This window comes from Oncorhynchus nerka, linkage group LG3 (assembly GCF_034236695.1).
Source record: "Oncorhynchus nerka isolate Pitt River linkage group LG3, Oner_Uvic_2.0, whole genome shotgun sequence".
NCBI classification, from domain to species: domain Eukaryota; kingdom Metazoa; phylum Chordata; class Actinopteri; order Salmoniformes; family Salmonidae; genus Oncorhynchus; species Oncorhynchus nerka.
In genome coordinates, this window is record NC_088398.1 from 14,208,438 (window position 1) to 14,280,526 (window position 72,089).

A 72,089-nucleotide genomic window follows, 5' to 3' on the forward strand; every position below is an offset into this window, starting at 1 on the left:
CCACCAACCTCCTGTGATCAGTACACTTACTGTGACCATCAATGAGAACACTGCAGGCCTAAGTCTATGGTAGCGGTATGTACCACATGGCACTTAATATGTGTTATTCACTCCTCCAACCCATCACTCCATTCCATTTATGTCCTGTCAGGTTTAACCTTTCACCTCAATAAATAAAGACAAGGAAATCTGTATGCCAGCATTTACGGTAGGATTTGTTGGTGTGTAGCCCTGATATCGTCAGTAGAGGTAAAAAGTGAACTATTAGAATTGAGGAGGTTATAACCATATCCGTACATTATATTATATCCGTGACTATTCTAATCTATATCAAACACTACACATTATGAATGAACATTTCCCCCTCAGATCTAGGAGGCCCCATGCTGAGAGACATGTTAACTTTAGGAATGTCATTGCATCTTTGAACTCTGAATTACCATATAGTAACTTATATTTATAGTCAATGACAATGCCCCTTTAAAGGGGCAATCTGCAGTTGCTACATCCATTGTTGGACTTAAAAATGTACAGTATGATATGTACCCATTGATTCTTGAAGAATATAACTTATAAATGCCTCATAAGCTTTGTTCAACTGTCGTACCCCATCAGAACCCAAAATATAAGCTTATTTTATACCAATGTATGTAAACAAAATAAATGTAAACAAACACTTTATAGACATGGTTTAAACCATCATTTTGATTTCATGGATGGTCAGTCCTTGCATCCATTGTTCTGTCTATGAATTTGAGAGTGCCTCCACTTCTCCAGCCCCGTCCCTCAGCTTTTTACTGAAACAGGGGCAAGGAAAACACTTTGTTATTGTTTCAATGGTTGAATGCGCTTTAAGGGGGGAACTTGAAAATAGCATTTTTATCTAAGCCTGCTACCCAAAAGTAACAGAAGAACTTACGTAGCTTGCGTGATGACTAATCTTGACACCTGAAACCTGATGACTTGCGTTAGCTACTACAAGCTGGTTTACACAATCACGTGGCATGCAGGATACCTGGGTTTGATTTCCGGTCAGTCAAACATATATAAATGTCTAATACTCATTAATATGAACGTCCATAGTCACCGGTCAGTCATCACTGTTGTGTTGCATCCCGATCCACACTCATCGCTCATCAGAGATGTCTGAACACATCCATCCGCCAGTCAGCGAGTAGCCTTGTCCTTTGGAAGAGCTGCTATTGTTCCATCTGACAGAATACAGTTAAAGCCTCCAGCCTGGTTGAATGGAAACGGCAGCAGTGGATAGATACTGAGCCCTATGGTCTGAGGTCTGTGGTCTACAGGTATGTGGAGGTTAGCAGTGGATAGATACTGAGCCCTACGGTCTGAGGTCTGTGGTCTACAGGTATGTGGAGGTTAGCAGTGGATAGATACTGAGCCCTATGGTCTGAGGTCTGTGGTCTACAGGTATGTGGAGGTTAGCAGTGGATAGATACTGAGCCCTACGGTCTGAGGTCTGTGGTCTACAGGTATGTGGAGGTTAGCAGTGGATAGATACTGAGCCCTATGGTCTGAGGTCTGTGGTCTACAGGTATGTGGAGGTTAGCAGTGGATAGATACTGAGCCCTATGGTCTGAGGTCTGTGGTCTACAGGTATGTGGAGGTTAGCAGTGGATAGATACTGAGCCCTATGGTCTGAGGTCTGTGGTCTACAGGTATGTGGAGGTTAGCAGTGGATAGATACTGAGCCCTATGGTCTGAGGTCTGTGGTCTACAGGTATGTGGAGGTTAGCAGTGGATAGATACTGAGCCCTATGGTCTGAGGTCTGTGGTCTACAGGTATGTGGAGGTTAGCAGTGGATAGATACTGAGCCCTATGGTCTGAGGTCTGTGGTCTAAAGGTATGTGGAGGTTAGCAGTGGATAGATACTGAGCCCTATGGTCTGAGGTCTGTGGTCTACAGGTATGTGGAGGTTAGCAGTGGATAGATACTGAGCCCTACGGTCTGAGGTCTGTGGTCTACAGGTATGTGGAGGTTAGCAGTGGATAGATACTGAGCCCTATGGTCTGAGGTCTGTGGTCTACAGGTATGTGGAGGTTAGCAGTGGATAGATACTGAGCCCTACGGTCTGAGGTCTGTGGTCTACAGGTATGTGGAGGTTAGCAGTGGATAGATACTGAGCCCTATGGTCTGAGGTCTGTGGTCTACAGGTATGTGGAGGTTAGCAGTGGATAGATACTGAGCCCTATGGTCTGTGGTCTGTGGTCTACAGGTATGTGGAGGTTAGCAGTGGATAGATACTGAGCCCTACGGTCTGAGGTCTGTGGTCTACAGGTATGTGGAGGTTAGCAGTGGATAGATACTGAGCCCTACGGTCTGAGGTCTGTGGTCTACAGGTATGTGGAGGTTAGCAGTGGATAGATACTGAGCCCTACGGTCTGAGGTCTGTGGTCTACAGGTATGTGGAGGTTAGCAGTGGTAGTGACAGGCTCTATAAGCCTTCACCCTTTGATGTTCACCATCCAGCCCCCGGTGGGAGTTGAAAGGGTAACGTGAGAACCCAGAACCCACAATGCCGCTCTCACCTGGGCTCTTTGAAGATGGGACAGGGCCAAGTAGGCCCAGGACATCTTCATCATTTCAGACACACACACAAGGACAGAGCACACACACACATATCTCACTGGCTTTGTGTTGGTGAGTGTGTCGTCAAACCACTCCAGTGGTCTTTTGTTAGCGTGTGCTCCATGCTGCTCCTGTTTCACTCTGCTGTTTATCATTGGATGGATGTCATACTGTGGTCTGGTCAGTCAAGCTCTGTGTGAAGTACTACTGAACCCTACTCAATGTGGAGTAACACTGAACCCTACTCAATGTGGAGTAACACTGAACCCTACTCTATGTGGAGTAACACTGAACCCTACTCAATGTGGAGTAACACTGAACCCTACTCAATGTGGAGTAACACTGAACCCTACTCTATGTGGAGTAACACTGAACCCTACTCTATGTGGAGTAACACTGAACCCTACTCAATGTGGAGTAACACTGAACCCTACTCAATGTGGAGTAACACTGAACCCTACTCTATGTGGAGTAACACTGAACCCTACTCTATGTGGAGTAATACTGAACCCTACTCTATGTGGAGTAATACTGAACCCTGCTCTATGTGGAGTAATACTGAACCCTACTCTATGTGGAGTAATACTGAACCCTACTCAATGTGGAGAAACACTGAACCCTACTCTGTGTGGAGTAACACTGAACCCTACTCTGTGGAGTAATACTGAACCCTACTCTATGTGGAGTAATACTGAACCCTACTCTATGTGGAGTAATAATGAACCCTATTATATGTGGAGTACTACTGAACCCTAGTCTATGTGGAGTAACACTGAACCCTACTCTATGTGGAGTAATACGGAACCCTACTCTGTGTAGAGTAACATTGAACCCTACCCTGTGTGGAATAACACTGAACCCTACTCTATGTGGAGTAACACTGAACCCTACTCAATGTGGAGTAACACCGAACCCTACTCTATGTGGAGTGACATTGAACCTTACTCTATGTGGAGTAACACTGAACCCTACTCTATGTGGAGTAACACTGAACCCTACTCAATGTGAAGTAACACTGAACCCTACTCTATGTGGAGTAACACTGAACCCTACTCTATGTGGAGTAATACTGAACCCTACTCTATGTGGAGTAATACTGAACCCTACTCTATGTGGAGTAACACTGAACCCTACTCTATGTGGAGTAATACAGAACCCTACTCTGTGTGGAGTAACATTGAACCCTACCCTATGTGGAATAACACTGAACCCTACTCTATGTGGAGTGACACTGGACCCTACTCTGTGTGGAGTAACACAGAACCCTACTCTGTGGGGTGTAACACTGCACCCTACTCTGTGTGGAGTAACACTGAACCCTACTCTGTGTGGAGTCACACTGAACCCTACTCTGTGTGGAGTAACACAGAACCCTACTCTGTGTGGTGTAACACTGAACCCTACCCTCTAATGTCAGCCCTCATTGTTTTATTTTACTGTGGAGCCCCTAGTCCTGCTCAAAATGCCTCAGATAGCCCCCTTGTCCCACCACCCACACATGCGGAGACCGCACCTAGCTTAACTGGCGCCTCCAGAGATGCAACCTCTCTCATCGTCACTCAATGCCTAGGTTTACCCTCACTGTACTCACACCCTACCATACCCTTGTCTGTACACTATGCCCTGAATCTATTCTACCACGCCCAGAAATGTGCTCCTTTTATTCTCTGTTCCCAAAGCACTAGACGACCAGTTCTTATAGCTTTTAGACGTACCCTCATCCTACTCCTCCTCTGTTCCTCTGGTGATGTAGAGGTTAACCCAGGTCATGTGTCCCCCCAGGCACTCTCATTTGTTGAGTTCTGCAACCGTAAAAGCCTTGGTTTCATGCATGTTAACATCAGAAGCCTCCTCCCTAAGTTTTCTTTTTTTCACTGCTTTAGCACACTCCGCCAACCCTGATGTCCTACCCGTGTCTGAATCCTGGCTTAGGAAGGCCACCAAAAATTCAGAAATTTCCATCCCCTACTACAACATTTCCGTCAAGACAGAACTGCTAAAGGGGCAGAATTGCAATCTACTGTAGAGATAGCCTGTAGAGTTCTGTCATACTATCCAGGTCTATGCCCAAACAGTTCGAGCTTCTACTTTTAAAGATCCATCTCTCCAGAAATAAGTCCCTCACTGTTGCCGCTTGTTATAGACCCCCCTCAGCTCCCAGCTGTGCCCTGGACACCATATGTGAATTGATTACCCCCCATCTATTGTCAGAGTTCGTACTGCTAGGTGACCTAAATTGGGATATGCTTAACACCCCGGCCGTCCTACAATCTAAACTAGACGCCCTCAATCTCACACAAATTATCAAGGAACCTACCAGGTACAACCCTAAATCCGTAACCATGGGCACCCTCTTAGATATCATCCTGTTCAACTTGCCCTCTAAATACAACCAGGATCTCAGCGATCACTGCCTCTTTGCCTTCGTCCGTTATGGGTCCGCGGTCAAACGACCACCCCTCATCACTGTCAAACGCTCCTAAAACACTTCTGAGAGCAGGCCTTTTCTAATCGGCATGGCCTGGGTATCCTGGAAAGATATTGACCTCATCCCGTCAGTAGAGGATGCCTGGTTGTTCTTTAAAAGTGCTTTCCTTACCATCTTAAATAAGCATGCCCCTTTCAATTAATAAAAAACTAAGAACAGATATAGCCCTTGGTTCACTCCAGACATGACTGCCCTTGACCAGCACAAAAACATCATGTGGCATACTGCACTAGCATAGAATAGTCCCCACGATATGCAACTTTTCAGGGAAGTCAGGAACCAATACACACAGTCAGTTAGGAAGGCAGCGGCTAGCTTTTTCAAACAGAAATTTGCATCCTGCAGCACTAACTCCAAAAAGTTTTGGGACACTGTAAAGTCCATAGAGAATAAGAGCACCTCCTCCCAGCTGCCAACTGCAGTGAGACTAGGAAACACTGTCACCACCGATAAAACCAGGATAGTTGAGAATTTCAATAAGCATTCCTCTACGGCTGGCCATGCTTTCCACCTGGCTACCCCAACCCCGGCTCTGCACCCCCCCCCCGCAGCAACTAGATCCCTACAAATCAGCTGGGCTAGACAATCTGGACCCTCTTTTCCTAAAATTATCTGCAGCCATTGTTGCAACCCCTATTACTAGTCTGTTCAACCTCTCTTTCGTATCGTCTGAGATTCCTAAAGATTGGTAAGCGGCCGCGGTCATCCCCCTCTTTAAAGGGGGAGACACTCTCGACCCAAACTGTTACAGACCTATATCCATCTTCGAAAGCCAAGTGAACAAGCAGATCACCGACCATTTCGAATCCCACCGTACCTTCTCCGCAATGCAATCTGGTTTCCGAGCTGGTCACGGGTGCACCTCAGCCACGCTCAAGGTCCTAAACGTTATCATAACCACCATCGATAAAAGACATTACTGTGCAGTCGTCTTCATCGACCTGGCCAAGGCTTTCGACTCTGTCAATCACCGTATTTTTATTGGCAGACTCAATAGCCTTGGTTTCTCTAATGACTGCCTCGCCTGGTTCACTAACTACTTCTCAGATAGAGTTCAGTGTGTCAAATCGGAGGGCCTGTTGTCCGGACCTCTGGCAGTCTTTATGGGGGTGCCACAGGGTTCAATTCCCGGGCGACTCTTTTCTCTGTATATATCAACGATGTCGCTCTTGCTGCGGGTGATTCTTTGATCCACCTCTACGCAGACGACACCATTCTGAATACATCTGGCCCTTCTTTGGACACTGTATTAACTTCTTGCGTCGAGCCATCCCGGATCCGGGATCGTGAATACAGCCTCAAGCTCATTACATAACGCAACGTTAACTATTCATGAAAATCGCAAATGAAATGAAATAAATATGCTAGCTCTCAAGCTTAGCCTTTTGTTAACAACACTGTCATCTCAGATTTTCAAAAATATGCTTCTCAACCATAGCAAAACAAGCATTTGTGTAACAGCATTTAGCGTTAGCATAGCATTTAGCGTTAGCATTCAGCAGGCAACATTTTCACAAAAAACAGAAAATCATTAAAATAAAATAATTTACCTTTGAAGAACTTCTGATGTTTTTAATGAGGAGACTCTCAGTTAGATAGCAAATGTTCAGTTTTTCCTGAAAGATTATTTGTGCAGGAGAAATTGGTCCGTTTTCTGCGTCATGTTTGGCTACCAAAAAAAACGAAAATTCATTCATCCAAACGCCAAACTTTCTTCCACATTAACTCCATAATATCGACTGAAACATGGTAAACGTTGTTTAGAATCAATCCTCAAGGTGTTTTTCACATATCTCTTCATGATATATCATTCCTGGAAGTCTCCTCTCTGTCTCAATCACATGGATGAATGCGAGCAGCTTGGAGATTACGCAACAATTTCAACAAAGGACACCGGGTGGCCCCTGGTAAATGTAGTCTCTTATGGCCAATCTTCCAATGATATGCCTACAAATACATCACAATGCTGCAGACAACTTGGAGAAACGATAGAAAGGGCAGGCTAATTCGTGGCGCTTTCACAGCCATATAAGGAGACAATGAAAAACAGAGCGTCAAAAATCCTGCTCATTTCCTGTTTGAAGTTTCATCTTGGTTTCGCCTGTAGCATCAGTTCTGGGGCACTCGCAGATAATATCTTTGCAGTTTTGGAAACGTCAGAGTGTTTTCTTTCCAAAGCTGCCGATTATATGCATAGTCGAGCATCTTTTCGTGACAAAATATTGCGCTTAAAACGGGCACGTTTTTTTTATCCAATAATGACATAGCGCCCCCATAGGTTGAAGAGGTTAACAAACCTCAAAACGAGCTTCAACGCCATACAACACTCCTTCCGTGGCCTCCAACTGCTCTTAAATGCTAGTAAAACGAAATGCATGCCCTTCAACCGATCGCTGCCCGCACCTGCCCGCCCGACTAGCATCACTACTATGGGCGGTTCTGATTTAGAATATGTGGACAACTATAGATACCTAGGTGTCTGGCTAGACTGTAAACTCTCCTTCCAGACTCACATTAAGCATCTCCAATCCAAAGTTAAATCTAGAATCGGCTTCCTATTTCGCAACAAAGTCACCTTCACTCATGCTGCCAAACGTACCCTCGTAAAACTGACTATCCAACCGATCCTTGACTTCGGCGATGTCATTTACAAATTAGCCTCCAAATCCATTTTGTCACCAAAGCCCCATATACTACCCCCCATTGCGACCTGTATGCTCTCATTGGCTGGTCCTTGCCACATATTCGTCGCCAAACCCACTGGCTCCAGGTCATCTATAAGTCTTTGCTAGGTATAGCTCCGCCTTATCTCAGCTCACTGGTCGCCTTAGCAACACCCACCCGTAGCACGCGCTCCAGCAGGTATATTTCACTGGTCATCCCCAAAGCCAACACTTCCTTTGGCCGCCTTTCCTTCCAGTTCTCTGCTGCCAATGACTGGAACGAATTGCAAAAATCACTGAAGTTGGAGACTTATATCTCCCTTACTAACTTTAAGCGTCAGCTGTCAGAGCAGTTTACCGATCACTGCAGCTGTACACAGCCCATCCAACCAACTACCTACCTCATCCCCATATTTGTTTTTCTGCTCTTCTGCACACCAGTATTTCTACTTGCACATCCTCATCTGCACATATATCACTCCAGTGTAAATTGCTCAATTGTAATTACTTCGCCACTATTGGCCAATTTATTGCCTTACCTCCTTACTTCATTTGCACACACTGTATACAGATTTTTCTATTGTGTTATTGACCGTACGTTTGTTTATCCCATGTGTAACTCTGTGTTGTTGTTTTTGTCGCACTGCTTTGCTTTCTTCTTGGCCAGGTCGCAGTTGTAAATGAGAACTTGTTCTCAACTGGCCTACCTGGGTAATTTAAGGTGAAATAAAAAATAAAATAAACTGTGTGGAGTAACACTGAACCTTACTCTGCACAACTCTCTTCCACACTCTGTCTCAAGATCAAGTCACCCTCCCAAGCTCTGAAGAAATGTGGCCCTCATATCAACATTACAGACTTGTATTCTTAGTCTAACTCACTCTCAACAATCCAAGGCCAAGTGCAAGTAAACAATGTGGTTTGGTGGCCTCTTCAACATATACTATAAGCCAACTGACTTAATGGGACAATTCAGCAGTTCTGGCCAATGTGCCATTACTAGGGCAGTCATACCTGACTGATCTGTCCACATGAGGGAGTCAGAGGGTCAATAACTCCCTATATCACCATCTGCTCTGTATACGGCCAATCCTATAGTTCAGTCTTGAGTTGGAATAGAAATAGAGATGACGAGCCTGGGTTGTTGGCTCCCCACCCCTTCATCCAACCATCCCTTCTCACCATCCACCCCTCCATCCTCCTTCCCTCCTCCCCTCTGACTGTGAACAGGTGAACTAGATACAGCTAAGGGTCAGGGCAAGGTCACAGCACAGAGGAAAGAAAGATAAATGACTCTGCATGAGGTAACATCCCCCTCTCTGTCCACACACGCACACACACGCACACACACACCATTTAGGTGGACAGAAGCAGCTCATTGTCAGGTCAGCGAGGTGCTGACGAGGCCTGTCCATCCCCCAAAAGGGTTGACAATGGTTCCTGTCTGAAACAGAATAGGCCCTACCTGCACCTGGGAGAGATCCCATATTATCTGATATTAATCTCTGTTCATACTTAACCTCATGAATAATATCATATGATATCACAGGATGACTGTCATATGAGAACGGTTCATAGTTGTTCTATTTCCCTCATCAATGTCTATTCTTCTTCATCTCTGTCTGCCTTAGAGGTATGGTGAGAGTTTGTAGTCGTTTCATGTCTGGTATGTGTAGGCTACTTTAAAGCTGTTTTGGGTCAGTGCTTTATCAATCTCTATTGTATAGCGCTCTGACTTTCAACCAGAGACATACAGTGATCAGTTACGTTTCTTCAGAGAAAAGGAATACACAATCATTGATTTATCATACTGGATTACTGCATTATTGTTTTATTTAGTTTTCTATTAGGATCCCCATTAGCTCACTGTTACTGATCCATGTAGTACTGCACTGTTACTGATCCATGTAGTACTGCACTGTTACTGATCCATGTAGTACTGCACTGTAACTGATACATGTAGTACTGCACTGTTACTGATCCATGTAGTACTGCACTGTTACTGATCCATGTAGTACTGCACTGTTACTGATCCATGTAGTACTGCACTGTTACTGATCCATGTAGTACTGCACTGTTACTGATCCATGTAGTACTGCACTGTTACTGATCCATGTAGTACTGCACTGTTACTGATCCATGTAGTACTGTACTGTTACTGATCCATGTAGTACTGTACTGTTACTGATCCATGTAGTACTGCACTGTTACTGATCCATGTAGTACTGCACTGTTACTGATCCATGTAGTACTGCACTGTTACTGATCCATGTAGTACTGCACTGTTACTGATCCATGTAGTACTGTACTGTTACTGATCCATGTAGTACTGCACTGTTACTGATCCATGTAGTACTGCACTGTAACTGATCCATGTAGTACTGCACTGTTACTGATCCATGTAGTACTGCACTGTTACTGATCCATGTAGTACTGCACTGTAACTGATCCATGTAGTACTGCACTGTTACTGATCCATGTAGTACTGCACTGTTACTGATCCATGTAGTACTGTTACTGATCCATGTAGTACTGCACTGTTACTGATCCATGTAGTACTGCACTGTTACTGATCCATGTAGTACTGCACTGTTACTGATCCATGTAGTACTGTACTGTTACTGATACATGCAGTACTGCACTGTTACTGATCCATGTAGTACTGCACTGTTACTGATCCATGTAGTACTGCACTTTTACTGATCCATGTCATACTGCACTGTTACTGATCCATGTAGTACTGCACTGTTACTGATCCATGTAGTACTGCACTGTTACTGATCCATGTAGTACTGCACTGTTACTGATCCATGTAGTACTGCACTGTTACTGATCCATGTAGTACTGCACTGTTACTGATCCATGTAGTACTGCACTGTTACTGATCCATGTAGTACTGCACTGTTACTGATCCATGTAGTACTGCACTGTAACTGATCCATGTAGTACTGCACTGTTACTGATCCATGTAGTACTGCACTGTTACTGATCCATGTAGTACTGCACTGTAACTGATCCATGTAGTACTGCACTGTTACTGATCCATGTAGTACTGCACTGTTACTGATCCATGTAGTACTGCACTGTTACTGATCCATGTAGTACTGCACTGTTACTGATCCATGTAGTACTGCACTGTTACTGAGCCATGTAGTACTGCACTGTTACTGATCCATGTAGTACTGCACTATTACTGATCCATGTAGTACTGCACTGTTACTGATACATGTAGTACTGCACTGTTACTGATCCATGTAGTACTGCACTGTTACTGATCCATGTAGTACTGCACTGTTACTGATCCATGTAGTACTATACTATTACTGATCCATGTAGTACTGCACTGTTACTGATCCATGTAGTACTATACTATTACTGAGCCATGTAGTACTGTACTATTACTGAGCCATGTAGTACTATACTATTACTGAGCCATGTAGTACTGCACTGTTACTGATCCATGTAGTACTATACTATTACTGATCCATGTGGTACTATACTATTACTGATCCATGTCATACTGTACTATTACTGAGCCATGTAGTACTATACTATTACTGAGCCATGTAGTACTGCACTGTTACTGATCCATGTAGTACTATACTATTACTGAGTCATGTAGTACTGCACTGTTACTGATCCATGTAGTACTATACTATTACTGATCCATGTGGTACTATACTATTACTGATCCATGTAGTACTATACTATTACTGATCCTTGTGGTACTATACTATTACTGAGCCATGTAGTACTGTACTGTTTGCCCTCATTGTGGTTCAACACAATACATGTCTACTGACCTCTGTGACCCCTGGTAACTTGCACAAGCCACCTTTCTCTCTCTCTCTCCCTTCTCTTTCTCTCTTTCTCTTTCTCTCTTCCCCCTCTCTCTCAGCATGGTGACCCTCTTTCCCTACCATCCTACCATCCTGTCTGTCTCTATACTGGAACACTGGCAGCTCCCGACCCGGGCCGCAGCCCTCACCTCTGGGTGACTCTGAGCACTGGCACAGTGACAGCCCCAGTCTGTCTCCGTCGGGCTGGCCTAAACCAACACCACCCTAATCCCCAGGATCACCTTCCTCCGCTGGGGACATAGGCTGGGGATCAGCCCCAGGAATCTCCAGTTTTATTCTCATCACTGAACCATGTGACGCAGCGACATGCCAGCCACAGCCACGTCTGTGTAATTACAATGGCAGCATTAGCACAGCTATTTATTGACCGCTGGAGCGTAGTCTGGGGAGATGCAGGGGAACTGAAGACACGACTAGGACAGGCTGGTGTTTTGGGGGGAGAGGGGGGGGGGCGCGTGCGTGCGTGTGGGTGTGCTTTTGAGAGAGAGAGAGAGAGAGAGAGAGAGAGAGAGAGAGAGAGAAAAAAAGAAAAGCTGGCATATCTCATTAGGTGTCCGCACACACACAGAGAGAGAGAGAGAGAGAGAGAGAATGGAAGAGAGGGGGGCTGGTGAGAACATTTTAATCATAGCTGACATTCTGTCCATGACCTTTCCTTGTAGCTCCACTGCCCACTCAGTGAGCTGGTCCTGCTATCCCACCACCACATAACACAACCTCTCCATCCCTCTGCTCTCTTCATCACCAGGTTGGAGCATTCTGGAACATTCCCACCATCTAGAAAATGTTTAATCCCGGACGGTCCACCTCTCTCTGATCACAGCTTTCATAGCTGCAGCTGGGGAGGGACACACACACACACCTGATCCTAATCCCTGTCCCTCCCTGGGACACAAAGACAGGTTCTTCCCACCATCCAGATCGTGCGTGTGCATGTGTGTGCTTGTGTGTTTGTGTGCGTGCGTGTGTGGTTGTGTTTGTTTGCGTGGTTGTGTGTGTGTGTGACCCAATGTGTGCACTGTCTATAACCTCTACCACACACAGGCCATGCTGCGTTAGGTCTGCACATTGAAGCATCGCTCCCTGGCTAGTCATTGGAGAGTTCTAACAACGCAATTATACAGTAGTAACCACACCCAACAAATCAGCATAGACTGTTGAAGGATTTTACTCGATTTGAACCAGAGATCTTTAAATCAGATACGTATTCAACATGATGATCTCAGGTGTGTACCAGGAAACATGTGTAATGGCCCAGCCCATTATTTCCTGGTTAGGGTATAATGATGCTGAGTCAGTCGGCTGGCACCAGCAGCTGCCATTAATCAAGCTACTAATCAGGCAACTGTCGGAGCGGACAGGAGCCACAATGGAGGGGTCCTGAGACCTCCTGAATCTTTGGGGTTGCCTTCAGTAGCGGCATGACGATGATAAAATGTCCACATCTGCTTAGCTTCACCAGTCTGTGGTTAGGCAGTGAGGTACATAACGATAGGGAGTGTTTAGTAGTAAGTTGATTTAAACTCATGAGATGATGGTTCTGTTTTCTCCCCTCAGAGAGAGAGAGAGAGAGAGAGAGAGAGAGATAGGGGAGTATCCTAGCTAGTTCCAACTGGTGCGGAGGACTGGGCACAGGTCTGTGTCCATGGCAGGCATTGTTGTCACCTTAGCTTGCTATATAACTTCTGAGTGATAGGAAGCATGAGCACCACCACCACCAATCAATCACCCTACAATCACCTTACTGTGCATACACCCGTAGTTACTATGACAACTAGTGTAGCCATGTCAGCAAATAACTGCTGTCTGAACACACACAAATCTGATTTGGCCACCTGGAACTTGAACGGTAGTGAAAATATGGTTAGCCTTTTGTGCAAGTCATTTTCCCCCTCTGACAAATAGGTGTAATTCAGCCTCTCCCTCCTCAACCGGCTCTGTATTTACTATACAGTACCATGAGGTAAACTGTGAAGTAAGCAAACGGCATGATGTACTAATATTCCCTCTCTACTCTATACAAAAAATGACAAGATGTTCCTTCGGTAATTACAATTAGTTTCATCTTTATCATCCAGGAAATACTTTGAGATGAATAATCTTTTTTCGAGGAAGACCTGGCAGATGTTCTTTTGATGTAAAATATGTTGCAAAATCCTATTTGAAAAACTAAAAAACTCAGAGGAGGTGGTAGGAAGAGTATCTGCGGCCAGCTAGGGGTCAGTGAACCTGCAAATGGCCTATCAGAGGCCTCTGCAGTGTAGCTCCGCAAAACAGCCATGTCAGAAAACAGATAAGGGAGGTAGACCTCTACTTTGCACATGCTAAAACACATTTGTGTGGAGACAGTTTGATGCGGAAGGACTTGATGTGTGTGTGCTCTTACACAAGAACCCTGGAGCTTGGCACTGCCGACCGGCTATGTGTGTGCCATGATAACACTAATACACGGACACACACATCCCATCTTCCCCCACACACCTGTCACGGTCTGACCATCGTTCGTATGTGTTTTCCTTGTTTTAGTGTTGGTCAGGACGTGAGCTGGGTGGGCATTCTATGTTGTGTGTCTGGTTTGTCTATTTCTATGTTTGGCCTGATATGGTTCTCAATCAGAGGCAGGTGTTAGTCATTGTCTCTGATTGGGAACCATATTTAGGTAGCCTGTTTTGTGTTGGGTTTTGTGGGTGATTGTCCTTAGTGTCCTTGTTACTGTCTCTGTGTTACTTTGCACCAGTATTAGGCTGTTTCGGTTTTCGTTACGTTGATTGTTTTGTAGGTTTTGTATTTAGATTTGTGTTACGTTTGTTCATTAAACATGGATCGCAATCTACACGCTGCATTTTGGTCCGACTCTCCTTCACACCTAGAAAACCGTTACAGAATCACCCACCACAAACGGACCAAGCAGCGTGTCAACAGGCAGGAGCAGCCCAAAGAGGAGATGCGTAAGAAGGATTTCTGGACATGGGAGGAAATCCTCGACTGGAGAAGACCCTGGGCTAAACCAGGGGAGTGTAGCCGCCCAAAGGTGCAGCAGGAGAAGAGGCAACAGGAGCAGCCCAAAGAGGAGTACAGTATGGAATATACTTCTTGGGAGGAGATAGACAGGTGGGCGGTCGACCCAGGGAGAGTGCCGGAGCCCGCCTGGGATTCGATGGAGCATTGCGCGGGAGGTTACAGGAGAATGAGGTTGGCGAAGCAAGCACGGCGGCGCGGACGGAAGCCCGAGAGTCAGCCCCAAACATTTCTTGGGGGGCGGCTCACAGGGAGTAGGGCTACGCCGGGTAGGAGACCTGCGCAAACTCCCTGTGCTTACCGGGGGGCTAGAGAGACCGGGCAGGCACCGTGTTATGCAGTGGTGCGCATGGTGTCCCCAGTGCCGGTGCGGTATACTCCAGCTCCTGGTATCGGCCGGGCTAGAGTGGGCATCGAGCCAGGTAAGGTTGGGCAGGCTCGGTGCTCAAGAGCTCCAGTGCGCCTGCACGGTCCGGTCTATTCAGTACCACCTCCACACCCCAGCCCTCCGGTGGCAGCTCCCCGCACCAGGCTTCCTGTGCGTGTCCTCGGTCCAGTACCACCAGTACCAGCACCACGCATCAAGCCTACAGTGTGCCTCGCCTCTCCAGCGCTGTCGGAGCCTTTCTCCTCTCCTGCGCTGCCGGAGTCTATCAAATCAAATCAAATCAAATTTTATTTGTCACATACACATGGTTAGCAGATGTTAATGCGAGTGTAGCGAAATGCTTGTGCTTCTAGTTCCGACAATGCAGTGATAACCAACAAGTAATCTAACTAACAATTCCAAAACTACTGTCTTATACACAGTGTAAGGGGATAAGGAATATGTACATAAGGATATATGAATGAGTGATGGTACAGAGCAGCATACAGTAGATGGTATCGAGTACAGTATATACATATGAGATGAGTATGTAGACAAAGTAAACAAAGTGGCATAGTTAAAGTGGCTAGTGACATAAGAATGCAGTCGATGATCTAGAGTACAGTATATACATATGCATATGAGATGAATAATGTAGGGTAAGTAACATTATACAAGGTAGCATTGTTTAAAGTGGCTAGTGATATATTTACACCATTTCCCATCAATTCCCATTATTAAAGTGGCTGGAGTTGGGTCAGTGTCAATGACAGTGTGTTGGCAGCATCCACTCAATGTTAGTGGTGGCTGTTTAACAGTCTGATGGCCTTGAGATAGAAGCTGTTTTTCAGTCTCTCGGTCCCAGCTTTGATGCACCTGTACTGACCTCGCCTTCTGGATGATAGCGGGGTGAACAGGCAGTGGTTCGGGTGGTTGATGTCCTTGATGATCTTTATGGCCTTCCTGTAACATCGGGTGGTGTAGGTGTCCTGGAGGGCAGGTAGTTTGCCCCCGGTGATGCGTTGTGCAGACCTCACTACCCTCTGGAGAGCCTTACGGTTGAGGGCGGAGCAGTTGCCGTACCAGGCGGTGATACAGCCCGCCAGGATGCTCTCGATTGTGCATCTGTAGAAGTTTGTGAGTGCTTTTGGTGACAAGCCGAATTTCTTCAGCCTCCTGAGGTTGAAGAGGTGCTGCTGCGCCTTCTTCACGACGCTGTCAGTGTGAGTGGACCAATTCAGTTTGTCTGTGATGTGTATGCCGAGGAACTTAAAACTTGCTACCCTCTCCACTACTGATCCATCGATGTGGATAGGGGGGGTGTTCCCTCTGCTGTTTCCTGAAGTCCACAATCATCTCCTTAGTTTTGTTGACGTTGAGTGTGAGGTTATTTTCCTGACACCACACTCCGAGGGCCCTCACCTCCTCCCTGTAGGCCGTCTCGTCATTGTTGGTAATCAAGCCTACCACTGTTGTGTCGTCCGCAAACTTGATGATTGAGTTGGAGGCGTGCATGGCCACGCAGTCGTGGGTGAACAGGGAGTACAGGAGAGGGCTCAGAACGCACCCTTGTGGGGCCCCCGTGTTGAGGATCAGCGGGGAGGAGATGTTGTTGCCTACCCTCACCACCTGTGGGCGGCCCGTCAGGAAGTCCAGTACCCAGTTGCACAGGGCGGGGTCGAGACCCAGGGTCTCGAGCTTGATGACGAGCTTGGAGGGTACTATGGTATTGAATGCGGAGCTGTAGTCGATGAACAGCATTCTCACATAGGTATTCCTCTTGTCCAGGTGGGTTAGGGCAGTGTGCATTGTGGTTGAGATTGCATCGTCTGTGGACCTATTTGGGCGGTAAGCAAATTGGAGTGGGTCTAGGGTGTCAGGTAGGGTGGAGGTGATATGGTCCTTGACTAGTCTCTCAAAGCACTTCATGATGACGGAAGTGAGTGCTACGGGGCGGTAGTCGTTTAGCTCAGTTACCTTAGCTTTCTTGGGAACAGGAACAATGGTGGCCCTCTTGAAGCATGTGGGAACAGCAGACTGGTATAGGGATTGATTGAATATGTCCGTAAACACACCGGCCAGCTGGTCTGCGCATGCTCTGAGGGCGCGGCTGGGGATGCCGTCTGGGCCTGCAGCCTTGCGAGGGTTAACACGTTTAAATGTCTTACTCACCTCGGCTGCAGTGAAGGAGTGACCGCATGTTTTCGTTGCAGGCCGTGTCAGTGGCACTGTATTGTCCTCAAAGCGGGCAAACAAGTTATTTAGTCTGCCTGGGAGCAAGACATCCTGGTCCGTGACTGGGCTGGGTTTCTTCTTGTAGTCCGTGATTGACTGTAGACCCTGCCACATGCCTCTTGTGTCTGAGCCATTGAATTGAGATTCCACTTTGTCTCTGTACTGACGCTTAGCTTGTTTAATAGCCTTGCGGAGGGAATAGCTGCATTGTTTATATTCGGACATATTACCAGACACCTTGCCCTGATTAAAAGCAGTGGTTCGCGCTTTCAGTTTCACGCGAATGCTGCCATCAATCCACGGTTTCTGGTTTGGGAATGTTTTTATCGTTGCTATGGGAACGACATCTTCGACGCACGTTCTAATGAACTCGCACACCGAATCAGCGTATTCGTCAATATTTCCATCTGACGCAATACGAAACATGTCCCAGTCCACGTGATGGAAGCAGTCTTGGAGTGTGGAGTCAGCTTGGTCTGACCAGCGTTGGACAGACCTCAGCGTGGGAGCCTCTTGTTTTAGTTTCTGCCTGTAGGCAGGGATCAGCAAAATGGAGTCGTGGTCAGCTTTTCCGAAAGGGGCGGGGCAGGGCCTTATATGCGTCGCGGAAGTTAGAGTAACAATGATCCAGGTTTTACCACCCCTGGTTGCGCAATCGATATGCTGGTAAAATTTAGGGAGTCTTGTTTTCAGATTAGTTTTGTTAAAATCCCCAGCTACAATGAATGCAGCCTCCGGATAAATGGTTTCCAGTTTGCAAAGAGTTAAATAAAGTTCGTTCAGAGCCATCGATGTGTCTGCTTGGGGGATATATACGGCTGTGATTATAATCGAGGAGAATTCTCTTGGAAGATAATGCGGTCTACATTTGATTGTGAGGAATTCTAAATCAGGTGAACAGAAGGATTTGAGTTCCTGTATGTGTCCTTCATCACACCATGTCTCGTTAGTCATGAGGCATACGCCCCGCCACTCTTCTTACCAGAAAGATGTTTGTTTCTGTCGGCGCGATGCGTGGAGAAACCCGTTGGCTGCACCGCATCGGATAGCGTCTTCCCAGTAAGCCATGTTTCTGTGAAGCAGAGAACGTTGCAGTCTCTGATGTCCCTCTGGAATGCTACCCTTGCTCGGATTTCGTCAACCTTGTTGTCAAGAGACTGGACATTGGCAAGAAGAATGCTGGGGAGTGGTGCGCGATGTGCCCTTTTTCGGAGTCTGACCAGAACACCGCCTCGTTTCCCTCTTTTTCGGAGTCGTTTCCTTGGGTCGCTGCATGCGATCCATTCCGTTGTCCTGTTTGTAAGGCAGAACACCGGATCCGCGTCGCGGAAAACATATTCTTGGTCGTACTGATGGTGAGTTGGCGCTGATCTTATATTCAGTAGTTCTTCTCGACTGTATGTAATGAAACCTAAGATGACCTGGGGTACTAATGTAAGAAATAACACGTAAAAAAACAAAAAACTGCATAGTTTCCTAGGAACGCGAAGCGAGGCGGCCATCTCAGTCGGCGCCGGAAGTCTCCCGCTTGTTCAGCGCTGCTGGAGCCTTTCTCCTCTCCTGCGCTGCCGGAGTCTCCCGCCTGTTCAGCGCAGCCAGAGCCTTCCTCCTCTACAGCGCTGCTGGAGTCTCCTGCCTGTTCAGCGCAGCCTGAGCTGCCAGCCTGCATGGAGCAGCCAGAGCTGCCAGCCTACATGGAGCAGCCAGAGCTGTCAGCCTGCATGGAGCAGCCAGAGCTGTCAGTCTGCATGAAGCAGCCAGAGCTGCCAGTCTGCATGGAGCAGCCAGAGCTGTCAGCCTACATGGAGCATCCAGAGCTGTCAGCCTGCATGGAGCAGCCAGAGCTGTCAGTCTGCATGAAGCAGCCAGAGCTGCCAGTCTGCATGAAGCAGCCAGAGCTGCCAGTCTGCATGGAGCAGCCAGAGCTGTCAGTCTGCATGAAGCAGCCAGAGCTGTCAGTCTGCATGGAGCAGCCAGAGCTGTCAGTCTGCAAGGAGCTGCCAGTCTGCAAGGAGCTGCCAGTCTGCAAGGAGCTGCCAGTCTGTAAGGAGCTGCCAGTCTGCAAGGAGCTGCCCGTCTGCACGGAGCCGCCAGAGCTGCCAGTCTGTAAGAAGCCGCCAGAGCTGTCAGCCTATATGGAGCAGCCAGAGCCGCCAGTCAGTGTGGAGCAGCCAGAGCCGCCAGTCAGCATGGAGCAGCCAGATCCGTCAGTTTTCCAGGATCCGCCAGTCAGCCAGACTCTTCCAGATCTGCCAGTCAGCCAGACTCTTCCAGATCCACCAGTCAACCAGACTCTTCCAGATCTGCCAGTCAACCAGACTCTTCCAGATCCGCCAGTCAACCAGACTCTTCCAGATCTGCCAGTCAACCAGACTCTTCCAGATCAGCCAGTCAACCAGACTCTTCCAGATCTGCTAGTCAACCAGACTCTTCCAGATCTGCCAGTCAACCAGACTCTTCCAGATCCGCCAGTCAATCAGACTCTTCCAGATCCGCCAGTCAACCAGACTCTTCCAGATCCGCCAGTCAGCCGGGATCTGCCAGAACTGCCAGTCGGCCAGGATCCGCCAGTCGGCCAGGATCCGCCAGTCGGCCAGGATCCGCCAGTCGGCCAGGATCCACCAGTCAACCAGGATCTGCCAGATCCGCCAGTCAGCCAGGATCCGCCAGTCAGCCAGGATCCGCCAGTCAGCCAGGATCTGCCAGTCAGCCAGGATCTGCCGAAACCACCAGCCAGCCAGGATCTGGTAGATCCATCAACCTGCCTGAGCTTCCTCTCACTCCTGAGCTTCCTCTCACTCCTGAGCTTCCCCTCAGTCCCGAGCTACCCCTCAGTCCCGAGCTACCCCTCAGTCCTGAGCTACCTCAGTCCGGAGCTGCCCCTCAGTCCAGTGGGGCCCGTTGTTAGGTTTCCTAGGCCAAGGTTAGCGGCGAGGGTCGCCACTCAAGGGACGCTAAGGAGGTGGAGTGGGGTCCACGTCCAGCGCCAGAGCCGCCACCGCGGACAGATGCCCACCCTGATTGGGAACCATATTTAGGTAGCCTGTTTTGTGTTGGGTTTTGTGGGTGATTGTCCTTAGTGTCCTTGTTACTGTCTCTGTGTTACTTTGCACCAGTATTAGGCTGTTTCGGTTTTCGTTACGTTGATTGTTTTGTAGGTTTTGTATTTAGATTCGTGTTACGTTTGTTCATTAAACATGGATCGCAATCTACACGCTGCATTTTGGTCCGACTCTCCTTCACACCATGAAAACCGTGACAACACCTTACCTCAATTATGGAATACAAGTTCTAAAAATACACAAAGGATGGCTATGTTAATTTACAAGGACAATTTGCTCAATCCATTTTAAAAGGATAATTGTTTTGTTTTAATACAGACACAGATCAACCTGTCCACGATGAGAACAACCTGAGTATTATTACAGACACAGATCAACCTGTCCATGATGAGAACAACCTGAGTATTATAACAGACACAGATCAACCTGTCCATGATGAGAACAACCTGAGTATTATTACAGACACAGATCAACCAGTCCATGATGAGAACAACCTGAGTATTATTACAGACACAGATCACCCTGTCCATGATGAGAACAACCTGAGTATTATTACAGACACAGATCAACCTATCCATGAAGAGAACAACCTGAGTATTATTACAGACACAGATCAACCTGTCCATGGTGAGAAAACCCTGAGTATTATTACAGACACAGATAAACCTATCCATGAAGAGAACAACCTGAGTATTATTACAGACACAGATAAACCTATCCATGTAGAGAACAACCTGAGTATTATTACAGACACAGATCAACCTGTCCATGGTGAGAACAACCTGAGTATTATTACAGACACAGATAAACCTATCCACGAAGAGAACAACCTGAGTATTATTACAGACACAGATCAACCTACCCGTGAAGAGAACAACCTGAGTATTATTACAGACACAGATAAACCTATCCATGAAGAGAACAACCTGAGTATTATTACAGACACAGATCAACCTGTCCATGAAGAGAACAACCTGAGTATTATTACAGACACAGATCAACCTACCCGTGAAGAGAACAACCTCAGTATTATTACAGACACAGATCACCCTGTCCATGATGAGAACAACCTGAGTATTATTACAGACACAGATCAACCTGTCCATGATGAGAACAACCTGAGTATTATTACAGACACAGATCAACCTATCCATGAAGAGAACAACCTGAGTATTATTACAGACACAGATCAACCAGTCCACGATGAGAACAACCTGAGTATTATTACAGACACAGATCACCCTGTCCATGATGAGAACAACCTGAGTATTATTACAGAAACAGATCAACCTGTCCACGATGAGAACAACCTGAGTATTATTACAGACACAGATCACCCTGTCCATGAAGAGAACAACCTGAGTATTATTACAGACACAGATCAACCTGTCCATGGTGAGAACAACCTGAGTATTATTACAGACACAGATAAACCTATCCATGAAGAGAACAACCTGAGTATTATTACAGACACAGATAAACCTGTCCATGATGAGAACAACCTGAGTATTATTACAGACACAGATCAACCTATCCATGAAGAGAACAACCTGAGTATTATTACAATCACAGATCAACCTATCCATGAAGAGAACAACCTGAGTATTATTACAGACACAGATCAACCTGTCCATGATGAGAACAACCTGAGTATTATTACAGACACAGATCAACCTGTCCATGATGAGAACAACCTGTGTATTATTACAATCACAGATCAACCTATCCATGAAGAGAACAACCTGAGTATTATTACAGACACAGATCAACCAGTCCATGGTGAGAACAACCTGAGTATTATTACAGACACAGATCAACCAGTCCATGGTGAGAACAACCTGAGTATTATTACAGACACAGATCAACCTGTCCATGGTGAGAACAACCTGAGTATTATTACAGACACAGATCAACCTGTCCATGATTTTTTATTTTTTATTATTTTTTAACCTTTATTTAACTAGGCAAGTCAGTTAATTAAAGAACAAATTCTTATTTACAATGATGGCCTACACCGGCCAAAGACGCTGGGCCAATCGCCCTATGGGGACTCCCAATCACGGCCGGCTGTGATGCAGCCTGAATGAGAACAACCTGAGCTTCTTTTTATTGCTGATATTTCAGTCCAAAATTCCTGATGATTATCATTTTACTAGTGATCTGTTCCATCCCTTAAAAGGGAGAGAGGGGGTGAGAAAGAGAAAGATGGAGAGAAGGAGTGTTTTTGTTTGTGTATGTTTGTGTGTGTTTTACCTGGGTCGTAAATCGAGCTGGGACAGTTTTATAGAGTGCAGTGCTTCCAGTGAAGGTGCAGTAAATCTGTTTTATTTGCTGTGTCCTAGGGTCACACTTCTCCTGACCTCTGACCTAACCACTAGAGGAGTATTGTGCTGCCTGTGTGGGATTTGCTTTCGCAGCTGTGTTGTTGTTCCTGCTAGACAGACTGGTCTTTCTCCTTCTCACGGTCTCAACTGTCTGAAGATAGACTCCATACTTAGGGCTCAATTCAATCCATATTGTGGATGTTCCACTGTATAGCACAATTTCAATGTAAACTTAATGTTCCCGCATTTGCTGGGATTGCATTCACGGTACGCTCTTCATATGCCGGCTCAACCAAAATTCACCATAAAATTTAAATTGCACTATACCGCGGAACTTCCGCGATACGGATTGAATCGAGCCCTGAGGGTTCCAAAATTATAGACTCCATACTGCATCAGTGCTTGTTTTCCTTAAGCTGATTACCGGCACTAAAATATGAACCCCTGTACGGTAAAATGAAAGTTTATACCGTGTGTTCCTTTTTCATTCCACTTACAGACACAGATCACTGTATTGGTAGGCTTGCAGACAGGCACACACACACAAACATGCACACATGCTCTAATATACAAACACACCCACACAAACACACGCATGCACACTCACACACACTTTTAGGGGGATGGAAACCTCTAAATTCCCTTGCTGCTGGACTCTTAACAAAAGTGCGTGCAGCAAGATAAAGAATGTTCCTGGTAATGTAGGGAAACTCCCCCGTCCCTCTTTCCTGTCCCCATCCCTCTCTCCTCTCCCCGTCCCTCTCTCCTCTCCCCATCCCTCTCTCCTCTCCCCATCCCTCTCTCAACTCCCCATCCCTCTCTCCTCTCCCCATCCCTCTCTCCTCTCCCATCTCTCTTTCATCTCCCCATCCCTCTCTCCTCTCCCCATCCCTCTTTCCACTCCCCATCCCTCTTTCCACTCCCCATCCCTCTTTCATCTCCCCATCCCTCTCTCCTCTCCTCTCCCCATCCCTCTCTCCTCTCCCCAACCCTCTCTCCTCTCCCCATCCCTCTTTCGTCTCCCCATTCCGCTCTCCTCTCCCTTGTCCCTCTCTCCTCTTCCCCATCCCTGTCTCCATTCCCTGTCCCTCTCTCCTCTCCAGGTCCCCTCTCTCCTCTCCCCATCCCTGTCTTCTCCACCCTGTCCCTCTGTCCTCAACTCGTCCCTCTGTCCTCTCCAGTTCCCTCTGTCCTCTCCCCATCCCTCTCCCCTCTCCCCATCCCTCTTTCGTCTCCCCATCCCTCTCTCCTCTCCCATCTCTCTTTCATCTCCCCATACCTCTCTCCTCTCCCCATCCCTCTTTCCACTCCCCATCCCTCTTTCATCTCCCCATCCCTCTCTCCTCTCCTCTCCCCATCCCTCTCTCCTCTCCCCATCCCTCTTTCGTCTCCCCATTCCGCTCTCCTCTCCCTTGTCCCTCTCTCCTCTTCCCCATCCCTGTCTCCATTCCCTGTCCCTCTCTCCTCTCCAGGTCCCCTCTCTCCTCTCCCCATCCCTGTCTTCTCCACCCTGTCCCTCTGTCCTCAACTCGTCCCTCTGTCCTCTCCAGTTCCCTCTGTCCTCTCCCCATCCCTCTCCCCTCTCCCCATCCCTCTTTCGTCTCCCCATTCCTCTCTCCTCTCCCCTGTCCCTCTCTCCTCTTCCCCATCCCTGTCTCCATTCCCTGTCCCTCTCTCCTCTCCAGGTCCCCTCTCTCCTCTCCCCATCCCTCTCTCCTCTCCAAGTCCCTATGTCCTCTCCCCATCCCTCTTTCCTCTCCCTGTCTTCTCCCCCCATCCTTCTCTCCTCCCTGTTCCTCTCTCCTCTCCTCTCCAGGTCCCTCTCTCCTCTCCCCACCCTGTCTTATCCACCCTGTCCCTCTCTCCTCTCCCCGTCCCTCTCTCAGCTCCCCGTCCCTCTCTCCTCTCCCTGTCCCTCTCTCCTCTCCCCATCCCTCTCTCCTCTCCCCTGTCGGTCTCTCCTCTCCCCATCCCTCTCTCCTCTACCCATCCCTCTCTCCCTTCCCCGGTCCCTCTCTCCTCTCCTCTCTCCCTGTCCCTCTCTTCACTCCCCGTCCCTCTCTCCACTCCCCATCCCTCTCTCAGCTCCCCGTCCCTCTCTCAGCTCCCCATCCCTCTCTCCTCTCCCCATCCCTCTCTCCTCTCCCCATTCCTCTCTCCACTCCCCATCCCTCTTTCCTCTCCTCTCCCTATCCCTCTCTCCTCTCCTCTCCCCATCCCTCTCTCCTCTCCCCATCCCTCTTTCTTCTCCCCATCCCTCTTTCGTCTCCCCATTCCTCTCTCCTCTCCCTTGTCCCTCTCTCCTCTTCCCCATCCCTGTCTCCATTCCCTGTCCCTCTCTCCTCTCCAGGTCCCCTCTCTCCTGTCCCCACCCCGTCCCTCTGTCCTCACCCCGTCCCTCTGTCCTCTCCCCATCCCTCTCTCCTCTCCAGGTCCCTATGTCCTCTCCCCATTCCTCTTTCCTCTTCCTGTCTTCTCCACCCCATCCTTCTCTCCTCCCTGTCCCTCTCTCCTCTCCTCTCCAGGTCCCTCTCTCCTCTCTCCACCCCTGTCTTCTCCACCCTGTCCCTCTCTCCTCTCCCCGTCTCTCTCCCAGCTCCCCGTCCCTCTCTCCTCTCCCTGTCCCTCTCTCCTCTCCCCATCCCTCTCTACTCTCCCCATCCCTCCCGGGCCCTCTCTCCCTGTCCCTCTCTCCTCTCCCCGTCCCTCTCTCCGCTCCCCATCCGTCTCTCAACTCCCCTTCCCTCTCTCTTCTCCCCTGTCGGTCTCTCCTCTCCCCATCCCTCTCTCCTCTCCCCTTCCTCTCTCCTTTCCCCGGTCCCTCTCTCTTCTCCTCTCTCCCTGTCCCTCTCTCAGCTCCCCTTCCCTCTCTCCTCTCCCCTGTCGGTCTCTCCTCTCCCCATCCCTCTCTCCCCTCCCCATCCCTCTCTCAGCTCCCCTTCCCTCTCTCCTCTCCCCTGTCGGTCTCTCCTCTCCCCATCCCTCTCTCCTCTCCCCTCCCTCTCTCCTTTCCCGGTCCCTCTCTCTTCTCTCTCCCCGTCCCTCTCTCAGCTCCCCGTCCCTCTCTCAGCTCCCCATCCCTCTCTCCTCTCCCCATCCCTCTCTCCTCTCCCCCTTCCTCTCTCCTTTCCCCGGTCCCTCTCTCTTCTCCTCTCTCCCTGTCCCTCTCTCAGCTCCCCTTCCCTCTCTCCTCTCCCCTGTCGGTCTCTCCTCTCCCCATCCCTCTCTCCCCTCCCCATCCCTCTCTCAGCTCCCCTTCCCTCTCTCCTCTCCCCTGTCGGTCTCTCCTCTCCCCATCCCTCTCTCCTCTCCCCCTCCCTCTCTCCTTTCCCCGGTCCCTCTCTCTTCTCTCTCCCTGTCCCTCTCTCCTCTCCCCCCGTCCCTCTCTCCGCTCCCCATCCCTCTCTCAGCTCCCCTTTCCTCTCTCCTCTCCCCTGTCGGTCTCTCCTCTCCCCATCCCTCTCTCCTCTCCCCTCCCTCTCTCCTTTCCCCGGTCCCTCTCTCTTCTCCTCTCTCCCTGTCCCTCTCTCCTCTCCCCCCGTCCCTCTCTCCACTCCCCGTCCCTCTCTCAGCTCCCCGTCCCTCTCTCCTCTCCCCATTCCTCTCTCCTCTCCCAGGTCCCTCTCTCCTCTCCTCTCCTCTCTCCCTGTCCCTCTTTCCTCTCCCCCATCCCTCTCTCTGCTCCCCATCCCTCTCCCAGCTCCCCTGTCCCTCTTTCCTTACCCCCGTCCCTCTCTCCTCTCCCCTTCCCTCTCTCCTCTCCCCTCTCTCCTTTCCCCCATCCCTCTACTCTCCCCAACCCTCTCCCCATCCCTCTCTCCTTTCCCCCATCCCTCTCTACTCACCCCAACCCTCTCTCCTCCCCCATCCCTCTCTCCTCTCCACCCCGTCCCTCTCTCCTCTCCCCATCCCCTCTCCCTCTCCTCTCCTATACCCTCTCCCCATCTCTCTCTCCTCTCCTCCTCCGTCCCTCTCTCCTCTCCCCCTTCCCTCTCTCCTCTCCCCCGTTCCTCTCTCCTCTCCCCTGTCTCTCTCTCCTCTTGCCCATCCCTCTCTTCTCCCCCCATTCCTGTCTCCTCTACCCTCTCCCCATCTCTCTCTCCTCTCCCCATCCCTCTTTCCTCTCCCCTATCCCTCTCTCCTCCGCTCTGTCCCTCTCTCCTCTCGTCCGTCCTTCTCTCCTCTCCTTTCCCTCTCTGATGAAACTATACGATTTGACAAGAGCCGTAGTTTGAAACAAAAGAGAGAGAAAGAGAGATAGAGAGAGACAGGAAGAGATGACGATCCCTTTACTTACAATCTTGCTCTTGTCTTGACCCTACTCAGGTAAAAAGTGGTGTATGTTTGATCTATAGCCCAACAGTATCCCAGTAAAGGCTGCATACTACATACACTAACATGAAAGAATATTTATTCTTAAAATCCCAAGTAAAATATGTTTTCTCCCTGATACATCCTGATAAGTGGTGAATCTTTTGAAGCCCTGCTCTTGTGACCCTCTGTTGACTGCAGACATGGAGCCATGATTACTAGGACATGCTCCCTGCCTGGAGAGATGAAATCCCCACCGGACAATTTACATTGAGCCCCTGTCCCCCCCACCCCCGTTTGTACACTGCTGCTACTTGCTGTTTATTATCTATGCATAGTCACTTCACCCCCACCTACATGTAGAAATTACCTCAACTAACCTGTACCCCCGCACACTGACTCGGTACCAGTGCCCCCTGTATATAGCTTCGTTATTGTTATTCTTATTGTGTTACTTTTTGTTATAACTTTTTATTTTAGTCTACTAGTCTAAATATTTTCTTAACTCTTCTTGAACTGCACTGTTGGTTAAGGGCTTGTAAGTAAGCATTTCACGGCAAAGTCTACACTTGTTGTATTCGGCGCATGTGACAAATAAAGTTTGATTTGATTTGATACGCATTGAGAGAGGAATACCATCAACATACACTACATGACCAAAAGCATGCTTGTCGAACATCTCATTCCAAAATGATGGGTATTAATATGGAGTTGAACGCGGAACGAGGAACGAGGGAGAGCTCGGTTTGTTGTTTTGGAAATTATTTGTTTTTAAAGTTTATTGTAAAGTTTCTTATTAGCTAGATAACTTTTTAGTTTGGATCCCACAACACAGTTGGCATCGGTTGCTAGGACTTCTGCTCTCTGTCCAGTGATCCTGCCGACCAAGGCCGGGTCTGAGGAGATATTTGGCGTAGCAGATAACGTAGCTGCTAGCTAGCTGCCTATCAAGCTAGCGGGGTTTCTTGAGGGTTTGAACACAGCCCACGATGCGGTTAGCCTTTTTGGCTGGGACCGCGAATTGTCCCGGGTTTGTGGCTGTCTGGATCCCTGCTGTTTGTTGTTTTCAATCTTCCCTGTGACCTGCCCTGTCTGGAACTGGGAGGAATAACAGTGTAACCTATGTTGCTAGCTAACATGACAAAGACCAAAGCCTGCAGGAGTACTGTTGATGATGTCTGTCAAATCATAGATTCAGAGCTCTCTATCTAATAGAACTCGAAGGGTTTTCTTTCATGGAAGCTTACTCTAATTCAAACATGTAAAATGTGGTGTACTGCAGGGCAGCTCTCTAGGCCCTCTACTCTTTTCTATTTTTACCAATGACCTGCCACTGACATGAAACAAAGCACATGTGTCCATGTATGCTTATGATTCAACCATATACCCATCAGCAACCACATCTAATTAATTCACTGAAACCCTTAACAAAGAGTTGCAGTCTGTTTTGAAATGGGTGGCCAGTAATAAACTGGTCCTGAACATCTGACACACACACTTATCCCACCAGACATGCCACCAAGGGTCTTTTCACAGTCTCCCAATCCCTAAACAATTCAAGAAACCAAACCTGGTTTCAAAAAATATAATCTCACGGCACAACACCTCTCCACTATTTGACCTAGATAGCTTGTGTGTATGTATTGATATGTAGGTACGTGTGCCTTTTGTAAAAAATGTTTTTATTTATATAGTTCTGTCCTTGAGCTGTACTAGTCTATTAATGTTATGTGTTATGTAATGGTTCATGTTTTGTGTGGACCCCAGGAAGAGTAGCTTCTGCTTTTGCAACAGCTACTGGGGATCCTAATAAAATACCAAAAAGATTTGTTCCCCTTTGCTGCTAAAACAGCCTCCACACTTCTGGGAAGACTTTCCACTAGATGTTGGAACATTGCTGCTGGGACCTGTTTCCATTCAGCCTTAAGAGCATTAATGAGGCATTAGTAGGGCACTGATGCTGGGCGAATAGGCCTGGCTCGCAGTCGGCGTTCCATTTCATCCCAAAGATGTTCTATATGGTTGAGGTCAGGGCTCTGTGCAAGCCAGTCATGTTCTTCCACACCGATGTGGACTGACCATTTCTGGATGGACCTCGCTTTGTGCATGGAGGCATTGTCATGCTGAAACAGAAAAGGGCCTTCCCCAAACTGTTGCCACAAAGTTGGAAGCACAGAATCGTCTAGAATGTCATTGTATGCTGTAGAGTTAAGATTTCCCTTCGCTGGAACTAAGGGGCCTAGCCCAAACTATGAAAAACAGCCCCAGACCATTATTCCTCATCAACCAAACATAACAGTTGGCACTATGCATTTGGGCAGGTAGCGTACTCCTGGCATCCGCCAAACCCAGATTTATTCATCAGACTGCCAGATGGTGAAGCATGATTCATCACTCCAGAGAACGTGTTTCCACTGCTCCAAAGTCCAATGGCAGTAAGTTTCCACCACTCCAGCCGACACTTGGCATTGCGCACAGTGATATTAGGCTTGTGTGCGGCTGCTCGGCGAACAGTTATTGTGCTGACGTTGCTTCCACAGGCAGTTTGGAACTCGGTAGTGAGTGTTGCAACCGAGGACAGGCAAATGTTTATGTTCTACGCGTTCCAGCACTCAGTAGTCCGGTTCTGTGAGCTTGTGTGGCATACCACTTCGTGGCTGAGCTGTTGTTGCTTCTAGACATTTCCACTTCACAGTAAAAGCACTTACAGTTGACCGGGGCAGCTCTAGCAGGGCAGAAATTTGACTAACTAACTTGTTGGAATGGTGGCATCCAATGATGGTGCCATGTTGAAAGTCACTGAGCTCTTCAGTAAGGCAATTCTACTGCCAATGTTTGTCTATGGAGATTGTATGTCTGTGTGCTCTATTTTATACACCTGTCAGCAACGGGTGTGGCTGAAATAGCCGAATCCACTAAATTTAAGGGGTGTCTACATACTTTTGTATATGTAGTGTACATATAGAGTATGCATTCACTTACATTAGTGTATACCCCCACCACAGACTTCTGAGTCTGACTTGAATCACATCTTGGCATCTTCAGAGCAGCATCTTCAGAGTCCAACTAAAATGCCTCTATCACTGTTTGTGTCTAAACTAAAGGAATAACATCATATGAATACTTTAGGTTGTGTGAGAGCATATCTTGACTTAATATCCATTGTTTCTGAACACACACCCTCACACACAAGGCCAAAAGAAAGAATGTAAATTCTCACCACATCAAAAAAATTGAGGTGTGAATGATTGTACTGAAATCGCATTGAATTCTTTGCTTCTTTGCCATGTGTATGGTTCAAACAATGCCCACACCTACGCACATGTGCAGCGTCTATGGTATTATGGTATAGCCTACCGAAGTGTATTGATATTCACCAGGGACAAGAAAACCCTTGACACATTCTAGCTGTGAATCTGGTTGCCATTTCCCTTCGTTTTTTTCCTCTGTTTTAGATTTCTTATCAACGATGGGGGTCTGAAAGAGCACACACACACATACACATACAATCCAATGGTCATACCCCGTGTTGAGAGTCACAGAGATTTTGGGCACATCAGTCAGGCGGAAATTCAGGAAAATAGACCCTAGCCCTAAGAAGTTATCAACGATGGAGGTCTGAAAGAACACACACACACACACACACACACACACACACACACACACACATACACATACATTCAAAAGGTCATACCCCATGTTGAGAGTCACAGAGCTGGTGATATTCACTTCACAGAAACCTGATTGGACCAGGCACACCATTCGTCACACATTTAACCAATCACCTTGTCCAAAGGTGTTATGCGGTCTTTAGTTTGACCAGTACAGAGGCCTTCGAGGAGATTGGTGAAATGTCTCACAGGTTATCACGACCCCCATGCTTTGACAAAATCACCACTCTTTCACATGGCTTGAACACATTTAGGCCACCCCAAGCCATTCAGAAATAGGCTTGCACCTCACACCACCCTCACAGAACACCTGCAATACAGAAGAACGGAGGGTTTGCAGTTGCACCTTATCAGTTGTCTTTTTATGTGCTGCCCTCTGGCCGGCTCCAAATATCTTTGGTGTTATGAAGTATTTGTAACGTGTACGTTTTATGAAGAGTCCCTTGAAGATTAGGGAACTATTTCCGAGGACACATACACATACAAATACAATATAACATGTATATAGGCTGACCCCATATTCATCAGCATTCACTTGGACTCTGAATAAAAATGGCACAATATATCACATCTCTGCTATATACATCTAAATAACTGGACTGTCAAAAGTCTTGAAAGAATGATTTTTTTTTATTTGTATGAATCAAACAAATAATTTTTGGTTAGGGAGGGTAGGGAGTGGGTAGGTAGTGAGGAAATGGAGGGATTGTGTGCCGAGTGTGAAGATGAGGGTGGTAAAGCTTAACTGCATGCAGTGGTTGAAGCAGCACTTCCTGGTTAATGATGTATGAAAGCTCTTTGATCGCCTAGTGAGCCCAAGGCCCGGATTACTTCCCAACAGAAAGTGGAAAAATGTGTTGTGGCCTGCAAATGACTTGATAATTATCAAAATGGTTTTGTGGAACAGTTATTCAGGAAAACAGTTGACTCAGAATAATGATGTCACTTAAAATGGCTCATATGATCTTTGAGTTATACGACTTTCCAGTTTGGTGTTAGTGTTGTGATACTATGAAGTAAATGTTGCGACAGCCAGCATGAAAAGTTTATTTTCGTACAGTATGAATTACCATGTGCGTGCTATTATCAATTTACCTTTCAATCTCTGAGTTGGTGTTGGTATCAATAGCATTGCCCTTCAGCTACCGCCAACTTGCTTCCACCCGTTCAATCTGCTTCTGTTTTAGACCAAACAGAAAACTATTTTTGAATATTTCCATAACCTTGCCATTGAAATATGTGATGCCATGTGTGGTGCTTTAAATTGCCTTCATTAAAGGGCAGGTCCCCCTTCTCTGCTGGCCTATAAAATAAATCTAGCCACATGAAACGCCAATGAGAACCCCCCAAAAATGTTGCCTCACTATAAAGGCTTAGGTCCACTAATCACATATTACCCAGACTGCCCTCTGTCTGATTCATATGATCTCATCACCGTAGATATCCTATTATTTCAGTGGTTCAATATGTAAGTTTATGGTCATCACCAAACAAGTTCAATTACGTTGTTGTGAAGCGTGTAGAATTCAGGAATGTAGTGTCACCCATTAAAGGTATTTGGTTTGTATTTATATAAATGTAATCACAAGATTTTAAATGGATTAATTAGCCTCTCACTTGCCGACGCATGTCTTGTATTCAAGATCCTTAATGGCCTGGCTCCCCCTCCACTCAATATTTTTGTTAAACAGAAAACCCAGACATATGGCAGCAGATCCACAAGGTCTGCCATGAGAGGTGACTGTATAGTTCCCCTAAGGAAAAGCACCTTTAGTAAATCTGCATTCTCTGTGAGAGCTTCCCATGTCTGGAATACACTGCCATCAGACACACATAACTGCACCACATATCACACTTTCACAAAATGCTTGAAGACATGGCTAAAGGTCAATCAGATTTGTGAACATGGTCCCTAGCTGTGTGTTGCCGCTTTCCATGTTGTCTGTTGTCTGTAGCTTGTGAGGTGTGGAAACACTTTGTTGCTTTTATGAATTTTGTCTTGCTGCTTTTTGTTCTATGTTGCTCTGTCTGTATGCTACGTCTTGCTTGTCCTATGTTGCTCTGTCTGTATGCTATGTCTTGCTTGTCCTATGTTGCTATGTCTTGCTTGTTCTATGTTGCTATTGTCTATATTGTAATTGTTTTTAATAACCTGCCCAGGGACTGCGGTTGAAAATTAGCCGGCTGGCTAAAACCGGCACATTTACTGAAACGTTGATTAATGTGCACTGTCCCTGTAAAAATAAAAAAATTAACTCAAACTCAAACTCAAACAGACACATTTGCACTTCAAACCGCCATGATATAGGACTCAAACTGCTGAATTGATATTTGTATTAGTAAATATGATGTAGATACCCTGAGGCAACTCGCTTTCATTTGAACAACACTGCCCACTACCAAAGCCCAGATAAATGAATAGAAACCATGAAACATGTGCCATTAAAATGGAATCAAAGATCTGGCAATGTTTCAGCTCCATTATTATTAATTAATTAATACATTTTTAATTCTGAAAATGCTTTGCAGATGTTTCACATACTTTGCGTTTTGGGAGACCAAGAAAGAATAGTATACCTAGCTGTTTGTCCTTCTTCTGTTGCTCCCACTGAAAAGAATGCTGTGGTTTTCAAAGAAAACCTGTTTCAATTTATTTTCAGGTGCAAGACTCTGCAATTTGAAATACCCGCCTAACATCTGTTAATGTGAGATAGAATTTGTATGGATTTGTATAAGCAGCTGGGTATTTTAGCAATGGCATGTGCGTGTGCTGCCTCAACCCACTTTTTTAGGATGCTGGTCGGGGACTATGGATTTAACTTCTCAGTGTATTACCTGTGTTAGTCTTATCCAACAACTACAAGGCTGATCAGAGCCATTGGTAGGACTGGAGGTTTCGCCCATTTGTTATATGTAATATGAAATGTGGAGGGAAAAATCTGTCAACCCACTCTCCCAAACACTGGCTTGTGTGCAGTAAGAGAAAACAGTAGAGAGGAGATTTATGAATAAAAAAATATTGTCCAATAAGAATGCTGATTGTCGTTTTCGGGTTTGAGAATGTTTTGGTGTGTTGTGCCCTATTGAACATGACCCAGTCCTGCCACAGTGGCACACTGTCTGTTGGTGTTACTGACAGAGTGACGAGCTTCTGTGTCATGGCCCTGCCCTGCCATCTGAAAGTCATCCTGTGTGTTTTAGTAACTAGGGTATGATGATTAGACCTGGGTTGAAATACTATTTGAAATCCCTTCAAATACTTTAGCTGTCCTTGGTTCCGCTTGCTTGTTGCAATAGAACCAATACAAAAGTCCTAAATGTGCAAACCCCACCCACCGGGCACTCCAGGTAGACTCATGTTCAAAACTCTCAAGTATTAGAACGATTTTCAGTAGTAGTTGAACCCAGGTCTTGATGATGATGAGGTCCAGTTGGTCTCTCTGTTCTCCAGTAAATGACAGTACTGTTCTAGAGCAGCTCTCACCACATGAATGCTCAGACAGACACCACAACAGTCCCAACCAGCATGTTTATATACGGCTTATTGTCTTTATAAAGAAAGGCCGGGTTTGTAATGGTGCTTTTGAACTTCTTAAACTGCTTTTAACGGAACAAAGTGAGCTGGATATTAAGTACTACATGTGTGGTTTTATGGTTACTTGCCATTACAGTAGTTGGCGTGCTACATTAAGTTCTGCCAGATGCAATATACTCATGACCTCTGTATAGATAGCTGGCTAATGACAGCAATAAACAGTAACAGGTGCTCAACAAATATACTTTTGTTTTGTGGAGATATTGACATGGTGATTTAAACATATATTTGAAAGAGAGGCTTTCTGGTGTGGGGATTCTGCTCACACACAGGCATGTACTCACATACGCACACACATCAAAGGGTGGTACACTGCTGTTCCTGGTGCTAATAATGGAATGCGTTCAGGATGTGGCCTCACAATGGACTCCACAACAGTCAATTGCTTGGTGACTGTGTGTATGCGTGTCCGATGAAATGACGGGCATGATGAAAATAACGAGACTGATTGACACATCATGTCTGAAGTGGTCGCAGTAAATGTTGAACTGTTCACATGGTGTGTGTGTGTGTTTGTCTGTGTGTAGATGATTGTCTATGTGAGTTTTATTTTTACGTGTCACTGAACAACTCAGCCTTAGTCATCAGGTTCCCAAAACAGAGTGTTTGTGTGTTTGTTACATGGTGCTTGTGTGAGAGGGAGAGAGAGACAGAGGGGGCCTGCTCTCTATGTCTTAGTCCATTCCTGTGCATCGTACCTGTGGATGTGTGAGCATGCCATGTAGAGTAGCGGTGGTAGCCTGTATTTGCGTTGTATCTGTGGGCGTATCATGGTAACAATAGCAGCAGCGTTATGTGGCCTGGTAGAGATGGACGTACGTGCGTCTGTTTGGTAATGAGGTCTAATTAACCGGAGTGAAGCAGCTGTCTGGACTTTATAGAACTGGAGGTGGAGAAGGTCTGGACCCTGGTGGAATGTGAACGGAAACCCAGACTGGAAGGTGCACCGCGGCTTTACAGGGGGCTAATCCACAGGTCATAAAAAGAGAGAGAGAGAGAGAGAGAGAGAAAGAGAAGAGAGAAGAGAGGATGGAAGAGAGAGAAATAATGAAATCTCTTTTCTTCCTCCCCTTCTGACTTCCTGTATGAACTCCCCTGGTTTGATCTGCAGCTTCCTGCTACTGCACATTTCCTTCTTTAGTAACCTGAATTGTCACAGCAAAATAATCCTGCAGCAGCAGGATTTGAACAATTAGTCCATAACGTTGCTTGATCAGCCAAAAGTAGGCTACATGAAAAGTGCAATACTGTTAATATGTGTGTTAATGTCGGTTTTCAGGGAATTTATGTATATCACAAAGTTAATCTGCATTTCCTGTGGTGCAGTAAAGTTCTTAGCAACAAAAGAGTGATCAAATTAAGATCGTATCTGTAACCACAGAGCTAGGATTTAGGGTTAGGATTAGGGTTAGAATTAGGGTTAGGGGGTTGAGCTGGGATGTGGACATGAAGCTAGGGTTAATCCTAACCATAGCCATTAACCCAACCCTTACCCTAGCTTCATGTCCACACCCTGGCTCAACCCTAACCCTAGCCATAACCCTAACACTAGCTTCATGTCCACACCCTGACTAAACCATTGTGCAGAGGAAACCCTGTCAGCATCTGCTTGGCTGTACCCCAAGACCCTGTTTGCCTGTGTGGACTTTAGGACCTTCAGTACAGATACAATACTGAACACTAGTGTTAGTACTCACATCCATCACTCCCCACTAACATTCTGTTTCCACATCTGTATGACTTATAATATCGGGTCAGTCTTTCTCTACCTCACAGTCGAAACAATGCTTTGCAATAGCTATGGAAGTCATCTGAGTGCTGCTGTACCATCTCATAATGTTTATAAGCCGCAAGACGTAGGGGTGGAGTGGCGGCTTGACGCAGTCCTTTTGTTCTCCTTCTGCACTGAGATGGCCTCGACAGAATTTGATGGTTGATTGAACATGAAAACAATCCGCCGCATCCTGCAAGGAAGCCGTGAAAGTGTCTGGTTTCCCTTTCCTGGTGCTCCGAGAATTGGACGACGGGACAACCTTCTCCTCAACTGTAGCGATAGTGTAGGAGTCACAAGTTACTCTTGTCTGTATTGTTTGGTCACAGTAACTGATGCCCACCCATCTCTCTTTATGTCTGTCTGTCTGTCTGTCTGTCTGTCTGTCTGTCTGTCTGTCTGTCTGTCTGTCTGTCTGTCTGTCTGTCTGACTCTGTCTGTCTGTCTGTCTGTCTGTCTGTCTGTCTGTCTGTCTGTCTGTCTGTCTGTCTGTCTGTCTGTCTGTCTGTCTGTCTGTCTGTCTGTGTCTGTCTGTCTGTCTGTCTGTCTGTCTGTCTGTCTGTCTCTGTCTGTCTGTCTGTCTGTCTGTCTGTCTGTCTGTCTGTCTGTCTGTCTGTCGGTCTGTCTTTCTCTCTCTCTTTCTCTCTGTCTGTCTGTCTGTCTGTCTGTCTGTCTGTCTGTCTGTCTGTCTGTCTGTCTGTCTGTCTGTCTGTCTGTCTGTCTGTCTGTCTGTCTGTCTGTCTGTCTGTCTGTCTGTCTGTCTGTCTGTCTGTCTGTCTGACTCTGTCTGTCTGTCTGTCTGTCTGTCTGTCTGTCTGTCTGTCTGTCTCTGTGTCTGTCTGTCTGTCTCTGTGTCTGTCTGTCTGTCTGTCTGTCTGTCTCTGTCTGTCTCTGTCTGTCTGTCTGTCTGTCTGTCTGTCTGTCTGTCTGTCTGTCTGTCTGTCTGTCTGTCTGTCTGTCTGACTCTGTCTGTCTGTCTGTCTGTCTCTGTGTCTGTCTGTCTGTCTCTGTGTCTGTCTGTCTGTCTGTCTCTGTCTGTCTGTCTGTCTGTCTGTCTGTCTGTCTGTCTGTATGTCTGTCTGTCTTTCTCTCTCTCTTTCTCTCTCTCTTTCTCTCTCTCTTTCTCTCTCAGGGCATCATTCACACCCAGGTTAACGAGAGTTTACTAAATCCGCTCTGTTTGTTTAGTGTTTCATAATTGTGTAATTGCTCACAGGCAGCCATTTGTTCCCTTGTTGTTCTTCATTGAGGATGACTGGTTCTGTTGCTCCAGGGGTACTGGTTCTGTTTCCTCTATTGTACAGGTGAGGGATGAGGACCATGGCTCACACCACTTCTGCATTCTATAAGTTCAGGACGCAACAGAATTTGGGGAAAAGTGACATTTCTTCTTTCCATAATGCCACTTGCCATTTTTCCTGCTTTACTGCTCTGAAGTTTCCACGCTCTGATAATGTCTGAGAGAGAGAGAGAGCGATAGAGAGAGCCAGAGAGAGAGAGCGAGAGCGAGCGCGAGAGAGAGAGAGAGAGAGAGAGAGAGAGAGAGAGAGAGAGAGAGAGAGAGAGAGAGAGAGAGAGACAGAGACAGAGACTGAGACTGAGACTGAGAGAGAGAGGGTGAACAGGGACCTCACCTTTAATCAGTTCAGTCGGGTTGTTAGGTTTTGGCAAAAACTCTGGCATGATGGAAGACCGACCGTGCCTCTCAGCTTTCCTTCCATTGAAGACACTGTTCTGCTATAGGAGCAGCTGTTGGAGACGCCCCGGCGATTACCTCCAATTATGAAAATGAGGTATTCATAGATTTAAATTGCACCTAAATGGCGATCATGCAGATGCACAAGAAAAGCTGCTAGATTTTTTTCTGTTGAAATCATTAGTGTTGTTTGGAAAACTTTTTGGATGGGGTTCCGAAGTGCTCTGGACACTTGCAGTGTGTGTGTGTGTGTGTGTGTGTGTGTGTGTGTGTGTGTGTGTGTGTGTGTGTGTGTGTGTGTGTGTGTGTGTGTGTGTGTGTGTGTGTGTGTGTGTGCGTGCGTGCGTGCGTGCGTGCGTGCGAGCGTACATACTTGTGTGTCTGGGCTATGTGCCTCTTTCTGGTTAAGGGGGGTGGGAGGATATTATTATGCAGTTTGAAACAGCAAGCTGGACACTGAATCAGAGGTAGAAAGATATTACTACTCAGGCCCATTGCCCTTACTTGACTAAGAGCTGAAATCAAACTCCATCCAGAGCCAAATTAACTCAGCAGTCAAGAGCGTGAACAAGGCCTGTGTGGACAGAGAGGAGAGCAGGAACAGGATGCCACCGGCTCCATGCAGTATTTAGAGTACTGAGGACATAGAGGCTACATCACTGAAGAGCTGAGCTGTTTTCTGGAGTAGCGGAGGTCGTTCGGGATCATGGTTTCATGATGAGCAACCTTGCCTGACCTTTGTTAGTTCCCCGAGGTAATACCTAGACTTTAGGAAGGGTGTGTAAATAGAGTTGCAGCATGACATACAGTACTGTCATGCTGTTGGCCTACATGTACATTAACTCATATTCAGTGCTGGTAGGTAGAGGTGCACTCAGAGACCGCCGGTGCAGAGTCAGTCTGCAGACCCCCTGCGCTGCAGAATCTCGTGACAGGCTGCAATAAGACGGATGAGTCGCTGAAAACAAGACAATTTCCTGGTGTAATCCAGGGTGCAGGCGAGGAATGGCACAGCTAGCTCGTAGGGGGGTCTGTGTGCGTGTGTGTGTGTGGGGGGGGGATTAACACACCAGAGACCTGGATTTATAGTCTCTACCAGACCCCCCCCCCCCTGTTAGCCTCCTAGTCCTGTGCATTTCCTAAGGCTTCATCATTAAGGCTTCTTCTTGGATATAGCTCCGATGATCCTTCTCTGGAGAGTGGCTCCATAACACAGGGCCATATCACTGGGCTTGTCCTGAATAACACAGCTATGAAGTTAGCTACCTCTCTGTCTGAAGACCATGGGTGGTTCAGGTTCAGTCATTGGGATGCGTCCCAAATGGCACCCTATTCCCCATAGGGCTCTGGTCAAAAGTAGTGCACTATATAGGGAATAGGGTGTAATTTCGGACTCAACCATTGACTCTCTGTCATGCCCTGGCCATAGAGAGGCTTTTTATTTTCTATTTTGGTTAGGCCAGGGTGTGACTAGGGTGGGCGTTCTATGTTCCTTTTTCTATGTTTTTGTATTCTTTGTTTTTGGCCGGGTATGGTTCTCAATCAGGGACAGCTGTCTGTCGTTGTCTCTGATTGAGAACCAGGTAGCTCTTGCCCACATGGGTTTTGTGGGTAGTTATTTTCTGTTTAGTGTGTGTTGCACCTGACGGAGCTGTTTCGGTTGTTCTCTTTTGTTACTTTGTTTGATAGTGTTCAGCTTTTACCATTAAAATGATGAACACTTACCATGCTGCATCTTGGTCCTCAACTTCTTCCACCAACAGCCGTTACACTCTCTGTTGCATGTGACTAGTTTTCTCAGATTGAAGTTGATTCATGTTTGTGTAGGTAACATGTCGGATCACAATGTTGAAGCTCTGATTAAAAACTGCTCTGGTGTTTTAGTTTCTTTACTGCTACAAAAACACATTTGGAAAAAAAAACGAATCTCCTCCTCCATCTCTTTTTCTCGCTGTCTCTCTGTATAATGCTGCTTGTCTGAGCTCAAGACCCAAGAATGTTCTGGGTTGGACAGCAGCATTGCGTTGCATTCCTCTTTATGGGCACCCCTTCAGTGATTGGCTGGATTGGGTTTCCAAGTGCAAATTAATTTAATCATGGGCAGTGCGTTGCTTCTTCAGCAATGCACTGTTTCTGCAATCAAAACTCTCATTAGAAAAGTGTCAAGCCCAGACTAATGGGAGAAATAAACATTTTTCATGTCCAATCTCCTGTTAGCATTTCAAATATTTCTTCTGTCGAACTCCCATGGCTTGTTGTAAGCATCTCTGTGAGCTGTAACATTTCTAGTCACACCAGCGAGTGCTTTTCACACCGTTGGACATGATTTTCTTTCTTCTGTCAGGGGATGAGAAATAGCCCCTTGTGTGTCTGAACTAGCGCACTGATTACGATGGATTCCAGAGGTAAATCATTCCATAGCGTTAGGAATGTCCCCCCTGGTTGGGCTTTGTTTTATCAGAACAAGAGATGAATGACTGCATGTGGGGACCAAACATGGTCTCCTGTCGAGTATGGCCCTGGTTTGATGCTTAGGCCTACTGTACACTCACACCCAAGTGTGTGCCCCAGTTCTGTACTCTCTAGACATCCTTCTGGACCGGTATTTGTAGTTCCTGGTGGTTTTTATGTTTGTCTTATCTGTTGAGTTGCTGTTGTACCTGCCAAGGTTTAAAAGAGTCACCGATATGCATGAATTACAGTTTAACACTGTATATCACCCTAATTTACATTGTGACACTTTTTAATTGTTTGACAAGCTAATGAATACATTATCTATCTAAAAAAATGCTAACAAATCTGTGTGATTTTTTGTTGTTGCATAATAACCATGAATTAATCCAAGGGTACAAAATCCAACAGGTTTTTAACTGTATTTACAGTTCTATATATTGCTCTTGAAAATCCGATTGCTTCCATATGCTTTCTCCTATTCTTGTCTATCAGTCGGAGTCTCTGGCCCGGGCTGTTCTAGCTTGGCCTCCACTTCTACTCTGGCTCGATCTCGGTCTTGGCCCAGTTTGGGCCCGGGAAGTCAGTCAACTTGATATGGGGCTGAATGTGTTTTTTAGCCTCTGAAGATTTAACATCGGGCCGAACGGTCCCGGTTCCCACACCAAATCAGTCACGTTAACACTGAGCAGAGATCCAGGCATGTTTTAAGTTAATACACAGAGTTTATTTCTATTTCATGATGACGGGAGGCTTATTTGATTAAAAGTAAAGGTAATTCGATGCAAAAAAATATATGTTTGCATTGAAATGAAACAAATAGTGTATGTTTGCATTGAACATTAATGAGCGAGGAATAATACACTTCTAAATGAAGTGATAGGGAATAAGGAAATGGGAGCTAAATCAGAAATGGGGATTGGTGGGTTGAAGTACAGTACTGAACTCTTATTCACTAAGGCCATGATGTAATCTCTAGCGTGGAAGATCAAATGAAATGGAAAGGCAATGTTCCTGCATTCATAGTAAACGTTGCATAAGACGGCTCAATCTGAAATTACTTTTACATTTCAATTGCGCTTTAATCTGGATCTTGCGCTACAGATTGAATCTAGCCCTAATATTGCTCTATTCAAAACCTGTAGTGGTATTTCACGCCTGAAGAATGTGTGTGTAGTGTGCTGTGGACACTAGCCTTCTGATGGGCAGTATCAGTTCAGGATGTCTACAGCAATGATCTTCACCCTCCCTCATGTATTTGGATTTCCCCTATTACTTAATACCTGTTAATAAACCATTTGTGCCACTCAGCTTGGGTAATACATTATACTCTGACACACGGTTGAGTAACCGTACAGAGTGTCTTCTCCCTCCCTCTCCTCGGGTGAAAAACTAAATATTTGGCAGAGAGCCATTGACAACACTGGTGTCATTATCTCTAGGTTGCCTCACCAAGTCAGCTCTCAAACAGGGGAGTTCAGTTCACTCTCCTATTGAACAGGTAGTATTGGATGGCCAGCCTTGTAAAAGTGTTGTCAGATATTTGTAATTCCAAACTCCTATAACTAAATGGTTATTGTGCCTCTCCTGAGGCTGCTCTACACCTGCGGGGTTCAACAATTTCTTCTTTTCTTTTCCTTTTAGAAAATGTTCCATACAGAGGTCTATCATAGTTCAAATAGTTCACAGACCTTGAACTTCTGGGTCCTGGTCAAAATTAGTGCTCTACATAGGGAATATGGTGCCATTTGGGATGCATCCCATGTCTCTAAGTTCAGGGGAAACCGGTATCAGACAACATGATCAGAGAGTCATCCCACCCTAATCCCACTGTCAAAGCTAATTGGCCAGTCAAGGATTGATCCCCATGGCCTCAGACCTAACATGGCATCCGTTTCTCTACGTATACACATCTGCCTCCTGGACCTCACCATGGAGGGGCAACCAGCCAGCACCTCTTTGATAACACATTCCAAAAAAAAACAAGAATGTTATTTTTTCCAGACCTCTCTTTTCTGTCTATCTTTAAGTATCACCATTTTTCTTATGTATTTGATTTTTCTTACTTTGCTATCTATCCACCTCACCTCTCATCATCACGATTGTTTGTGCAGCCGAGGCAGCTCTAGAGGGTGGGGTTTGTTCACCTGTGGGGAGGTAGAGGCAGGTAGGCCTGGAAGAATGATCCAGGTTAACTTATTCATTGTGATTTACAGTATAAACCTAAACTGATCCTAGATCAGATGTCCAGTAGAGGGCGATGGTACTGAATCTACAAAGTCACAGACTGACTGATCTCCCTCATGCAGCTCTCACTCCAACATACAAATCACATCCCTTATCTGTCCTGTAACTGTTTAGGGGATATGCAACTGCATTAGTTTTAGGGGAGAGATGTATCTTATCAAAAGGCAACTTAGATGAAATGGTGCAGCACTGAACCAGTTTCTCATTTCTAATGAGAGCCAGGGGAGATGCGGGAGGAACTGAATGTTTGTAGAATGCCTTCTATGAATTCCATCAGTTATGTTCTGATGATGGCCCCATCGTCAGATTCAGCAGCGCAGTAAAGAGACTCACAATATGAGTTCACATCTCCATCTTTGAGCAGCTCATCCATCTGTGTGTTTTCTTTAGTAGAATGAAGTGGATGTACCTCTGTGTGAAATATGGTTGCAGTGGAACAGAGAGGCGAGATACAGTATGTCGCAGGATGGAGAGAGAGACAGAGATAGACAGAGAGGGAGAAAGTATCAGCTAAGACCCAAGTGCAGACTGTTGAAGTAACTATGTTTATTGCAACAACAGGGGCAGGAAAACCCGTCCTGGCCTGTCGATCCGGATGGTTAAAGGTATGCCACACTAAGGGAGTCCTGACGAAGCTGGAGTAACTTCTGGGCAGCCTCTCTCCTGGACTACGGAGGCTTGAAAACTTTTCTCACCTCCACCACGAATACCTCCAGACTGAGGCAGACGGCGGATTGTTGCTCCCACACCGCCGTGGCCCAGGCGAGTGCCCTCCCGGACATCAGCGTAATAATGTACGCTATTGTCGAGCAGTCCGAGGGGAACGAAGCAGGCTGCAGCTGGAAAACGAGGGAGCACTGAGAGAGAAAGGCCAGGCAGGTTCGGGAATCTCCATCGTAGCACTCCGGGGTGACGACGCTGCTACCAGCCGGGTTACTGAGGGACTGGAAGGTTACAGTCATGGTAGACTGCCTAGTAGGCAACCCACAGAGTTGCTCCCGCAAAGGTTCAGGTTCAGGTCAGGCAGAGGTTGGTAATCCAGAGTAGGGGCAAAGGCACAGGACGGCAGGTAGGCCCAGGGTCAGGTCAGGCAGAGGTTGGTAATCCAGAGTAGGGGCAAAGGCACAGGACGGCAGGCAGGCCCAGGGTCAGGTCAGGCAGAGGTTGGTAATCCAGAGTAGGGGCAAAGGCACAGGATGACAGGCAGGCTCAGAGTCATGACAGGCAAGGGACAAAACCAGGAGGGCGAGGAAAAAGAGAGACTGGGGAAAGCAGTGGAGGGGGGTGGAGACAAGCACAAGGACAGGTGAAACAGATCAGGGCGTGGCAAAAAGTGTGTAAGAGAGAATTGAGAAGTGACCAGCTGCCTAAGAAGGAGCAGGCTAGGAACACAGGCACAGAGATCGCCAAAGATATCCGTCAAAAAGAGAAACTGCTTTCTTTTACCATCCCATCGGGAGGCCTAATATTATTATATTAGTTAAAAATCATAATTCTGCTGTAAGGGGAAGTTTGAGTCACAGAGCAGTGAGCTAACGGAACTTCCACCTCTGAGGGGACTAAGAGGCATGCCAGTTTGGGTCACTGGCATGATGAGGGGAAACTAGGGCAGCAGTTGGCTTCAACAACTCTTTATTTCTTCTTTCTTTCTCTTTCTCTCTCTGTCTCTCCCTCTCTCTCTCTCTTTCTAATTCTTTCTCTCTCTCTCTTTCTCTTACACACAACCCCTGGCTCTTTTCAGGTGTGAGATGGTGACATCATCAGAGAGTGACGGCATGATAGATGTATTCTGAGTATCCTTCCACCCCACCTACCACCTGCCTGCCTGTCCAGTGAATCTCTCTACACCACACAGTCATTCAGTATGGAGGAGTCCTAATGGAAAGAACAGAACAGGGCAGTCAGTGGGTGCTTACTATAACTCCTCCACACGTCATATTGGAATATTCCCATTCACTTTGAATCAAGTTGGACCAGGTGGGCACCACTACACATAGAGCTCAAACACACCAAGATGAATGGTCATAAGCAGAGTGGCCGTCCTATCACCTCTGTACACAATAGCAGACGTCATTTTCTGTTAATTTCCCGACAATTCTACATGTTGAAATGTTAATCGAAACCCAGCAGGCGATTGCTAACACACTGCAGCCGCACTGATTTTAGCCATTCGTCTTCGTGATGTATCTGAGCTCATACGTGTCAGTTCTGGAGACATGTCACTCAACTCTCTGCAAACATACAATTATGAATATAACTACTGTTCCCTGAAAGATGGAACGAGGTGTAGCATACTATGGGGAGTCAATGACCAATCCGATTCACATGAAGCTAACTGAAATCATGCCCAATGGGCCAATGGATGCCGAGCCTGCCGTTGGAAGCCCAGCCTTCCTGGCTATAATACTCGCATACATTTCTTCAATTCTACCTCATTCCCTCCTTCAAGGAGCAGTAGTTACAGTTGAAGTCAGAAGTTTACATACACTTAGGTTGGAGTCATTAAAACTTGTTTCTCAACCACTCCACAAATGTCTTGTTAACAAACTATAGTTTTGGAAAGTCAGTTAGGACATCTACTTTGTGCATGACACTTCATTTTTCCAAAAATTGTTTACAGACAGATTATTTCACTTATAATTCCCTGTATCACAATTCCAGTGGGTCAGAAGTTTACATACACTAAGTTGACTGTGCCTTTAAACAGCTTGGACAATTCCAGAAAATGATGTCATGACTTTAGAAGCTTCTGATAGGCTAATTGACACAATTTGAGTCAATTGGAGGTGTACCTGTGGATGTATTTCAAGGCCTACCTTCAAACTTAGTGCCTCATCATGGGAAAATCAAAAGAAATCAGCCAAGACCTCAGAAAAAAATTGTAGACCCCTACAAGTCTGGTTCCTCCTTGGGACCAATTTCCAAACACCTGAAAGTACCATGTTCATCTGTACAAACAGTAGTATGCAAGTATAAACCCCATAGGACCACGCAGCCATCATACCGCTCAGGAAGGAGACGGGTTCTTTCTCCAAGAGATGAACGTACTTTGGTGCGAAAAGTGCAAATCAATCCCAGAACAACAGCAAAGGATCTTGTGAAGATGCTGGAGGAAACAGGTACAAAAGTATCTATATCCACAGTAAAACAAGTCCTATATTGACATAACCTGAAAGGCCGCTCAGCAAGGAAGAAGCCACTGCTCCAAACCGCTATAAAAAAGCCAGGCTACGGTTTGCAACTGCACATGGGGACAAAGATCGTACTTTTTGGAGAAATGTCCTCTGGTCTGATGAAACAAAAATAGAACTGTTTGGCCATAATGACCATTGTTATGTTTGGAGGAAAAAGGTGGAGGCTTGCAAGCCGAAGAACACCATCCCAACCGTGAAGCACGGGGTGGTAGCATAATGTTGTGGGGGTGCATTGCTGCAGGAGGGACTGGTGCACCTCACAAAATAGATAGCAACATTAGAAGGGAAAATTATATGCATATATTGAAGCAACATCTCAAGACATCAGTCAGGAAGTTGAAGCTTGGTCGCAAATGGGTCTTCCAAATGGACAATGACCCCAAGCATACTTCCAAAGTTGTGGCAAAATGGCTTAAGGACAACAAAGTCAAGGTATTGGAGTGGCCATCACAAAGCCCTGACCTCAATCCATTAGAAAATGTGTGGGCAGAACTGAAAAAGCTTGTGCGAGCAAGGTGTCCTACAAACCTGACTCCGTTACACCAGCTCTGTCAGGAGGAATGGGCAAAAATTCACCCAACTTAATGTGGGAAACTTGTGGAAGGCTACCTGACATTTCACATTCTTAACTTCTTATGGGCAGGTGCAACGGTAGCGTCCCACCTGGCCAACATCCGGTGAAATTGCAGAGCGCAAAATTCAAAATACAGAATAATAAATATTTAACTTCATAAAATCACAAGTGTAATACATCAAAATAAAGCTTAACTTCTTGTTAATCCAGCCGCTGTGTCAAATTTCAAAAAGGCTTTACGGCGAAAGCACACCATGCGATTATCTGAGGACAGCGCCCCACATACAAAAGCATGAAAAACATATTTCAACCAGGCAGGAGTGCCACGAAAGTCAGAAATAACGATATAATAAATGCCTTACCTTTCTTTGATGATCTTCTTCTATTGGCACTCCAAAAGGTCCCAGATACATCTCAAATTGTCCTTTTGTTTGATAATGTCCTTCTTTACATCCATAAAAACTCAGTTTAGCTGGCGCGCTTCAGTCAATAACCCACCCAGTTTCCCCCCATCAAAACGCATACAAAATTAATCCCAAACGTTACTAATAAACTTTTCCAAACAAGTCAAACAATGTTTATAATCAAACCTTAGGTACCCTAATACATAAATAAATTATACAATTTAAGATGGAGAATCGTTATTGTCTTTACCGGAGAAAAATACCAAAGAACGCTCTCTCTTCCACTACAGCCAAAATGGGAGCCACCTAGAAAAACTACAATTTCTGGCTCATTTTTCCAAAAACCAGCATGAAACTCTTTCTAAAGACTGTTGACATCTAGTGGAAGCCCTAGGAACTGCAATCTGGGAGGATTTCGCCTTATAATAAAAGTGACAGCCATTGAAAACAGTAGTAGGGCAGAATTTTTTTTTTGTGTGGATGGTTTGTCTTCAGGGTTTCACCTGCCATATCAGTTATGTTATACTCGCAGACATAATTTTAACAGTTTTAGAAACTTCAGAGTGTTTTCTATCCAAATATATGCATATCCTAGCTTCTGGGCCTGAGTAACAGGCATTTTAGTTTGGGCACGCTTTTCATCCGGACCTGTAAATACTGCCCCCTGCCCAAGAGAGGTTCAAATAAAGTGGGGATCCTAACTGACCTAAGACAGGGAATTTTTACCTGGATTAAATGTCAAGAATTGTGAAAAACTGAGTTTAAATGTATTTCGCTAAGGTGTATGTAAACTTCCGACTTCAACTGTACATGGATATTCATATCTGTATGTTCCTTTTCAGTTGGTCACTCTGTATAACATACTATGGGGACATACAATACAGTCGCCAGGCGTAAACTCCAAACATGAAGGGTGTATTGATAGTACGTGGAGATCCCAAATGCGCTTGGGCGATGCCAAGGCCATGAGCAGGGCAGTCTTGTAAGAAAGGACCTACAGACTCCAGTAGATTAAATGGAGGCTCAAACAGAGCCTCCAGGACCAAAGCCAGGTCCTAGGTCGGTGCCATAGGCTTAGAACAACAGACCCTTCTGACGGATCCTCTCCACGGTGGCCTGAATCAGGTCCACCGGAGGAAACGCATAGAGCAAGGTCCAAGGCCACTGATAATCCAAAGCATCCATGCCAACGAAGTGCCCAGATCCCTCATTGAGAAAAAAAGTCAACAATGCACAGTTTCTCGCAATGCGTAAAGCTCTATGTAGTCCCTGCTGAACAGGTCCCATACAGTATCTGGGCAACCAGATCTAGTGCAGTCTCCACTCCGTAGAGATAGGATCCCCATTGGAAAGTAGATCCGCACCTATATTGACATCGCTCTGAGCGTCAGGAAATGCACACTGGTTCTTATGTGCAAATAAAGGTTGATGTACCCCTGTTGATGTACCCCACCGCCATCCTATTAACGGACCTTAACACCTCCAACATCGGAAGGAAACACTGCAGCACTAGCAAGACAGTCAGTAGCTCTCGGTAATTGATATGCAATGCCATTTGCACTGTTGACCAAATCACAGCGTTCCCTAACCCAGTAAGAATGCATCTGTCATAATTACCCTGCGGGACTGCAGTCGTGGGTCCCTCCAAGGAGTCAATGCCCTTAGGCACGACGGGGATACCTTGAGAAACCGATGGCAGTGGCGAGAGGCTTCCAGACGTGTAGCAATCACCCAGAGCAGAAACAGACACATCAACAAAATGTGCAGAGGCACCACAGCTATCATAGAGGCCATCAGATCCAATAACCGCAGGCACAAGGGAAAAGGCACCGAGTGCCCCAGTTGAAGCCGTGCCAGACAGAGCCGGAATGCAAACCACCTCTTTTGGGACAAAAACGCATGAATCATAACTGAGTCCAGAACGACACCCAAAAACTGAATGCGCTGAGCCGGAGTCATACGACTTTTCTTGTGATTCACTATGAACCCCAGAGACTGAATATGGGAAACCAGCGTGGCAGTGTGGAGCTCCACCTGTTCCTTCGCTATGACCAACCAATCATCCAGATAGGTCAATATTCTGACCTCCATCCACCAAAGAAATGGCAATAACCCACACCCATGAAAGTAGCCTCAGAAACCTTCTGTGGGGAGGATGTATAGTCATATGAAAATATGCATGAAACAGTCACTGGGACGAACCGAGTGCAATAGCCGGCGAAGTGTGAACATTTTGAACTTGCAAACCTTGAGCTGCTTGTTTTAAACACAAGTCCAGGATGGGACGCAATGTTTCATCTCTCTTGGGAATGAAGAAGTACTGGCTGTCCCAACCACTCTGTACTTCTGACACGGGAACCACCCGAATATCCTGCTTTTGAAGGAGAGGGGAAATATTATCTCTCAAGTGGCGCTAGGACCTCAGGGACCACTGACGTAATGATGCCACGAAAAGGAGGAGGACGCACAGCGAACTGTAAACCATACCCCCACGTCACCATCCTCATCACTGATGGTGAAACTGCACATGCTCTGTTCTGATACCTGGCCCACATGGGGTTCGGAGACTTCAGTAACCAGTTTACCACATTGACCAAGCCACTTGGGAGCACTGTTGCCCTTGTTGGCGAAATTGGCTCATCAAAATACATCTGCTTGTGCCTCTCGGGAATCCGGGACAGCGTACATCTACATCGATATGATACATCTGCAGCATGGTGACCACATTCAACAACCGGACCGCCTCACCCTCAGCCTGCTACACTTCGTCCAACTGATCCGCTGAGAACCAGCACTGTTTACACAGAAGCACTGTGCTAGGATTAGCCCACTCGATAGCCTCTGGAGCTAAATAGCTCACCATCCATCGGCAGTGTGCTAACAAACAAACAAAATGGCTGAATGAGGGGAATCCCAGGTTGCCTTTAGCTCATCTGCAAAATCTTTAAAGCAGGGGTAAGCGGCGCTCCACTGCTGCAGCAACAGAAGGGAAAAACCTTCCCCCAAACCTGGAGGAACTCTGCTGCAGGGGAGAAGACAGTCAATCTACCCCCAGGTGATCTGACGCCCTATGACACAGCTCCATCAAAGGCGCATTAACACGAATGGTTCACTCTCCCCCACCAAATCCAAAGCCGGGCATCAGACTCCCACAGACGGATGTCATCTGATTCACACTCTGAAAACCCACCAGAGCCAACCATGTCATCCCTGGAATCCAGACTACGAACACTGCCAGAGAAACCGTCTGGGATGACACCCCTATCAACTCCAGTTCAAACTCGGCAGGTTAGCCTTTTTGAACTTACTCTTATCACTGACCATCTTACTCAAGTAAGGGAGCACTGGCTACACAAGCAGAGCAGAAAGTAGTTCGCTTTTAGCAAACACAAAAACTGATACCAAGACCCAAAACTCGCAACATCTAGGGGGACGAGTACTCTCTCCCCACTAACAGAAACCTAAGTTAGAGCTGAATCTCGTAGCCTTCTTGTTCTTAAAAAGTTGTTAATTGCGTGACATGTTCTTCCTTCAGGCGAGCAGAAGTGAATTTAGGAAATGTATGTCAGCCCCTGTATTATAGCCAGGAAGGTAGGGCTTCCGAGGGCAGGCTCGGCATCGATTGGCCCGTTGAGCGTGACTTCACTTTGCTTCAGGTGAATAGGATTGATCGTTGACACCCATAGTGACCAACTGAAAGGGAACCAGCACTTTGACAGCCAATACTGGAATTGATCAACTGGATATGATTCATACAGCCTTCCATTCCTAAAAGTCTCAGAGCCTCCATTTCTTGTGAAGTCTCTATTTGTATTTATTTGTATTTATTATGGATTCCCATTAGCCAAAGCAGCAGCTACTCTTCCTGGTGTCCAAACACATTAAGGCACTTACATTACTCATTAAACAAAAGATAAAACAGTCATATATCATATAACATTATTACACCACTATATACTGTATCTACAATACAAAATGTATAATACCACCATACAACAATATTACAATGTACGTGTGTGTAGAGTGCGTGTGCTGGCATGTGTGTGTACCTGTGTGTGTGTCTCTTCACAGTCCCCACTGTTCCATTTTTAAAATCTGATTCTATTGCTTGCTTCAATTACCTGATGTGGAATAGAGTTACATGTAGTCATGGTTCTATGTATTGTGTGCCTCCCATAGTCTGTTCTGGACTTGGGGATTGTGAAGGGACCTCTGGTGGCATGTCTTGTGGGGTTTGCATGGGTGTCCGAGCTGTGTGCTAGTAGTTTAAACAGACCACTCGGTCCATTCAGCTTGTCAACACTTCTTACAAAAATGAAGTATTGAAGTCATTCTCTCCTCCACTTTGAGCCATGAGGGATTGACATGCATATCATTAATGTTAGCACCCAGTGTGCATTTAAGGGCCAGCCGTGCAGCCCCTTTCAGAGCCAATTGTCATTTTACCAAGTATCTCTTTGTGACACCTGACCACACGACTGAACAGTAGTCCAGGTGCGACAAAAGTAGGGCCTGTGGGACCTGCCTTGTTGATAGTGTTGTTAAGAAGACAGAGCAGCGCTTTATTATACTGTTGTATCAATATGTTTTGACCATGAAATTTTACAATCCAGGGTTACGCCAAGCAGTTTAGTCACCTCAACTTGCTCAATTTCCACATGATTAATTACAAAATGTAATAGAGGTTTAGGGTTTAGTGAATGATTTGTCCCAAATACAATGCTTTTAGTTTTTGAAATATTTAGGACTGACGTATTCCTTGCCACCCATTCTGAAACTAACTGCAGCTCTTTGTTAAGTGCTGTAGTCATTTCAGTGGGTGTAATAGCTGACGTGTGTAGTGTTGAGTCATCCACATACATAGACACACTGGTTTTACTTAGTTCCTGTACAGACTGTTCTATTCTGTCTTTTCCTATTTCCCATTCGAACTGTAGAGGTTGAATTTATTTTCTGTTTTTCCTCATGTAATGTAGATGATACAATCTCGTCTCTTGTGAGACTGTTAGGGGAAGTATTTGTATTTGTCTAATTGCATCAGTTGCTGACTCATATGTACTGTAGTTCTATCCCTGTTCTCATAGGTCATGGTTGGGATTTTGAGGAAGTCTTGAGGGTCTATTAGACAACGGCAAGGAAATAACAGAGATCCCTATGTATGTGTAACTATGCTCGGCTCATAGGGTGTACAGATGAGCCACACCCCACAAAATGACATCCCAAAACGTATAATTGACCTAAATAACAACTTCATAGGACGCTTTAAAGTCGTTCTAAAAATATATATAATTCATCTCAAGTGACTTGCTGGATAAAAGTTAAGTAAAATAGGAAACTTTATTACGTGATTGTCAATCATTCTGAACTCTTAGCACGAAGATCAAAGTTGACCCCTGAGACATCTCTGAAATATTTCCCCGTGCAGTGATAGGTAACGGGCTGAGAGGGAGAAAAAAAAGACCCTAAAAACCCCAAAATCACACTTAATCTGATTGCACCCCCACACCACAGCAGATAGTAGGTTAAAATTGCAGTTGTTTGTTTGTTTCCTTAGCAGATCCCCTTATGCAGGGCACTAAGTCCTAGGGTTCATCTGACACATCCAGTGTTTACACAGCTGGATATGTGCTGAAGCACTTCCAGGTGAAGTGGCTCAATCCAGAAGGGCCACAGACACACAGTCAGCAGGCAGCACTTTATCTGCACTTGAAGCGTTTGTAGGCCTACCCTTTGTGATACTTTGTTAACAATGCCCACCTCTCTGCTCTGCTCAGCTCGGTTTTACTCTCTCACTGGTTTGTTCCTTTTGGCTGAGAAGAGAGACATGTATACTGATGCAGAACACACACTCACACAGCAACACACACACAACACAGAGAGGGAGAGAGAGAAAGAAAGAGAAAGTATCTGTGGCTCTTTGTATTATGTTTCACCCCTTCCTCTATACTCTACTCTGCTACATACAAAAGCCACATGGAGGGTCTGCTTCTAATCTGGCATTTCTGGGGTCTCGATTTGTTTTGCTTGTCCACCCACAATACTCTTCCCGTGCCCAAGACCCACTCAGTGGAGATTCAATTAGATAACTGAATAAAAACGCTGAAGAATTTAAATTGGACATGGTGTTCGGAAGGCATCTGGCCCACAGTGCGAGCTACAGTACAGTCAAACGGACTGCATAGGGAAGGAGGGAATGACAGAGAGAGGGGGAGAGAAAGGGAAAAAGAGAGAGGGGAGGTAATAGATCTGAGGACTTGCTAATCACAACTAGAGGTCTAAACTTTCTTGTCCATTTCACAGAGTCAGCAGTATTACCATGGCCTGCTGCCCACCTCCCTGTGTTACAACATACTGTTATGTCACACACGGGTGTGACATGCATTAGAAAGAAACGGAACACAATGCTCTGTCTTTCCATAAGCCAAGGAGGATAGAGAGGATGGGTCGTAGAGAGGTAAAGCCGAGTGATGCTTGACCACGTCATGTGCTGCTGGTGTAATGGTGTAAGCCAATGCCCTCAATGACCTGGCTTTGGTCTGGAGCTTAGTAAAACGCTCCGGGGCGGATCAGACCCAAATAAACACACCTAGAACAGACCCAGCTATTGGCTCATTCTCTCTCGGATCCCATCCCGCAACACACTGACTCTGTGTGAGATCAGATCATGGTACAACCGTACAAAATACTTCACAGTGGATTTACTTTACTCTCCTAAATGCTTTTCATTGAAGAGAACCGTGGGAGACGATACCATTTAAAATATATATATATTTAACCTTTATTTAACTAGGCAAGTCAGTTAAGAACAAATTCTTATTTACAATGATGGCCTACCCAGGCCAAATCCTAACGACGCTGGGCCCTATGGGACTCCCAATCACGGCCGGTTGTGAAACAGCTTGGAATCGAAACAAGGTCTGTAGTGACGCCTCTAGCACTGAAATGCAGTGCCTTAGACCGCTGCGCCACTCGGGAGCCCCAATAACAATGTTTTTTTATATAATTACTCATCACCATGTCTGTAACGGGTTTACTAGTATCAAAGGCCGTCTCTTTCATGATCCAAGCCAGGATTAGGGTTCTGAATGGTTCAGAGGACATTGATTCCTTCAACAAGAAAAAAAAGACAAAAAAGAGAAAGTGATTTGAGTCAGACTGTGGAGGAGTAGCAATAACAAGTGTTTATACCCCGGTGACCCTCGACAGACCCTGGATGATGATGGTAAATTCCTTGGAGGTTGTCCTCTAATAACAGAGCTTGTATTATTACCATTCTCTTCTAAAGGGGTATTAGACGGCGCACGATTCAGGTGCCTTTGATTACAACCAGTCCGGTACCAGATAGTCATTAGAGTTATTGGATTGCATTGGAAGGCCTCTCTCTCTATCTCTCTCTCACTAAGGTATGTTGTTGTTGTTCTCTCTCTCGATCTCAAATGGCTACCCGGACTATGCAAATAGTCCGGGTAACCATTGGTTAGCTGTTCAAGAGTCTTATAGCTTGGGGGTAGAAGCTGTTTAGAAGTCTCTTGGACCTAGACTTGGCGCTGCGGTACCGCTTGCCGTGCGGTAGCAGAGAGAACAGTCTATGACCAGGGTGGCTGGAGTCTTTGACAATTATTAGGGCCTTCCTCTGACACCGCCTGGTATAGAGGTCCTGGATGGCAGGAAGCTTGGCCCCGGTGATGTACTGGGTCGTACGCATTACCCTCTGTAGTGCCTTGTGGTCGGATGCCGTGGAGTTGCCATACCAGGCAGTGATGCAACCCGTCAGGATGCTCTTGATGGTGTAGCTGTAAAACCTTTTGAGGATCTGAGGACCCATGCCAAATCTTTTCAGTCTCTTGAGGGGGAATAGGTTTTGTCGTGCCCTCTTCACAACTGTCTTGGTGTGCTTGGACCATGTTAGTTTGTCGGTGATGTGGACACCAAGGAACTTGAAGCTCTCAACCTGCTCCACTACAGCCCCGTCGATGAGAATGGGAGCATGCTCAGTCCTCCTTTTCCTGTAGTCCACAATCATCTCCTTTGTCTTGATCACGTTGAGGGAGAGGTTGTTGTCCTGGCACCACACGGTCAGGTCTCTGACCTCCTCCCTATAGGCTGTCTCATCGTTGTCAGTGATCAGGCCTACCACTGTTGTGTCATCAGCAAACTTAATGATGATATTGGAGTTGTACTGGCTGTGCAGTCATGAGTGAACAGGGAGTATAGGAGGGGACTGAGCACGCACCCCTGAGGGCCCCCATGTTGAGGGTCAGCGTGGCGGATGTGTTGTTACCTACCCTTACCACCTGGGGGCAGCACGTCAGAAAGTCCAGGATCCAGTTGCAGAGGGAGGTGTTTAGTCCCAGGGTCCTTAGCTTAGTGATGAGCTTTGAGGGCACTATGGTGTTAAACGCTGAGCTGTAGTCAATGGCATTCTCACATAGGTGTTCCTTTTGTCCAAGTGGGAAAGGGCAGTGTGGAGTGCAATAGAGATTGCATCATCTGTGGATCTGTTGGTGCGGTATGCAAATTGGAGTGGGTCTAGAGTGTCTGGGATAATGGTGTTGATGTGAGCCATTACCAACCTTTCAACGCATTTCATGGCTACAGACGTGAGTGCTACAGGTTGGTAGTCTTTTAAGCAGGTTACCTTAGTGTTCTTGGGCACAGGGACTATGGTGTTCTGCTTGAAAAATGTTGAGATTACAGACTGACAGGGAGCGGTTGAAAATGTCAGTGAAGACACTTGCCAGTTGGTCAGCGCATGCTCAGAGTACAAGTCCTGGTAATCCATCTGGCCCTGTGGCCTTGTGAATGTTGACCAGTTTCAAGTTCTTACTCACATCGGCTGCGGAGAGCGTGATCACACAATCGTCCGGAACAGCTGATGCTCTCATGCATGTTTCAGTGTTACTTGCCTCGAAGTGAGCATTGGAGTTATTATGCTCATCTGGAAGGCTCGTGTCACTGGGCAGCTCTCAGCTGTGCTTCCCTTTGTAGTCTGTAATAGATTGCAAGCCCTGCCACATCCGACAAGCGTAGGATCCAGTGTAGTACCATTCGATCTTAGACCTGTATTGACGCTTTGCCTGTTTGATGGTTCGTCAGAGGGCATAGCGTGATTTCTTATAAGCTTCCGGGTTAGTGTCCCGCTCATTGAAAGCGGCAGCTCTACCCTTTAGCTCAGTGCGAATGTTGCCTGTTATCCATAGCTTCTGGTTGGGGTATGAACGTATAGTCTCTGTGGAGACGACGTCCTCGATGCACTTATTGATAAAGCCAGTGACTGATGTGGTGTACTCTTCGATGCCATCAGAGGAATCCCGGAACATATTCCAGTATGTGCTAGCAAACAGTCCTGTAGTTTAGCATCTACTTCATCTGACCACTTTTTATAAACCGAGTCACTGGTGCTTCCTGCCTTAATTTTTGCTTGTAAGCAGGAATCAGGAGAATATAGTTAAGGTCAGATTTGCCAAATGGAGGGAGAGCTTTGTTCGCGTCTCTGTGTGTGGAGATATGGTGGTCTAGAATTGTCTTCCCTCTGGTTGCACATTTAACATGCTGATAGAAATTAGGTAAAACTGATTTAAGTTTCCGTGCATTAAAGTCCCCGGCCACTATGAGCGCCGCCTCTGGATGAGCTTTTTCCTGTTTGCTTGTGGCGGAATACAGCTCATTGAGTGTGGTTTTAGTGCCAACCTCGGTCTGTGGTGGTATGTGGACAGCTACAGAAAATACAGATGAAAACTCTCTAGGTAGATAGTGTGGTCTACAGCTTATCATGAGATATTCTACCTCAGGCGAGCAAAACCCTGAGACTTTCTTAGATATTGTGCACCAGCTATTGTTTACAAATATGCATAGGCCCCCACCCCGTGTCTTACAAGAGGCTGCTGTTCTGTCCTGCTGATGGAGTGTATAACCCGACAGCTGTATGTTCTTAATGTTGGCGTTCAGCCACGACTCAGTGAAATATAAGATATTACAGTTTTTATGTCCCATTGGTAGGATATGCATGCTTTCAGTTCGTTCCATTTATTTTCCAGCGATTGAACGTTAGCTAGCAGAATGGAAGGCAAAGGCAGATTAGCCACTCATCGCCTGATCCTCACAAGGCATCCTGATCGCTTTCCGCGAAACCTACGTTTCCTTTTCCAGCGAATCACAGGGAATTGGGCAATGTCAGGTGTCCGTAGTAGATCCCTCGCGTCCGACTCATTGAAGAAGAACTCCTCGTCCAATTTGAGGTGAGTAATCCCAGTTCTGATGTCCAGAGACATAAGAGACGGTAGCAGCAACATTATGTACAAAACAAGTTGCAAACAAAGCGTAAAAACAAACAAAATAACATAGTTGGTTAAGAGCCGATAAGACGGCAGCTCTACCCTCTGGCGCCATCTTCTCCTCTTCTCTCTTCTACTTTTAGGTTCCATATCCACTGATCAACGTCCCTTTGTGGTTATCAACATATCACAAACATGTTCATAGTGCTTTATTGAATTACCTTGCAAAGCATATTTTGGTGTTTTAGTGGTTTAGTGGGGGGTGGGTGAAAGGGGAGACACAAACAAACAATGACAAAACACTGAGTGACCCATAGTAACTCTAGATCATCCTGTTTTTGTTTTCTGTGGTCAGAAGTGGAGATCAATCTAGACTATCTCTCGCTTTCTTCGCCTTCCACGTTCTCTTTCTCTCTCTCTCTCTCTTTCCTTTTCTTTCTCTCTCTCCTCCACTCACTTCTTTTCTCTTTTTCCCTTACAAACGCACACAAACACGAAAACGCACGCACGCACGCACGCACGCACACACACACACACACACACACACACACACACACACACACACACACACACACACACACACACACACACACACACACACACACACACACACACATACACACACTTCTTTTCCATTTGTGGAAATACCTACACCCAGCCCATCTATCAACCAACCTATCTGGCCTCGTGCAGGGCCCTCATCAGGTTAACTTCTTATCAGGGCGCGCTGGACTAGCCGTACACGCACGCTCGTGCACATACACGCACATAAACACACATTCATGTTATTGAATTGACCCTTTTATTTCTACTGCCTCTGCCGCTCTCTGTCCAGATGGCCAGCAGCGCTGGGCTCACAGGTCTGCACTGCCTGCTTCCATATACGGTGTAATCAAATTCTCCTTCTTTGTGATGTCATCTCCCATTAGTTAGGATGCGTCCCAAATGGCACCTTGTTCCCTATATAGTGCACTACTGTTGACCATAGGGCTCTAGTCAAAAGTAGTGCACTATAAAGGGAATAGGTTGCAATTTGGGATGCACACAGATCCACTGGAGGTGTGTAGGGCTCCCCAGTGAGGTCACCAACTATAATACTGTGAATGGAATAATGTTGTTATTTAGAACATTCTAGGGAAACACTGACTCACATCCCACATGGTTGGTGTCCATGTAAGCAATAACAAAGGATTTAGTGTAGTGGTTTTTCAGTGTCTAACATGGAGAGAGAGGAAACGGGAATCAATACTGAACAATTACAGTAGAGTTCTCACTTGTGTCCCATACCATTCCCCTATACTATCTGTGAGATCCACAGAATACAGTTGTTGTTGAGCATATAGCACCGTCCTTTATGTTTATCTTACCAGATTCCAGACTTTGTCTCAGAGGGCAGCAGCCAAACATATGTGTGCTGGCAAAGAGCGACAGGTCAGTAGCAGATTGGTGAAATGCACGGAAACACACACACGCAGACTCACGCACACACACACACACACACACACACACTCAGACGCACGTGCGCACACCAACGCATGCATACCGATGCACACATATGCACACGCACACACACATGCAGATATATACACAAACACACACAGAGACACACACGTACACATACACATGCAGCTGACCTGTAATACGCCTCAGCAGCTGCAGTGGCACTTACAGCAGTGGGTCATTATAATATACAACAGGTTCCGTTAGTGGCAATCATCATGGATGCCTGCCTTCAGACTGACTGCTTCTTGAACACAAACACCCAGCACTCACCCATAAAAAGGACTGTAAAAAAATACATTAAAAAACGGAATCCAAATGTAAAATCTCATTCTGTATCCTGTGAGATTGAAATGAGTTTAGTACAGAGTAAACCCAAACCCTAAGTTATCACATTTTTCCAGGACAGACATGAAATTGTTTTAGAATGTGCTGTTGTTCCAGTTGGCAGCTGGTACCTGGAGTTTAATATGTTATTACATGGACCTCTCATGTTTTCCTCTTCAACTGATACTTTACTTTATGAACCTTGTATATTTACCTTGGAACTGTTTTCCACTATTTGTGATGACAGAAAACACCTGTTGTGCGTCCACTTGGCTAAATGTCAAAGACATTATGAAAGTGAGATGGTAAAGTGACGTTTTAAAACCTTCCACTATCTGACTCTCCCTAACTGTGAATGAGTGTGGTGAGATTTGTAACACATGCTATGAATACAATCACATACTCAAACCGCAAACTAAAACTGTGTTTTAGCAGTGGTGGGCCGTCAGGGCCAGCAAGGCCTTCTCTGCTGGCCTAAACATCATCAGAACATTTTTAAAAATATATATATTTTCCCACAAATATGTATTACATTAATCCCCAGAGTAAGAGTTACACTCTTCATTTCATAGCGTTCCTCTTGGTTGCACTGCTTCCAGCCCCAGGTTGAGATTTGGAGGGCTGGTCTTTATGTTAGATCATTATCCAATCATATTCAGCCATCATGTGTTGCCAGGGGTCTAAAATCTGCCCTCAGGCCTTCAGAATCAACAGTGCGGGCGCTTGTAGCTTAAAGTGAATGGAAATTAAAATTTAGTGTCAACCAATCAGCTTTAGAGTTGGCTATTGTACGTCTGCTGGCTGGCTCCAGTGTTACACAGGAGCCAGCTAGCAGGCGTAGTGCGTGCACGTCTTTTGATTGGATTACCAATATTGAGAGGCAGGTCCTATATGGGCAGGTCTCAGAACTAGGAAACTGAAATTGATCAAAGAATTAATTCGCGTACTACTAAGCTGTTTTTTCAACCCACAATGGCGGAAGGAGAAGATATCGATTTGGTCGAGGATATAATTATAACGCCATTCTCAAGACAAACTTTTCAAGAAAAGTTAGACATTGTCAGGAGAGGTAGACGCCGACGCTACAAAGCCTGTCACAGGCGGGAAAGGGGTTCGTTCGCCACTCACAGGCTCCGAGAAGCACTGCAAACTGTACTGCTGGGAATGCCTATTATTTGCAAGTGATCGATTTCGTGTTTGGAGCCACACTGGCTTTGCAAACCTGAGTTGTCTAACCAAGGCAGCAACGAGACACCAAAGTACGGCTGGGCACTTACAAACAATGGTGCTTTTGAAAACATTTGGGGACACCCGAGTGGATCTACAGCTCAACGAACAAGCACGCAGGGCAACGAAGCTGCACAATGAAAAGGTATTGTACTCTTCCCCTGCAATTCTCTGAATAAAAATGTCAATTTCAAAGTGACGCAACGCCTGGTTATACTGCGTTTCTGTCTAAATGTATAGTGTCTAGAGCCATGGCATCATAATGATGGTAATAAGAGGTGGATTAATTGGGGTGGGACTGTGTAGGACTTCACTGAAGGCCCAGGCCCCAGAACCACGGCACGCTACTGTGTTTTAGTGACAAAATAATACTATATCTAATAACTAGAAAGGTACAACACTAACCCTGATCAGACAATAACTAGAAAGGTACAACACTAACCCTGATCAGACAATAACTAGTAAGGTACAACACTAACCCTGATCAGACAATATCTAGAAAGGTACAACCCTAACCCTGGACATGACCAGACAATAACTAGAAAGGTACAACACTAACCCTGGACATGACCAGACAATAACTAGTAAGGTACAACCCTAACCCTGATCAGACAATAACTAGTAAGGTACAACCCTAACCCTGGACATGACCAGACAATAGCTAGAAAGGTACAATCCTAACCCTGGACATGACCAGACAATAGCTAGAAAGGTACAACTCTAACCCTGATCAGACAATAACTAGTAAGGTACAACACTAACCCTGGACATGACCAGACAATAACTAGTAAGGTACAACACTAACCCTGGACATGACCAGACAATAACTAGAAAGGTACAACCCTAACCCTGGACATGACCAGACAATAACTAGAAAGGTACAACACTAACCCTGGACATGACCAGACAATAACTAGTAAGGTACAACCCTAACCCTGGACATGACCAGACAATAACTAGAAAGGTACAACACTAACCCTGGACATGACCAGACAATATCTAGAAAAGTACAACACTAACCCTGGACATGACCAGACAATATCTAGTAAGGTACAACACTAACCCTGGACATGACCAGACAATAGCTAGTAAGGTACAACACTAACCCTGGACATTACCAGACAATAACTAGTAAGGTACAACACTAACCCTGGACATGACCAGACAATAACTAGAAAGGTAGAACCCTAACCCTGATCAGACAATAACTAGTAAGGCACCACACTAACCCTGGACATGACCAGACAATAAATAGTAAGGTACAACACTAACCCTGGACATGACCAGACAATAACTAGAAAGGTACAACCCTAATCCTGATCAGACAATAACTAGTAAGGTACAACCCTAACCCTGGACATGACCAGACAATAACTAGAAAGGTACAACCCTAACCCTGGAAATGACCAGACAATAACTAGAAAGGTACAACCCTAACCCTGATCAGACAATAACTAGTAAGGTACCACACTAACCCTGGACATGACCAGACAATAGCTAGAAAGGTACAACCCTAACCCTGGACATTACCAGACAATAACTAGAAAGGTACAACACTAACCCTGGACATGACCAGACAATAACTAGTAAGGTACAACCCTAACCCTGGACATGACCAGACAATAGCTAGAAAGGTACAACCCTAACCCTGGACATGACCAGACAATAACTAGTAAGGTACAACCCTAACCCTGGACATGACCAGACAATAACTAGTAAGGTACAACCCTAACCCTGGACATAACCAGACAATAACTAGAAAGGTACAACCCTAACCCTGGACATGACCAGACAATATCTAGAAAGGTACAACCCTAACCCTGGACATGACCAGACAATATCTAGAAAGGTACAACCCTAACCCTGGACATGACCAGACAATAGCTAGAAAGGTACAACTCTAACCCTGATCAGACAATAACTAGTAAGGTACAACCCTAACCCTGGACATGACCAGACAATAACTAGTAAGGTACAACCCTAACCCTGGACATAACCAGACAATAACTAGAAAGGTACAACCCTAACCCTGGACATGACCAGACAATAACTAGTAAGGTACAACCCTAACCCTGGACATAACCAGACAATAACTAGAAAGGTACAACACTAACCCTGGACATGACCAGACAATATCTAGAAAGGTACAACACTAACCCTGGACATGACCAGACAATAACTAGTAAGGTACAACACTAACCCTGGACATGACCAGACAATATCTAGAAAGGTACAACACTAACCCTGGACATGACCAGACAATAACTAGTAAGGTACAACACTAACCCTGGACATGACCAGACAATATCTAGAAAGGTACAACCCTAACCCTGGACATGACCAGACAATAACTAGTAAGGTACAACACTAACCCTGGACATGACCACACAATAACTAGAAAGGTAAAACACTAACCCTGGACATGACCACACAATAACTAGAAAGGTACAACACTAACCCTGGACATGACCACAGAATAACTAGAAAGGTACAACACTAACCCTGGACATGACCAGACAATAACTAGAAAGGTACAACCCTAACCCTCGACATGACCAGACAATAACTAGTAAGGTACAACCCTAACCCTGGACATGACCAGACAATAACTAGTAAGGTACAACCCTAACCCTGGACATGACCACACAATAACTAGTAAGGTACAACCCTAACCCTGGACATGACCACACAATAACTAGTAAGGTACAACCCTAACCCTGATCAGACAATAACTAGAAAGGTACAACCCTAACCCTGGACATGACCAGACAATAACTAGTAAGGTACAACCCTAACCCTGATCAGACAATAACTAGAAAGGTACAACACTAACCCTGGACATGACCAGACAATAGCTAGAAAGGTACAACTCTAACCCTGATCAGACAATAACTAGTAAGGTACAACCCTAACCCTGGACATGACCAGACAATATCTAGAAAGGTACAACCCTAACCCTGGACATGACCAGACAATATCTAGAAAGGTACAACACTAACCCTGGACATGACCAGACAATAGCTAGTAAGGTACAACACTAACCCTGGACATGACCAGACAATAGCTAGTAAGGTACAACACTAACCCTGGACATGACCAGACAATATCTAGAAAGGTACAACCCTAACCCTGGACATGACCAGACAATAACTAGTAAGGTACAACCCTAACCCTGACCAGACAATAACTAGAAAGGTACAACACTAACCCTGGACATGACCAGACAATAAGTAGAAAGGTACAACCCTAACCCTGGACATGACCAGACAATAACTAGAAAGGTACAACCCTCACCCTGGACATGACCAGACAATAACTAGTAAGGTACAACCCGAACCCTGACCAGACAATAACTAGAAAGGTACAACACTAACCCTGGACATGACCAGACAATAACTAGAAAGGTACAACCCTAACCCTGGACATGACCAGACAATAACTAGAAAGGTACAACCCTCACCCTGGACATGACCAGACAATAACTAGAAAGGTACAACACTAACCCTGGACATGACCAGACAATAGCTAGAAAGGTACAACTCTAACCCTGATCAGACAATAACTAGTAAGGTACAACCCTAACCCTGATCAGACAATAACTAGTAAGGTACAACCCTAACCCTGGACATGACCAGACAATAACTAGTAAGGTACAACCCTAACCCTGACCAGACAATAACTAGAAAGGTACAACACTAACCCTGGACATGACCAGACAATAACTAGAAAGGTACAACCCTAACCCTGGACATGACCAGACAATAACTAGTAAGGTACAACACTAACCCTGGACATGACCAGACAATAACTAGAAAGGTACAACCCTCACCCTGGACATGACCAGACAATATCTAGAAAGGTACAACACTAACCCTGGACATGACCAGACAATATCTAGAAAGGTACAACACTAACCCTGGACATGACCAGACAATAGCTAGTAAGGTACAACACTAACCCTGGACATGACCAGACAATAACTAGTAAGGTACAACACTAACCCTGGACATGACCAGACAATAGCTAGTAAGGTACAACACTAACCCTGATCTGACAATAACTAGTAAGGTACAACCCTAACCCTGGACATGACCAGACAATAACTAGAAAGGTACAACACTAACCCTGGACATGACCAGACAATAACTAGTAAGGTACAACACTAACCCTGGACATGACCAGACAATAACTAGTAAGGTACAACACTAACCCTGGACATGACCAGACAATAACTAGTAAGGTACAACACTAACCCTGGACATGACCAGACAATAACTAGAAAGGTACAACACTAACCCTGGACATGACCAGACAATAACTAGAAAGGTACAACACTAACCCTGGACATGACCAGACAATAACTAGAAAGGTACAACACTAACCCTGGACATGACCAGACAATAACTAGAAAGGTACAACACTAACCCTGGACATGACCAGACAATAGCTAGAAAGGTACAACTCTAACCCTGATCAGACAATAACTAGTAAGGTACAACCCTAACCCTGATCAGACAATAACTAGTAAGGTACAACCCTAACCCTGGACATGACCAGACAATAACTAGTAAGGTACAACCCTAACCCTGACCAGACAATAACTAGAAAGGTACAACACTAACCCTGGACATGACCAGACAATAACTAGAAAGGTACAACCCTAACCCTGGACATGACCAGACAATAACTAGTAAGGTACAACACTAACCCTGGACATGACCAGACAATAACTAGAAAGGTACAACCCTCACCCTGGACATGACCAGACAATATCTAGAAAGGTACAACACTAACCCTGGACATGACCAGACAATATCTAGAAAGGTACAACACTAACCCTGGACATGACCAGACAATAGCTAGTAAGGTACAACACTAACCCTGGACATGACCAGACAATAACTAGTAAGGTACAACACTAACCCTGGACATGACCAGAAAATAGCTAGTAAGGTACAACACTAACCCTGATCTGACAATAACTAGTAAGGTACAACCCTAACCCTGGACATGACCAGACAATAACTAGAAAGGTACAACACTAACCCTGGACATGACCAGACAATAACTAGTAAGGTACAACACTAACCCTGGACATGACCAGACAATAACTAGTAAGGTACAACACTAACCCTGGATATGACCAGACAATAACTAGTAAGGTACAACACTAACCCTGGACATGACCAGACAATAACTAGAAAGGTACAACACTAACCCTGGACATGACCAGACAATAACTAGAAAGGTACAACACTAACCCTGGACATGACCAGACAATAACTAGAAAGGTACAACACTAACCCTGGACATGACCAGACAATAACTAGAAAGGTACAACACTAACCCTGGACATGACCAGACAATAACTAGTAAGGTACAACACTAACCCTGGACATGACCAGACAATAACTAGTAAGGTACAACACTAACCCTGGACATGACCAGACAATAACTAGAAAGGTACAACACTAACCCTGGACATGACCAGACAATAACTAGAAAGGTACAACACTAACCCTGGACATGACCAGACAATAACTAGAAAGGTACAACACTAGCCCTGATCAGACAATAACTAGTAAGGTACAACCCTAACCCTGGACATGACCAGACAATAACTAGTAAGGTACAACCCTAACCCTGGACATGACCAGACAATAACTAGTAAGGTACAACACTAACCCTGGACATGACCAGACAATAACTAGTAAGGTACAACCCTAACCCTGATCAGACAATAACTAGTAAGGTACAACCCTAACCCTGGACATGACCTGACAATAACTAGAAAGGTACAACACTAACCCTGGACATGACCAGACAATAACTAGTAAGGTACAACCCTAACCCTGATCAGACAATAACTAGTAAGGTACAACCCTAACCCTGGACATGACCAGACAATAGCTAGAAAGGTACAACCCTAACCCTGGACATGACCAGACAATAGCTAGAAAGGTACAACTCTAACCCTGATCAGACAATAACTAGTAAGGTACCACACTAACCCTGGACATGACCAGACAATAACTAGAAAGGTACAACACTAACCCTGTACATAACCAGACAATAACTAGAAAGGTACAACCCTAACCCTGGACATGACCAGACAATATCTAGAATGGTACAACACTAACCCTGGACATGACCAGACAATATCTAGAAAGGTACAACACTAACCCTGGACATGACCAGACAATAACTAGAAAGGTACAACACTAACCCTGGACATGACCAGACAATAACTAGAAAGGTACAACACTAGCCCTGATCAGACAATAACTAGTAAGGTACAACCCTAACCCTGGACATGACCAGACAATAACTAGTAAGGTACAACCCTAACCCTGGACATGACCAGACAATAACTAGTAAGGTACAACACTAACCCTGGACATGACCAGACAATAACTAGTAAGGTACAACCCTAACTCTGATCAGACAATAACTAGTAAGGTACAACCCTAACCCTGGACATGACCAGACAATAACTAGAAAGGTACAACACTAACCCTGGACATGACCAGACAATAACTAGTAAGGTACAACCCTAACCCTGATCAGACAATAACTAGTAAGGTACAACCCTAACCCTGGACATGACCAGACAATAGCTAGAAAGGTACAACCCTAACCCTGGACATGACCAGACAATAGCTAGAAAGGTACAACTCTAACCCTGATCAGACAATAACTAGTAAGGTACCACACTAACCCTGGACATGACCAGACAATAACTAGAAAGGTACAACACTAACCCTGTACATAACCAGACAATAACTAGAAAGGTACAACCCTAACCCTGGACATGACCAGACAATATCTAGAATGGTACAACACTAACCCTGGACATGACCAGACAATATCTAGAAAGGTACAACACTAACCCTGGACATGACCAGACAATAACTAGAAAGGTACAACCCTAACCCTGGACATGACCAGACAATAACTAGAAAGGTACAACCCTAACCCTGATCAGACAATAACTAGTAAGGTACCACACTAACCCTGGACATGACCAGACAATAACTAGAAAGGTACAACCCTAACCCTGGACATGACCAGACAATAACTAGAAAGGTACAACCCTAACCCTGGACATGACCAGACAATAGCTAGAAAGGTACAACCCTAACCCTGGACATGACCAGACAATATCTAGAAAGGTACAACCCTAACCCTGGACATGACCAGACAATAGCTAGAAAGGTACAACACTAACCCTGGACATGACCAGACAATAACTAGAAAGGTACAACCCTAACCCTGATCAGACAATAACTAGTAAGGTACAACACTAACCCTGGACTTGACCAGACAATAACTAGTAAGGTACAACCCTAACCCTGGACATAATCAGACAATAACTAGAAAGGTACAACCCTAACCCTGGACATGACCAGACAATATCTAGAAAGGTACAACCCTAACCCTGGACATGACCAGACAATAGCTAGAAAGGTACAACACTAACCCTGATCAGACAATAACTAGAAAGGTACAACACTAACCCTGGACATGACCAGACAATAGCTAGAAAGGTACAACTCTAACCCTGATCAGACAATAACTAGTAAGGTACAACCCTAACCCTGGACATGACCAGACAATATCTAGAAAGGTACAACACTAACCCTGGACATGACCAGACAATATCTAGAAAGGTACAACACTAACCCTGGACATGACCAGACAATAGCTAGTAAGGTACAACCCTAACCCTGGACATGACCAGACAATAGCTAGAAAGGTACAACCCTAACCCTGGACATGACCAGACAATAGCTAGAAAGGTACAACTCTAACCCTGATCAGACAATAACTAGTAAGGTACCACACTAACCCTGGACATGACCAGACAATAACTAGAAAGGTACAACACTAACCCTGTACATAACCAGACAATAACTAGAAAGGTACAACCCTAACCCTGGACATGACCAGACAATATCTAGAATGGTACAACACTAACCCTGGACATGACCAGACAATATCTAGAAAGGTACAACACTAACCCTGGACATGACCAGACAATAACTAGAAAGGTACAACCCTAACCCTGGACATGACCAGACAATAGCTAGAAAGGTACAACACTAACCCTGGACATGACCAGACAATAACTAGAAAGGTACAACCCTAACCCTGATCAGACAATAACTAGTAAGGTACAACACTAACCCTGGACATGACCAGACAATAACTAGTAAGGTACAACCCTAACCCTGGACATAACCAGACAATAACTAGAAAGGTACAACCCTAACCCTGGACATGACCAGACAATATCTAGAAAGGTACAACCCTAACCCTGGACATGACCAGACAATAGCTAGAAAGGTACAACACTAACCCTGATCAGACAATAACTAGAAAGGTACAACACTAACCCTGGACATGACCAGACAATAGCTAGAAAGGTACAACTCTAACCCTGATCAGACAATAACTAGTAAGGTACAACCCTAACCCTGGACATGACCAGACAATATCTAGAAAGGTACAACACTAACCCTGGACATGACCAGACAATATCTAGAAAGGTACAACACTAACCCTGGACATGACCAGACAATAGCTAGTAAGGTACAACACTAACCCTGGACATGACCAGACAATAACTAGTAAGGTACAACCCTAACCCTGGACATGACCAGACAATAACTAGAAAGGTACAACACTAACCCTGGACATGACCAGACAATAACTAGAAAGGTACAACACTAACCCTGGACATGACCAGACAATAACTAGAAAGGTACAACACTAACCCTAACCCTGACCAGACAATAACTAGAAAGGTACAACACTAACCCTGGACATGACCAGACAATAACTAGTAAGGTACAACCCTAACCCTGGACATGACCAGACAATAACTAGAAAGGTACAACACTAACCCTGGACATGACCAGACAATAACTAGAAAGGTACAACACTAACCCTGGACATGACCAGACAATAACTAGAAAGGTACAACACTAACCCTGGACAAGACCAGACAATAACTAGTAAGGTACAACCCTAACCCTGGACATGACCAGACAATAACTAGAAAGGTAGAACCCTAACCCTGGACATTACCAGACAATAACTAGAAAGGTACAACCCTGAACCCTGGACATGACCAGCCAGAATTCCACCAACCTGGAGCACATATTAACACACACTCAGGTCCAGGTACCATTTATTTAAGACGGGATTAGTTCACTGTGAAGCCCATGCAACCCAGGCAGCAGGTTTGTGTTTGAGCAGATGGAGGAGACTTGGCTGTGGCTCCCAGGGGATGAAATCTACTCTGCCACGGAGCCTGCTCCATGTTTATCTTTGAGCTTTATTGGATGTTGATGTTGGCCAGGCAAGAGGACCTTTTGTTTAAAGGCTATTTTTAAGGGAAGAACAGAGAGGTTGGCTCTATCTGGGATTTCTTTAACAGCAAACCGATCCTTAGCTAGCCTAGTGCCTAGTAGAGTCCCGAGGAAAGGTTGAACCAGCGGCGACCATGAATTGAACGACCGACACTCCAGAGGTCTGGATATGTAGAGAGTTCTCAAGGGTTCTAGAGAGTTGTAGTATGTTCTCATAGTTCTCCCACTTCATTAACATGCCGCAGAACACAGACAGAACACATAACTCTGACTAAGGTTCCCAGATATGATTAATGAGTAGAAGCAATAGAACCATGGAGCTTTAGAACTAGTTTTAGAATCTTAGAAGCTCTACAACTACAGTATGCCAAAAGAACAACACACGAAATAGTTGTTGTTGATATCATACAGAACTTGGTCAAATACATATTTCAAATGTTTGAAATAGTTTAGGTGACCTTGATTTACAGAGTGAGTCACAATGAGGCCAATGGAATAATTCTAAAAGTATGACGTCTGTATGCTAAATCAAGTCCATATCAAGTATTTCAAATATTTGAAATAAGGATTTGACACAGGGCTGATATCAGGTGAAATGCTAAAGATTCAGGTCAATTGAGGTCACAGTCAGGGCCACCTCACACTCAGATGACACTGTAAGAGTGAATCTGTGTATCTGGCAGTAACATTTGAACATTAATCTGCCTGATGAAGACACATACAGTAATGAAGCCTGGCCACCATGTTTAACACAACAATAGAACAACATGTACAGTAACTGTGCTGTATAGTCACCAAGGCTTCAGATAGTATCACAGTTAGGTGTGTGTGAATGTGTACTGACCTTGTCATAAATCCCTTGTTGGTTACCATAGAAAAAAAGTCATATTTAATTTATTTTGACAAAAAAATATGTTTTGGTGGGGGCATTTCAGCATACAAGGCCTATACGCATGACATCATTGGCAGAGATCCCATGCAGTGCCGCGCGGGTAAAGCACAGGAGGAGGAGAAAGGCAAGCACCTGAGCTCTGTTTAAAGATGACTCATGGCTAAACAAACTGTGGGTCCAATGGCCCCTGACGGGGTCTGGCAGCTATAAGCCTCTTCCTCCAGGCTCCAACTATGTGGTGTAAAACAGCAGCGACGCGGAGAGAGAGATGTGAAGAGACGGCAGCTCCCCTGCCCTGTCTCGGCAGCGACGCGGAGAGAGAGATGTGAAGAGAGACTGGAGAAGAGACGGCAGCTCCCCTGCCATGTCTCGGCCTGGTTGGTCGTTCTGCCCTGTTGGTCAGGTTGCCCAGGCCGAGACAGGCAGGCAGATGAACAGGCAGGCAGGCGGATGGACAGGCAGGCAAATAGGACAGACAGACAATGCGGTCACTACCTCACTGACAGAGGATAATGACAAGATGGCGCCAACAGACACAGTCACCCTATTTCTAGCTCTTTGACAACTTTTCAGCATTACATTTTTTAGTTTTTTAAAATTCTTATATTATTTGCTAGGAACGTTTCTTGTGTTATTACCCAGAGCTGAAAATAACTTTATTTTTGTATTTTTAAAAATTTTACCCCCTTTTTTCTCTCCAATTTCGTGGTATCCAATTGTTAGTAGCTACTATCTTGTCTCATCGCTACAACTCCTGTACGGGCTCGGCAGAGACGAAGGTCGAAAGTCATGCATCCCCCGAAACACAACTCAACCAAGCCGCACTGCTTCTTGAGTGCATCCATCCCGGAAGCCAGCCACACCAATGTGTCGGAGGAAACTGTGCACCTGGCGACCTTGGTTAGGGCGCAATGCGCCCAGCCCGCCACAGGGGTCGCTGGTGGCGATGAGACAAGGATATCCCTACCGGCCAAACCCTCCCTAACACGGACGACGTTAGGCCAATTGTGCGTCGCCCCACAGACCTCCCGGTCGCGGCCGGTTGCGACAGAGTCTCTGGTGGCACAGCTAGCGCTGCAGTGCGGTGCCCTTAAGAAAATAACTTTTTGACATTAGATCAACGGTCACTCACCAGAAAATTCAAGCAGAAATTTAACTTCACTGACCTGGATCCTTTGTTTGAACTTCCGAGGGAGCTCTATTCATCCCGGGGCTGCACCAAAGTGTCAACACTGGAGAAAAGGAAGAAGAAGTGGGGCCCTAGTCGGCATGTATACCATCCACCACTTCCGAGTATATTACTCACTAAAGTTCAGTCCCTGGACAATAAAGTAGATGAGCTCAGTGCGAGAATCTCCTTCCAGAAAGACATCATGGACTGTAACACTCTCTGTTTTATGGAATCATGGCTCTGTCTGGATATATTGTCCCCATCCATTCAGCCAACAAAGTTCTCCGTCTATTGCGCGGACAGAGGGGCAGAGTTGTTAGTTTCATGATTAACAACTCAATGTGTGATTGTAGTAACGTACAGGAACTCAAGTCGTTTTATTCTCCCGATATGGAATACCTCCCCATCAAATGCCGACCGCATTACCCCCCCAAGCCAACACCGTGATGGCTCTCAAGAAACTACATTGGACTATGTGCAAACTGGAAACCGCATATCCTGAGGCAGCATTTATTGTAGCTGGGGACTTTAGTAAAGGAAATCTGAGGGAAAAGCCACCGAAATTCCATGAACACATCTCCTGTGCTACAAGCGCATCACAAATTCTTGATCATTGCTACTCTCCCTTCTGGGACTTCCCTTGCCCAAAGGGAGGGCCCTCCCCCGCCATCCCTTCGGCAAATCAGATCACACCTCCATTCTGCTCCTCCCCACCTAAAAGCAGAAATTTAAACAGGAAGCAGCAGTGGTAATATTGGTCTAAGCAATTACTTCAAGATTTTATGATCACGCGGACTGGGAAA